Below are 72,089 nucleotides of genomic sequence, written 5' to 3'. Positions count from 1 at the left end.
ACCTTATTGGAGCTCACAAAAAGAAGGCGGCATCTTAGAGACTCACACACACTCTATGCAACCCTATGACTATGGAGCAACTGCTCTATTGAGACCGACCTATGACTCTCACGTATATGAGGATGGAGAAAGAGAGAATCCTTCAAGCTGTGACATATGTAGACCACCTCAGATGCCTCACGTGTATCTTGCATGGCCTCTTCCACATGTCACCCATGTATTGGACAACTTGCATGGTCCAATCAAACAACACCGTGCCCAATAGACACAAACTCTCACGTGCATACACAATTGGCAATTTCCTCACGACCAAATAAACCACTCTATGAACTTTAGACCTCAAAATTCTCCCATGTATTGGATAGCTTGCATGGTCCAATCAAACAACACCGTGCCCAGTAGACACAAACTCTCACATGCACACACAATTGGCAATTTCCTCATGACCAAATAAACCACTCTATGAACTTTAGACCTCAAAATTCTCCCCATGAGGATGACCTCATTGGTAATGCTAACACCCCACAAATGTAGTGTAAAGTTAATCATCTCCTGTGCACTCCTTCTCTCTCACCCCGATCCTTCAACATGGTATTACAGCCTTTGGTGCTCTATCCTTTGTAGAGAGAGTGATAAGCCCTTGCTTCTCTACTTTTGTCATGGCACAAGCCCTCCCCTTGAGGCATCTTCTACAACCTTCAAGCTATTCACGTAGCTTTTTGGGTTGTTTTTAGCTTTGTGTGGGTTCTAAGGTATGTAAAGCCCATTCTTGAGCTCAATTTAGTGTACAGTTAATCATCTATTGTGCACTCCTGTCTCTCTCGATCCAGTCCTTCAACATGGTATGAGAGCCTTTGGTGCTCTATCCTTTGTAGAGAGAATGCCCTTGCTTCTCTACTTTTGTGCACAAGCCCTCCCCTTGACACATCATCCACAATCTTCAAGCTGCTCATGTAGCTTGGGTTGTCATCTTCATTTTGAGTGAGAAAGCTTTCGATTTTGATATTTGGAGCTTCAGTTATGTTCCTTTTGAGTTGTGGGTTGTTTTCAGCTTTCTCCATTGGGAGTTTTAAGCTTTTTGAGTGCTTTGTGAGGGTTTTGAGGTATGTGAAGTTCATAGCATTGTGAGGGTTTGATCATCCCAATGCACCCACCCATTTCTTAACGGCTCTACATTGTTAGCTCAAAAACAAGGAGCCCTTGTCAATTGCCACCATCACATGCTCGTCTCCACCTCAGAGGTTTTATTGCCGATGGCCAAGTTTTATAGACTCGGTGTTTCATCTCCTTTGGCAAGCAAAAATAGAGACTCTAGTACCTACCCAATTTCTGGGCATATATCAATGATTGATTACTTCTCAAAGGGTATACTAACAAATATGGAGAATAGAACATACATTGATAAGAAGGGGTTTATTAATTAGACATTTTGTACTTATTTTTATGGAGCTATACTTACACAATGGATTTTGAAATTCAACTTTAGAAAAATGTCAAAATTTTGTAAAGGATTAGGATAAATCCTATGTATAGTAAGGGTATTCTAATTGAACCTTTGAATGCACATGCTATCTTGGGTTTTGAATAGTGAACCCCCTAGGTGTTACTTGCACAAACACACTTTCAAAGCAAAGTAGTATCCTCCCCAATCAATAAGGCCACGAGCTCTTCAACAACATCCACCTTGGATAGCAAGCTCCATTTTCTTCTACTCCTTATCAACTCTTCTATGTTTAGCAATAGCTCTTGCCCATCATTGGCCCTCTCTTTAGTGATGTCGCTTTTCTATGTCCATGTACCATTAATAAATTTTGCCTTTTATGGTGAAGAGAAAGGAGGAAAGTACCCTAGGATTTTTTTTTGTCTCCTAACTACCTAGCATGACTTTTCATTGCACCATTTATTTTGAAGAAATTATTTCAAGGGTCCACTTTTATGCAAGCAGAACTAAGAAAGGTCATTGCATTTTTTTACAACTCTTAGAAGAGGCCATTCTTCTTTGTCTCCATGGAGTTCTAGAAGATTCTAATGGCTTTGCATTATCACAATCGATTGAGGTTAACACAACTACTTTTCACATTCCACTCTAGAGTATCTCCAATTTATATTCATTTGGTAGCACAAGGATATCTCCATCCTCCAATCATGGAGCTCCATCGACAACCTATCTAGTGTGGACTCACAAATTGACACATGTAGATTATTCTTGTTTTCTAAGAATCAGTAAAGTTTTGTCTTGAGCAACATGGTCTTGCTCTGTAACAATTAATTTATGCTTTGGAGATGTGAGGAAGAGAGAGAGCACACAAGCACGTGAGCAAGCTAAAAAAGAATGAACCCTCTCACATCACCAGGCTCACTGAAAACTATGCATGGAAGATTAATTTGCACCCACACAATGGCACATACCATTACATATTTCAAGGTAACAAGATTGGGACATGTGGCACCACCTTAGCAATCTTATCTTGCCATATCAACAATACACATGGTAGCCAAGCCACACCATTAAGAGCACAAAGGGTAGTACCACATCATTGATGCAATGTAGGTAGGCCAACCATCATTGCCACCTCAATCCAGCTTAGTTTCCATTGCCACATGCATAAACATGGTCACATCACCTGTGCATGCCACATCAACATATTGTGCAATCTTTTTTATCAAAGTTTGGTAATCATTAAATTGCCATAGCTTTAGCTCCAAAAAGAATTTGACGGTGCTATAAAAAGGAAAAGCGCACGGCATCTCATGCTGTATGCATGAGTCACTTTACAAGAAAGTTCCAACCTTATCAATTTGTGGCTTTATTCATCCATTGAAACTACCTCTTGATTGATTGAAGCCTCTTCACAAACTACAAATTGGCATTATCACACCTTCAAACAACCATATAAAAGAACAAGAAATATTTTTTTGCTACATTTCTAAGTTCTCAATGTGTAGTCTCTACAACACATCTTTAGAGGAGATCAAACTCCACAAAGCCATGTTAACCCCTGCCAAATCTTGATTAGTTCCTAACAATGTTAGCAACCCCATCGGATCTATCATTGATATTTGACACCACCTCAATACTTTTGATAATGGGTGGTATCAAAGCACCACATCATTGAATCACTTAGCACAATGATCTATTTTAGCTATTAGACAGTTTCATTTTTTTGCACCTTACATGCCATCCTTTTAAAGGCACCTCTTTGGCTAGTTCTTGCACATATCAACCTTGTAAAGCCTCTTGGCTAATTTTTAGCACATTATTACCAATAGGTTTTGGTCTTCTACATCTGCTTATCCCAACATAACTTGTTTTAGACATTGTTGAGACCCCTTCATACATGTAGGTTGGAATTTGTTTTGCAAAATAGATTGTTTTGGGAGGGAGTATCACACACTGAGCATGACATATTAAAGATAGCTTGAATTTCTTAGATTTTAAACCATGCTTAAGTGTATGAGTGTTCATAGGTCAACATTCTTCTTTCTACATTCACTAGCCTTCCAACCATCTTAGTGCTTTCATGAGTTGATACTCTTGATGGGACATTGGTAAGCCTCTTCCACACATCCCCATACAATCTCTAGAAGGGATCTATTTGGATGAAATTCATGAGTGGAAAGAGCAATCACTTCATCCTTTTTATGCCAAAGTGTATACAATTTTGATTTAAATCTCATAGGTCTTGATAAACAACTCCTACTATCTTAAATGAAACAAGCTTGAAAGTAACAGATTCAGCACATCTTGCATGAATCAAACTGCTTTTTGGATCATGCAAATTTATAGATAAGCCCTCAGCATGAGGCCTTTCAATCTACATCCAACATGATCTAATATTTGTGGTGGTATACAACCCATCACATGATTGCATGGATCCAACTCTAGTTTTAAATCATGTAGATTTGCATATAAGCCTCTGTATAAAGCCCTTCCATCTCTATAGATTCTAGAGATTTATGCCACAATTTATGTGGAGTTGAAGCATCTTTCCAAGACATTTGATATTGTTGTTGATTGTGTAGGTTGGTTGATTCATGATAAAGTAGAAAGGGCCTTGATTGAGGACACTCCACGGGGAAATGTACAATACATTATTAATAAGGAGTATGCAAATAACACCAATGTATCTATGAGAAACGATGTCCAATCATGTGACATGGATCACTATGGATTGCTTAGAAGTCTTTTGTAATGCCTCAGGGTCAAGGATTCACAAGATGAGTGTGCATGGCAAAAAAAATCATCAACCTTTTTGAGTGGTAGACAAGGGGTACACAATCCTTCCTAAAAGTGTTATTTTGAAGTTATTGGGCATCCCATGGGATTTTAAGTGTCACTAAAAGATACAAAGATTGGGTACTTGGCAAGATCAAGGCAAAGGTTGATAGAAATGGCAAGGACTTCAAGCCTCACTTTATGTAACCATATGTCATCTATTTCATGTTGTATTAAAATCCTTCCAAGACTATTTTAAGGTACTCCCTTTGGAAGGATATGAATATCATGAAAAGATCTCAAAGGTTAGATGGGACTTTTATTACTAAACCAAAGGGTTGGAAATAATTGATGTTTAGGGAGCGACTTGAAAATTTATGAAGTGATAGATCTTGGATCCGTCGACCCTTGGAGATTATAACTTTTCTTATTCTCAAAAACCTTAAATACACCTGGCCTAAGATGGAAAAGACATGAAATGATATTGAAAAATTATAGTCTCATCGGTTGTTATTGTTGTTTAGAATTTTGTATTGCCATGGTTTTCAATCTTTGCAGATTTTTGGGTACTAGAGCTCCATGTAAAATGGAATAAATTTGCTAAGAAAGCTTGGTCTTTATTGTCAAGTTATTGTCATATAGTTCTCTATTATCTTGCCCATTAGCAAAGTCCAAGGCCATTTGATCAAGTATTCCTTTGCTTATACAAGAAGGGGATTGGCATCTAAGGGGATTTGTGGGACATAATAGATAGAACTTGAAAAACCTTGGAGCTCCAAGCTACAAAATACAACCTTAACAAATGTGACAAAATAACTCATATAGTTCAGAATGGACATATGGCATATAGATACACTCAATTGGATGGGGAATTCAAATTTAATACAAACAAATTAAAAGAAATTTGGCCTATCCTTCAACCTCGAGCCAATATGTAGGATTCGATTGACACTCCTAAACATTCAATCTCAAGTGAACATATGGGATAGATACACACTCATTTGGATAGGTGATTACCAATTTAGATAGACAAATCAAAAGAAATTTCAGCCCACCCTCAACCTAGATACACCATGAAGGATTAATTGATGCTCTCATCTTTTACCTCATTTGCACTTTTAGCTATAAGTAATTGTCCAATTTTTTAAAATGTCACCTTTTAATAACTTTGGAAGGAAATCATTTAAAGAACACAAATAATGTTCTCATTTTAAAGCAAATCAATTGGCAAAAAAACATGATTGCTACACCAATTTATGGGATGATTGTCATTTGAGATCTTTCAACTATTGATTCTCCAACATATATATTATTGTAAATCATGCTGGCTTGTTGCATTGCAGATAATTAGACATCACAAACTCTACAAGAAGAGTAGCTTAGTGTAGCTTGTTTCCTTACAAATCACATACGACTAGCTGAGTGCATGTATGTTAGATATTCTATGCTGAACATTCTTTAAGCACCATTAATGTAGCATTTTCTCTTCATGAAGACCACCTTTCTTGTTCCTTATTAATGTCTAGAGAGTTCACTAAGCAATATGTAAGATAGCATGTGGATTCAATAGATTGGGTTTTATTTTCTTATCTCAAAATATATAGAACAGGTGTATATAAGTTATAAAAATCTATAGTAGGATGGTTTTAAATACCCCTTAAATGCATCTGATATATGCGGTTTTAACATAGTGAACACCTCAAGCATTGATGCAAGTACTTGCTTTGATAGAATTGGACTTCTTTGTAGTTTTCTCTACAAAATGTGATGAATTCTTGCTCCTATTAGTGCTTTAGTAGTGAGCTATGTTTTTTTGTTGCATAAGGAGACATTTCCAATTAGGATCATGAAATTGAACACAAATTTGGTTTTTTTGCATACATGGTTTGTTTGTTTTTTTATCCTTCTCAATAAATAATTAAAATAGCTAACAAAGTCAAGATATAGTAGGGTTATTAATTAGTGGTTATTGTACTCAAACTTGCTGAAATTTCACAAAAATGTTTTGCATTAAATTTGGCTTAAATTTTTTATTTTTTATTAAAAATGTCTAGCAATCCAAAGTACACAATAATACATACCTTTCCTAGTTTCCCTCAAAAAAAAGTTTTGATTTTGGTTCGAATATTTTGCGTTGGAATCTTTATTGCTCGATTATCTCCATCTTTGTTGTTTGGTTACTTCTCCATCTTTTTGCCTTCTCATACCCATCGCCGCTTGCAAGGATAGATCCTCACCTTTCCAAGCTATGGTATTCCATTAGTGCACTGCCACATCTTGGTTTTCGTGCCTTGTCTTTGAAGTGGCAAACTCTTCCACTTGTAGCCCCTTGAAAGCATTAATCTTTTCTACTTAGAACTATGGCTATTCTTTTTATGCATTGCTACTTGCCATTCATTTATGTCTAGTGATATTGATGTAGATAATATTAGAGGAAGAATTCAATAATTTAAGATATTTATATTGGTAGCTTGTTGAAGAGACAAATTGATCATGGCCATAACGTGCACATGCATTTTCACTTATCCTCAGACTCATGGATTTCCTTTTCATATATCATTTATTGCTATAAAACTTTACTATATAATAAGAAGTTGTTGACAATAAAACAAGTGTGTGAAGCATTAAATAGGAAAGTATCTAATGGGGTCTCTTACTATAAGGGAGGATATAATTCATAACATTCTAGTAAGGTTGGTAGAGAGGCATAAAAGGTGGGATAACCACTTGATGGCATGAAAGAAAGGGGAAAAGGACAACAAGGAAGGATTCCCTAGGGTGTTGTGCAAAGGAATGATGATTATGGTAGTGCCAACAAGCAGAGTTCATGCATGGGTGTAGGTAGAGCAAGCAGGGAAAACATGTGCTTTATAAGTAAAGACAAGTTGTGCCCAAGTATGTATGATCTACAAGACAGTTACATGCCTAGATTTCAAGGGCTACTTTTTCAAAGAGTTGGTAAGGCAAAGGGATAGTATTCATAGGAAGTGAAGGATAATGCAAGGTTGGAACGTTCACCAACATGGGTGTGTGTGATTTTTCTATTTGTTTGTGAAGTGGGGTTTGCTCTCTCTCTCTCTCTCTCTCTCTCTCTCTCTCTCTCTCTCTCTCTCTCTCTCTCTCAAAATTTCTATTTTGGCTTGATCAATAAAAAAAATAGAGTTCATAAAGACCTCTAGACTTTGACTCATCCTACTTATATTTTGTAGAGGAAAGCGCATATGTATTTAAAAAAATATGTGAGCTTGAAGGGTATATGAAGTTCTAGTATTTTAGTGGGCCTTTTTACATAACCACCCATAGGGCTTGCTAGTATCCTAGGAACCCACACTGAATAGGTCCTTGGAGAGGTCAAGGACATCCTCTATGAGAGAGTGAGAGTTTTTTATAGTTCGGCTCACTCCTAGTACAAGACCCAAAAGGGCAGACTATAGGCTAGTGCTAAGATTTGAATGGGTGAAAGAGAAATTGGAAACAAATGCCCAAAAGAGGGTGATGGAGGAAGAGCAATGGGAATTTAATGCACAAAAAAGAAGAGCAATGGAAACCCAAAGCCAAACTAGGTGTGGATGAAAAAAAGATATAAGAGGACGAGTTGACTTGTGGATTGAGTCTTTCTATGTATTGATAGTGTCTCCTCATCTTGTTGTTTTTTAATGAGGTTGTATACACATCAATGACCCAAGCATGGGCGAAAGAGATGTGCCTTGATGTGTCCGTTGTGTGTGATATTTTGATTTGATTTGCAAAAAGGGGTGCTCCCATGAGCATGGGTAGCCTTGACCCCCATCACTACTTAGTCCATCCATGATATGTGCTAACAAGGGGGTTTGAACCCTACACTCAACAATCGAAAACTTACCTTTGGTACACGATGTGGGCCATCCATGATATTGAAGCTTCTTTTATTCAAGTTGTTTACACACTGATGCCTGCCCACATGAGAGAAGGGGTGTAAGTTGATGTGGTTGTCACATGCGTGAATATATTGGAACGTTGAAAAGAGGGGCGCCCATGAGTGTGGCAAACCTCCACCCAATTCCTATCCATCCCTAACAATGAGTTTGCATGATTGTGCCTGCTAATAGGATAATGTCTTCCCCTAATGAACTTGTTAGTTCATAGTTTTTTTAATTGGGTGTTTGTTGAGCACCCACCCCTTTTCTTGCACAGGTGGCATCAAGTGGTGTGTATTTGCCCTAAGGATGACTTGTTTTCTTAGTGTGTAACCCCTCTACTCCTCTCCCATGGGTGGATAGCAGGTGGCCGTGAGCTGAGGGTGGGGCACCCAAGTTCATGGGCCGCCTACCCTCCCTCGCCCACTGTCCAAAGGCCTGATAGTAGGACTGGGAACTTGCGACGTCCAATGAGGAGTTGCTCAGCATGCACCTTTTTCTTCTGTGAAATTGCTCAGTCGAAGGGCTGTCTTCTTTATAATATCCATGAGGTGTGTAAGCAACCCCATCCATTGCCTTGTCTAGCATGGGAGTCAGTGTTCAGAGAAAACCTGCAAACTATATACAATGAACCTGCAACATGTTCATTTTCACCTGTAAAAAATATTTTCTCAATTTTGTAAAATCTGCAAAATTTTAGGCAAATCAGTTATGTCGTAGTTTAAAAATCGACAAATGTTCAGGAAAACGTTCTAAAGTGGAAGCCCCAAGATTTGTGATGGGTTAAGAAAAATGTTATGTGTGAATAGTGATGGGAGTCTCATGGGAAGTGTGTATATGTGGAGAGAGAGAGAGAGAGAGAGAGAGAGAGAGAGAGAGAGAGTGTGTGTGTTCTTTCACTAAAAAAAAGTGTGGGGAGTTGGGGTTTCACCAAAAAGTGAGTGTAGCCACCTAGAAGCACAGTGTGGCCTTCCGATGTGAAAAGAGGGGTGGGAGAGAAGAGTGAGAGGACGAGTGATTTCTAAGTGTATAAAGCTGTGTCTTCAACAGCTTGAATTTGTTGGTTTTCTAGTGAGCGTAGACAAGACAGTGTATTATGTGAGTAGACAGACAGACAGTGAGTGTGAGTGTGAGTTTGTGTAGAGAAGGGAGAATGGGGAAGCGCGATGGCGTCCTTCGAGCTTCAGCAGCCTCGCCATCTTCTTCTTCTTCGCTTCGCCACTCCAGAATCGGCCTGGCTGTGGCCATCGGTATCTTGCTCGGCATCACCTCCTCTTACCTCTTCCCCCATGGCTTCTTCTCCCCCATCAGCTATGGCGCCTCCTCCTCCTCCTCCTCCTCCTCCTCCTTCTTCGTATGTATTTTGCATCTCTCCCCTTCTTGCTTTGTTTTTGGCTTCTTCGGCTTCTCTTTGCACATCTTTCCTTGCAAGAATCGATCTCTCGGAGTCGCGTGCTGAGTAGCAGCAGCCGCAATTCTTTCCCGGGATCCGTCGATCTTGCATCGTAGTGTGCTTTTGATCGATTGGATCGGTGAGGCGGTTCTGATTTGCCGCAGTGGCCTTGTTTATCGCAGGGCCGCGGATTGGGCTGCGCGTCCGCCGACAAAGTGATGGCGCTCAGAGCAGATCTGTTCGCTCTGCGAGGCGAGAATGATCTGCTGAAGGTGAAGCTCATGCATTCCGAGCAGGAGAGGGACGCGGCTCAGAAACAGCTGCTCGCATTGGCGCCGCCGACCAAGGCGGGACCGCTGGGAACCGTCAAGAGTTTGCGGACGAGCCCCCATATTTTACCCGACGAAACGGCCAATCCTGATCTTGCCAAGCTACTTGCCAGAGTCGCTGTGGATCGAGAGCTCATAGTGGGGATCGCCAACAACAACGTCAGAGAAATGGTGAAGGTGTGGTTCACTAGCATCAAGAGGGTGGGTGTCACGAACTTCCTTCTGGTCGCTCTGGATGATCAGATTGCAGAATTTTGCCGTTCCAACGACGTGCCTTACTACCGCAGGGACGCTAGCATTCCCCAAGCGCAGGCTGGCACAGGAGACAACCACGCCATATCTGGCCTCAAATTCCACATTTTGAGAGAGTTTCTGGTGCTGGGCTACAGTGTTCTGCTCTCAGATGTCGACATTCTCTACTTCCAGAACCCTTTCTTGTATCTTTACAGAGATTGCGATGTAGAAGGGATGAGCGATGGCTACGACAATCAAACAGCCTACGGATTTGACGATGTGAAGGATGACCCCAAAATGGGCTGGTCTCGATATGCACATACAATGCGAGTTTTTGTGTTCAACTCCGGCTTCTTCTACATCCAGCCCACTGTTCCTGGGATGGAGTTGCTTGACCGCGTGACATCTCGCCTTGCCAAGGAAAAAGCTTGGGATCAAGCTGTTTTCAACGAGGAACTCTTCTATCCTTCTCACCCTGGCTATGAAGGCTTACATGCCTCGAGGCGAGTTATGGATTTCTACCTATTCATGAACAGCAAGGTGATGTTCACCCGAGTGAGGAAAGACTCTAACTTCGACAAGTTCCTTCCAGTTGCACTTCATGTGAATTACCATCCTGACAAGTATGACAGGATGCTAGCTCTTGTTGAGTACTACATTAACGGCAAGAAGCATGCTTTGAAGCGATTCCCTGATGGATCAGAGTTCTAGTGATGACAAATTCACTTACAATCCACATTTCTGAACGGTGGTTTTTTCCCATTCTCTACAGACAGATAGAACAGAGTAATAGCCTTTCTGCAGAGGAATTAGATCAATTACGTGCACCGATGAATCAGTTTGGAAGATTGAAAAGCAAAGCTTCTCGATTATGGTCGTTGGTGTGGAAAGAGACAGGTAGTTCAGGTTTAAGATTCTGTTTGCATCTTTTTTCAATTTTCCATTTTAATTATCCATTGCATCTGGAGAAAGGAGGATGCTCCAGATAAATGGCAGCAGGATGATTCGTTTGCTCAAGTAGAGAAGGGAAGTCACTTCTGACTGTCTGTATACAATGCAATGCAACAAGTTAACCTGGGTCTCTATATACTTGCAACGTAATTAATGTAGGAAGTTCACACCCTGTGACCTTGCTTCCGAGTTCAGTTCATAGTGGCAGGTCTCTTGTATTGCAATAGTGTGGTTGGTGATCGCATTTGTGTTTTCAATGATCATACAAGAGCGTCTATTCTGGAACTGTGTATTCCGTTGGCAGAATTAAAAGATTGAGCTCACTTATATTGCTACCGGCTTTGCCACGAGGCATTTTATTTTTTGTTGTCTGGTGGAATGGCATCTTGGCTTGGCCGCTGTTCTGAAACCTTTTGTGTGCTATGCTCTGTTACTCTTTTTATGGATCTATCTCTAGTAGGAGGTTTTTTGTATGCAAAGTGTTTTTGGGTGGTTCACTCCAATGGCTGAATCAAAATTGTGAGCTTAGCATTACATGTTACTAGCTCTGCCATTAAGGAGTTCCTTGTAGTTTTGAATGTAAGGTAATGCATCTGCGCTTGTCCTCTGTACTGAAGGTCCCACTGTTCCCAGTTTGCTGCGCTACTTAGCAGATTAATTTCTTTGGGTATGATGATACTCGGATTAGTTAGTGGGCTATTCTTTGTGCTGTAGAGACTGAAGAGTGTATTCTTCATCTTTAATCTTTTCAGACCTCAATGTTCATGTTTTGGTATATGCTTGTAGAGAAATATTTTGCCTAAACAAGCTCACGAATGGGACTGTCTATTTGGTCAAAGTCATGTGCACGTCCTTTTCCCTTATTTAGTTCCTCTAAAAGTCAGTTCCAGGGATTACACATACGCCCACAATTTGAGCCTGCAATCGGATCACGCGTCTAGATTCAACGTTGTTATTATTCTACTCAAACTATGCTGTCCTCCTGATATTGTGATTGTCAAGGGATAATTATATTATGGGCCGAACATGCCACTTTCCTTTAGTGCAGCTGCATTTCATTCGGTTATGTTACGTTGTTTAATTACTTCTTGAAATGGGCATGAGACGTCATTGCAATTTCATTGTAAGCGATCAGGTTATGAGTTAAACCATTTTGGTACCGAGTAATTCATCTGTTTTGTTTCAGGATCAGAATGGACTCTATTTTCAGATAGAGTCCAGATTTGACTTATTATTTTAGGGGCCAATTTATTTATTGGCTTGTCCTCTAGGGAAGGCCTTTAGTAAAGGCACCCCCCCCTTTCCAAAGGGAAAATTCATTTTCCCCTGAAGTTTCATTGCTTTTTTTTGTGATTGGTTGGACCATGTGATCACCACTTTCTCCCTGTTTTTCTCTTCTTTCTATTTCGGGCAGGCCTAGTGAATGCAATTCACCTTGTTGGCCTGCCCTCTAGGGAAGGCCTTAGTAAAGGCACCCTCCCTTGTGAAAGAGAAAATTCATTTTTTTGTATATTTTCATTGCTTTTTTTGTGATTCCCTGTGATCTCCACCATTTCCTCCATGTTTTTCTCCTCTTTTTGGCTTGCCCGAGGGGAAAGGCCCCTGTAGCTTCAATCCACTCAAATTTGGGGTGAATGCTATATCTGGCAGAGATTATCTCAATTGTTCTAGTGCTCAAGTTTTTCAGTTATATGTCAATTTCTTTGGTCTTTTGCTTTGTTGAGCATTTGAAGAAGTTTTGAGCAACATTTTATGCCATCTTTGAGGTCCTATCTGCAGTTTTGACACTATTTCCATGCATATAGTCAAAGGACTTAGTCAAAGTCAATATTCTCTTCAAGGGTTGATTGTCATAGCTGTACTCTCTGTATATTGATTGTGGAAGACTTGTTTGAATGATACGGATGTCATTTATATTCATGTATATGAGGATATGCATACAAGAAGGAAAATTTGAGGATAATTATGTATGGCTTCATGTTTCATACACTATGCTATGCAACATTGAGTATAAATTAATGAAGACATTTCACATTAGGTTTAGGGTTTGTGTGTGGTCAATAAGGTTCTCTGCCATGGGTAGTCCCCCTTAAATGATTATGAGTCTTATGTTTTACCTTATTGGATCTAAGGGTATTCCCATTTACAGTTATTGTCCATTCTCCCAATTGTAAACCAATAGCCAAATTTGGAGTGAGATCATGTTGGAGCAAGGGCGTCCAAATGAGTCTATTGCTGATGCAGCCGAAGTGAGTCCAGGTTGTGGATCATGTATGTTGCCACTAGAGGTGGGCAAGCCATGAGGTTCCCATGGACTACTACCAAGGGTGAGGTCATCAATTTGTGGAGGCGTATGTTGGGACAAATCGATGTAATGGGATCATACCAAGTGTCATAAGGTTTATGGTTGTCAGTGTGATCACATGCGTGAGTGTGTGAACACGTGTGTGTGTGTGTGTGTGTGTGTGTGTAGGTGTGCCTGATGATGTGTCAAGTCAATAGGTGTGATTGAGTGAATATAGGAGTGTGGTGTGTGATTGAGAGATTCTAGGAGACATTGGCGGTCTTCTTGATTGAGATGATTGTGGATCTAGATTCCACTACTCATGGGCAACTAGTTGCCTATATGTACTCCATTCTATGAATGAATCATTTGCCATTGCCTTCATACTTGTGCCATTGTTTCTACCTCTTCTAACTTGTCATCATGCTTCCATGCTTGCACCAATAGTACTTATGTGAGAAAGTGTTTTCTCATTATGCAGGTCAAGAATGTTTGGTTGAAGTGAAGGAGGAAGTAGAGACTTGTGAGGTTGGTATAATGGATTGGCCAGGTGAAGAAAGCTCGGTGGCAGTGAAGGAGAAAGTAGACACTTCCGAGTTCAGGATCGCAGATTGTGAAGAATCTAATGGAAACATTGTAAGCAACATGGTGGAAGATAACCATCAAAGCGGTGGGTGATTTTTATTTATGGAGGTGTCTGTTTTGGTGTGTTGTTTTGTTTGCTTTCAATTGGAGAGCTGACTTCACTTGATTTGATCCAATTTTTGTGATCCTGTTCGAAGCGGACAACGAATTGATGTTTGGCTTGGAAAACTCCTAATCAAGGAGGAGGGACCTTCCTTTTGTAGGAAGCACTCTACAAATTAGATGATCTCATGTTGATGATGTCTTATGCTTGGAGGTTCCATTCATAGCTCTCTATGACAACAACATTCTACGTGTCCATTCGATGCTTCTGGAGCTGAAGCCCAACGGTTATTTTACCATAAATAGTTCTGGTCACATCATAGCCTTTGATGCAAAGTGATTGTATTTGACACAACTTTCTAGTATTGGTTTGCTAGTTTTCATTGTGTGAGAGAGGTGTTGATCGCCTCGTTTTGGCTTGCCTTGCTTACAAGGCTTTTATTGTATTGGTCTTTGACTTGGTGTTACGAGGTTGTGAGTGCCGCATTTTGGCTTGCAGAAAAAAAGCTTCTACAAAACATTGTGGTTTTCCCAAATTTTTGCCATGGTGTTTTAATACATTTGAAATGTGCAAAGATAAGATTCTATTTAACATGATTATGGAATATGCCAAGCAACTACAAAAATTTGATCTTGATAAAACAAAAGCATTCAATGATTGTAATCAATTTAACACAGACATCATCAAGTATGTGCAACAATTTGTTCCAAACAATACATATGAAAAATTACTCATCTTGTGCACATCAATTGCAACATATACATCATTGGAAAAATCATCATGGTTCCTATTCACTAGAGTTCTTCATGAAGTATAACACATTCGCTAGAGTTCTTCATGAAGTACAACACATATCCATTACACAACATGATATTGCACTGTTTGTTCATACAACATCATCTTCTAGATTGATACTTTATGATTCTCTTCTTCATTTGTCACAGCACCTTTAACTTCACTTCAAACTGCTTCTAGCCAATGATGACAAAGTAGTCACACTTTTTGAGGTTGGTATGTCACCACCAAAACAATCCCATGTGATTTTAGTTGATGAGAGAATACATCCTACAACCATTTGTCCTCTCTTTACAAGAACCAACAAGAGGAATTATGTGTTATGGACAATCAAAGATGTGGAATGACCGTGGGGCGCCAACTCCCTTTAGTAAGAAAACCTATCAAAATCTTGAGTATGAGATGAATTGAACAATATGGCATGAGTATAAATTATTCAAATTAACATGGTTGTGTTTGACAATAAAAGAGCTTCAAATATGTCTTTACACCTTGAAATTTAGATCACATGAAAAAGTTACATTAATTTGAAAGGAGATGGGTTTTCATATTTTAGTGTATTTTTTGATTTACCCCCCCTCATCCAAAAGACCCCCCCCCTTGGGCCTCACATATTATGAAAAATATGTACAAATCTTAAAATATTGCCTATTTTTCAATATATAAAGGAGGGGGACAAAATTTTCATATTTTTCCCTTGCATATTTTTTAAAGGAAATCCATGCATATTATATATGGACCTTGTCCCCCCATACCCTAGATTTTGGACGAGGGTAGTAATAAATCACAAATTGATTTGGCGCCCCAGGGGAACAACTAAAGCAGCTAGTACACAATTTCGTACATGGTTCAGCAAGGGATATAGCGAGCAAGTTCTTGTCAATGTCTTCATGCTTGAGCCACACAGTCGCAGCAATAATGAATAACGTGTACACGCTCAGAGATAGTGATGTAACTTCATACTTTAATGGTCTAGAAGTGGAACACATGCCAACTAAAAGACAAAAACATCATTTGGCAATCCCTCACAAAAACAATAATCTACGACAATCGCTTAAACAAGTAGGAAAACTGCAAGGAAAGGGAGACAAAGAATCTCTGCAAGTGAACTATATAAAATTAAACTTGTAGATACCCCTCAATATGAATGTATTTGTTGCAAAACATTGACTTTTAAAAGAAAATTGACAGCGTTAACGAAAACAATCACACCATGTCATCTATGCTAAATTTGAATATAGTGTAAAGGTAAAAGGTTCCCACATTTTGTAATACAAACATGACTATGTCAAAGCAACATTGAAGCCCGCCTCATTTCAATCAAGATTCCGTTCTCCCAAATACGAGACTTATCCTATGAGGGGCAATATGGAATGCCGAGGAAAAATAGTCAATGTCTTTGCAGATGTTGACAGGGCCTAGAGAGTACTGCCTCATTTTATTGATGATAGTGCAACAGTAATGGTGTCCATAAAGCGAAAGTTAGAGTACAGTCATAGCTATCTATGTGGCCTTGTTCGTCCATCCTTAACAATGCGCACATTACAATCACCGTTGTATAAGGAAAACCACATGAAGCTAAATTCAACTTGGTTGTACCACACCGTTGAGCTACAAAGGTATTTCGATAGGAGCAACAGTCATGACACCCGCAGCATTTGCAATGAAACAGAGAATGATGTAGACACATAATCTACACTAGCCAACAAGTAATCGATTTTGAAGACCAAGTGATTAATGTTCCACCTTCTGAGGGCTTCTCACCACTGGGCTTCTTCAAAGACAAGTATTGCGAGGAGCTTGCTTTTCCTAATTTGTTTTATGGACACCCTAGAACATACAAAATGCCAACAACTACATCATATCAGAGTGTAGCACAATGGGAATTTACAAATAAGGACCGAATGTTCACACTATCAATCGAGAACTTATTCTTTAAAGCAATGAAAATAATGATGAAACAAGTATTGTCCTCCACATGGGTATGAATGCATAAAGGACAGCTAAAACGAAGAACTCTGTGGTTAAAGATGCAATTGCTAACAAAAAATATGCTACAATCTAACATTGGATACAAAGACTTTGTGTGCTTGGGAACTTCAATGGACTACAAAAATGATACAAATACGCGAACTTCAATGGACTACAAAAACAAATTAAAGAAAAACCTCTTTGCAATGATACGTCAATTGGGCACCCACATCACACTATCAGCAGCAGCAGCTGAAAGGTTGTGGGATCCACTAATCCAATGCCTGAAACAAGTATGAAGCCCAAGCACACTGATTCAATCTCCGGAAAGCCTCACAGAGTTAAGAGACTAAATACGCTCAAATCCCGTCACCACAACATGATACTATGTCCATCGCTTTGAGGCACTAAAACAACTCCTTCAAAAGAACAGTAACATCATTGGAGAAGTAGTGGACTACTTCTTTGTAACAGAGTTTCAAAAGAGAGGAAGTCAACATGGCTATGGATTGTTATGGATAAAAGGTGCACCATCTTTAAACAATTGCACAATAGACGAACTAATAAAATTCATAGACCAATACGTAACAACAAACATTGCATTACTACATCTTCTTGGAAAAGAAATCCAAACTCACAAGCATAGAAAAGGTTGTCAAAGACGAAGCAAGCGATGTCGGTTCGGCTTCCCTAGACCACTAATGAGAGAAACAACAATCCTGCTACCACCACTGAATGATGATGTTGTTTGACATCTAGCAAACATAAAGCAAATAGCGAAGGTACTAGAAGAACCTAATACAATGAGTTTGGACTTTCAATCACTTCTATAGCAACAGACACACATAGAGAGAGAGAGAGAGGGGGGGGAGAAAAAGATGGGGATATAAATAGCAAGTGAAAGTTAGTCCAATCATTAAAATCCTTATGAGAATTTTAAAAAATCAACATTTTTTGCTTCTCACATTGGAACCTCCAATTATACCTTCCCATGGAGCAGGCCAAAAAGGAGGAGATCACATGCCCACAACCAATCACAAAAAACCTCAACGGAAAAAAATATTTTAATTTTTAGCTTTCTGAGGACAAACCGTAACCCCCCTTGGGGTAAGGCAACCAAACTAAGCATAAATTTGAAACATTACCCGAAAAAGAAATTCAAAGCCATACCTTTTAGTTGTAGATAAAGGATACCCAAACACTCTTTGAATATGGGAATCGAGAGCACATCCCAGGGGATTTTGTGCACTTTTCTCCCTTCTCTCTTCTTTATCCAAGGAAACCTCCTTATGACACTTTCAAAATTTGCTATTGAGATTTTTGCATCATAGGGTTTGTTGCATGGACATGCTAGATAATTAAGCATCTTTCTCTTTGCCCCTTACGCTCTTCCAAGAGACCACCAAAGTGGTAGTAACAATATTGAATAATTCACCAACTCAAGTAATCCCAACACTCTTATGCTTGACATCAAACAAAGTGGACTCTAGTTAGAAACAAATCAATTGAATGAATCACCAACTCAATTAATCCCAACACTTATGCAGGACATCAAACCCACTACTACAAAATATCTTGCATCTTCAATATTATTCAAAATCACCCAAATTAAGCAGTTTGGTCATACATCCAATTGTGGAATAAAGCTAGTCACGTTAGCGACATTGATATTACATGTTATGCCCATAATACCAACAATCTTACCTAACCAGACATTGGTTTAATCAAGGATCCCCAATTAAACCTCATGTGATGTATCCTATAAAAGATATGCCACATTTGGTGTGCTTCTATGGATCACTTGGCCATACTCTCCCATTATAAGTCTCATACGAGCAAGACTATACAAACATCAATAGCCTAAGAAGGAAAGTAATAATGGAAATGGAATATCGTAGATCTCATATGCACAAGACTAAACCTCACTGAATGTGTCCAATAGAAGCTCTTCCACGTCGTGTGTGATTCGTGGACAATCTCGCACTTTAAGTTCAAACCAGAAAGACTATATAATATCAATATCCTAAGCAAGAAAATAACGATAGGAAATTTTTTTCATAACATCCCTCTTGTTTAGATTAAAAACGACCTCACTTATGTGGTGCTTGGCTTTATGAGTCAACAAGTACAAGATAATGTGACCACTCAGATATCATCACCAGAATGATAAAAAGTATCTTTGAGAGATATTTGCCTTCTAGATTGGACCTAATGCTACATTATATTTCTCCTTTTTATGTTCCTTTTTCTATACATGATTTTATTGCCAATTGATTCTACATTTCCGTTCCAATGAGCAAGAGACAACAAGAGGGAGTGAGATGGACAAGGAGTAAGAGGGGGTCAAAGTTGAAATAGTGAGAGAGAGCAAGGTAAATAAGAAAGGTAATATCTGTGAGAAGTTGAGCGAGAGAGGAGAGCAAAAGCATGGCACAATCCTAAATTGAAGTTGCAATGGTGAGATTACAAAGGACTATCAACATGACAAACCGAAAACCAAGGTTAACCGCTACAGCTCACACAACCCTAAACTAAACCACTTACTATGGTTTTTTAAAAAAACCTTAGAAGGAAAAAGTACCCTAACAATCATAACTACATAATACATTGGCCACTACCTTAAATATTACATTGTTTCAAACACCCCCTACAGTCAAAATGTCCTGGTGTACAAGAAGTGAGCTTAATCATCAAAATGGAAGTAATTCCAAAGCTTTGTGAAAAGCTTGAAACTTTTCTTCGATTAGAACCTCAGTGAAAAAAACTACAAAATTCTAATGTGTAGGATAGTGAATCAAGCTGATCTCTATTGCATGCAATCTCTCTATGACATAATGAGATTGGATCTCAATGCCTTTCATGCATGCATATAACACAAGATTCCTTGCTAATGCAATAACATTCTGACTATCATTTAGCATGGGAGTAGATGGCTACAAACCGCCATGAAGATCCATCAATCTCCTAAGCATACACTTTTGACGATAGTTACAAACCCTACCTTATACTCAGCTTCACACAATGCGGATTGTTTCTTAACCAAGAAATGCATGGACATCCAACAAATCTCCACTGGTTTGAATGTCTAGCAACATAATCACCAGCTCAATTTCAATCATTGGAAGCATGCAAAGTCAAAGTCACCTCCCTTGGCATAGAACATACCAATAGACTGAGTACCCTATAAGAAAACACGCTTGACATTTTTTAACCTTTGATTTCAGTTGTGTATTGCCCTTTGAAGGGATAAGACTGATGGGTTTAGTGCCATCTCTTGTACTAGGCAAGTGGTTTGCATTTGTTTCATGCAAGAGGTAGTTTGTTGAAAGGCTCAAAAGTCACTTCTTTTCTTCCTTTCTTTTACACACTTTCATAAGGATTTTTCCCTTATATACTGACAATGCAGGGCTCAAGCTAATAATACATCATGTAGAGCCTGAAAAACTCATTTACCAATACACCATGCAAAACATGAAAAAGCCATGACTATGGCTGAAAATGCCATGCTAAGCTAAAGGGGGACCTTGAAATTTGAGGCCTGGTGCAGAAAACCCCAAGGTGGATACCTTGGGGTGTGCATAGCCTACGACATGCCTAGTCCGTTGAGACGGAGGATGAATAATAAGGCATTGACTAAATTTTTGTTGGCTATAGCAGTGAAAGCATGGCTTATCACCTCTACAAATAATATTTACATCAAAAAAGAATTATCTGCAAGAGCAGCAATGCTTTCATATGTAAGATCAAATTTTACAGGAATAGTCAAACTAGTGCATTGATGCTTTGCCTTGAAGTGCATCACAGCCCCTCTCAAGAAAAATTATGAATGCATCCATCAACTAACATAACGAAAAATCAGTGACAGCCACACATGGGATTTACTTCATAAAATGTCTTCTCTGCTACATGCTTGCAAGCAGCTACTCCCTAGTCAAAGGATAAGCTAGGAAAGTTTACATTTCACAAACAAAAATCCATTGCCTAGCTCCTAGTACTAAAAAGCCACCCCAATTCTTAAGAAAAGTTACATCAAGAACTAGACTTGAAATAGGACCTCTGCACAACCTTGCATTGAATTAAAGGTAACTTTGACATTGGATCTTAGAACCCAATCATGAGAGATTATTTTACAGGGACTACAAAATGGCCAAGGGCCTCACAAATGACAGGCCCTTTCAGGAAGCTCCCATTACTTAAGCTCATATCCAAGCTCTCAAAAATGGCTTGGTTGCAAAACCATTTCAGGAAAGCTATTCAACTTTCATGTTTGGTACTTGGCCTGCTCAGTGCTACACTTCCGCATGGACGCAAAATCCATCAATTGCATCAGGATATTCACACTCATTAGATGAATAACCAAGTTATGTAGTCCCTTAAATGGATTTTGGAATTAGAGGCCTCACTTGACACAACCCCAAAAGAAAAAAGGGGAAGTTCAAAAACCACCTGTTGGTTCAGAGGAGCATTGGAGATATGTTAACTGTGTCTAGAAGGCCACATTCTTCTGCAACGGCCAACTATATGTGCCAAATATGCTCATTTTTGTTGATATCAACATTCCTCTCGCAACAACAAAATTAAGGACGTTTGAAAGATCAATGTTCAAGGTTTGGAGAAAAATGGGGACCTGCAAGAATATGTTCTGAATTATTAGACCTTTCAAAACCCCCAAGTACTTTGTGTAGTCCACAAAAAATCAGGAAATGCCATAGTCCAGATAAAATCACAAGAAATCATTAGACTCTACATGATAAACAAACTTCTCTTCTCATTTCTCTACAATATTCAAGCCTCTAGATGTTATGTCCAGGAGTCACATAATCTGAAAAGCCGCAAAGAGAATTATTGAATTGTGCCAATTGCATCTTGACAAACCGAGTCCAACAAGATTCTATGAACTAGATATATACCATTATTGCATGTCATAAACTCACTAAGAAACATGTAAGGTTCGTTAAGTAGATAGCGGTACAAATTGGAAACAACAAAGCCAGCCCGACTGAAAAATCAAAATTGCATCCAACAACACTACCCCAAAATAAGAATTGCCAAAATAGACGAAAGGTAATGAACCATCCCAACAGTCACCCAAGACTTATTATCATTATTACAAAGCATGCCCATCCCATACATTTTATAATTACAGGTATACATTAAAGGAAGGTGACACAGCTCAACCTCACCCCTTTTGTTAAATATAATTTTTAAAATTAAAATGCACATTTACAGCCCCCCCCCCCAAAAAAACATTATGCATGGACCGTGCTGTGTACTATCCCGTACAGAAACTTCCATATGGTATGCGTACAGACCTACCTTGATCCAGAGGTGTTGTCAGAGAGCTAAATTTAGTCTATGTCAGCTTAAAAGCTGTGTCATTATGACGTGGAAAGTCATTGTGGACTCACTTTTGGGTTCAGGTAACTGTCGGGCAGCCACAAGCCCCCCAAGTAATGGCAGCTACATCTATGTCAGCTGAAATGCTGTGTCATTATGATGTGGCAATTCATTGTGGACTCACTTTTGGGTTCAGGTAACTGTCGACACAGCCCCGTAGATTGTAGAGTGTAGACTCTTAAGTTGTGACTCGTTGTTCTACTATGTTCTACAATCTCAATCTAGTGATTGGTTTCAACTTTGAGCTTCAGTCTCAAGTTGAATGTGTTAGAAAATCAAATCCCTACAGAGGGTATCCCGCAGCAGAAGATGGCCCAGGAATTTACACTCTTCATAAACATGTGTGTACTTCACAACCATTCATGTGTGCAAGCCAGCAAATAGGCTCTGCATCAAAGACAAATATAGAAGCAACACTTACATATATCTTCATGATGGGTGAACAGCCTAAAGTCCTCCAGGCACCAAGCTCTCAGGGTCTGTTTCAACCCCCAAACAACATACCTGAGACATTATATCCCAGGCATAAATCCAGATTACCTGAACCGTGAAGCTCCAACTGTGGTTCTGTATTGTTGTTCCCCTCTAAGTCACAGCATCCATCTGACCTGAGTCCTCAGGTCCTGTCAAAGAATCCCTCTCTGCTCCAACAACACCACCCAAGCGTCCAAATGACTCCAAGCACTCATCATTGTCCATCATCTTCACAAAGGATCCTGACTGCTCTTCTTACCAATCCTAAATGTCTGGCATTTTGACAGTAACACCGAAGTTCATGTACCTACTCAGTAGCACCCGGAGAAAAGTTCTATTGCCACCAGCTGAGCTGATTCCTCAAGCTCTGAGCCGGCACCCTTCTTTTGATCAACCTTCTTCCTTTTTGCTGTCTTTCACAAAATGTCATGGCTCATCGCAGGAGAAGCACTTCTTCTCTTTCTTTCTCTTTTTCTTGTTGTCTTCATCAGAAGAGTCTACTCCGTCGTCGATCTAGGCTTGCCCTTGCCCTTGCCTTTGCTCCTATCCTGAGTTATTGGGGCCTTTCCATCCTTATCCGTACCGTCATACTTCTTGCTGCAACAGCAATGGAACCAGCTCCTCAAGTCACCGACGCCGCCCTATGTCTTGAAGTCATCATAGTCACAAGACTACTATAGCTCGGGGGAAGCAATCCCAGCAACAACCTTGCCATCTTGGTCGAGCTCGTCCTTTGACGAGCTGCCGTTAGTTGATCCCGCACCACCTTCATCTTAGCGATGTGTTCCTATACTCATTCCCCTTCATTCATCCTCATGCCGTACAGCTCTGTCTTGAGGTCCAAATTATCACCTCCTTGCCCTTGCCTTTACTCCTAGCTTGAGCTACTAGGGGCCTTTTCATCCTTCTCCGTACTGTTGTACTTCTGGAGCAACAATGGAACCGACTTCTCGAAAGTCACCGACGCCGCCCTATGCCCTGCAATCATAGTAGTCACAAGACTACTATAGCTACGGGGAAGCATTCTTGCCATCCTCGTCAAGCTCGTTCTTCGACCAACTGTGGTCAGTCGATCCTGCACCACCTTCATCTTAGTGATGTGTTTATGTACTGATTCCCATTCATCCATCCTCATGCCGTACAACTCCGTCTCAAAGTCCAAGATTCCTGCCTCCTTGTCGAGCTTATACGTATCCCTCAATGTTGTCCAGGCCACGAAAGAAGAGTTCGCAGGCGATATGTGCGGAAGCATTGCATCTGCTGTCATACCCACAACAATAGCCAAGGCCTCTACATCTCGTATCTGCCATGCTCTCACTAATACAGGGTTTGCTAGCCTCAGCACTGCCATCGAGGTTGATGTGGCTGAAGTAGGTACGATGGCTTGAGGCAACAACTTTGTCCCCATCGCAATCCCCCATGACTCCTTCAACTGTAAGTGGCTCCGAGCCTTTATTTTCCACAACATGTGATTCGTCCCACCGGGCTTGCTTGTCTCACTAAAATGTGAGATTTGATATCTATTGGCCATGATAATGAACTAAAAGAGGTTTAAGGTGTCATACACATGTTTGAACCTAAGCCTCCTACCTGGGTACAATCCTTCAGACACCTGCCTGAACTTAAGGCAAGCGCCTAGGTACAATCATTCAAACATCGAGCAAAGAATCAAGGTTATCCTTCAATGCCTTCAACCTCCACTTCCTGAGAACTTCTGACAGGTCTCTGATACCATGTTACAAAAAGAAATCCCTACATAGGGTATCCCATAGCAGAAGACTGATAGATGGGTCCAAGAATTATACGCGGAATTTTTTCACTATGGAATCAAAGAGTGTCTGAAATAGTGAGCATGATAGCTGCCCTCGCGGACAAATCAAGCTCTTCCCAGTCATCAGCTGCCATGTCAGATGGCTTGACACCCTTCACCCTTATGGGCTTAGCAATCTTCTTTAACAGAAGTACATTCAAGCACTGTTCTGCCCATAATGCATAGTTGTGTGCTCCTTCCAGTTTCTTTATGTTCAGAATTGAAGAATCACTTCCCCCTGATGCCATATCAAATGAGGAAAGTACCTGACTCCCTGGAAGTAAAAAGACTGAATAAAAAATTCTGATTTCTCAGAAAAAAACTGCTCTATTCAAGAGCCAGAAGCACTCTCAATGGTGCTGTTTTTACTGTCAGTAAAATCTGCAGCAAAACAGTAAATGACCCTGCAAATACTGTACCTTCTGACACACTGTTCTGAGCTCAAAGAGGCATAAAAACAGTAATTTCAGACTGCTGCAGCTGCTCAACAAGTGCTTAACAGTGCATAATCATCTGACAAAACCACCAACACTGCTGTAAACACTGCTGTACTGACTGTACTGATCACTTCTCCCACCTCAGATGAGGTATTGCACTGAGTTAAATTGCAGAAACCACTTGACAAACACCCAAAAAACAGTAAATGACCCTTCAGCCTGTCACAAAACCTGCAACAGTAAATGGGATAAATCCCAAGCAATCACCCTTATACCAAGGGGAGAAAATGCATCTGAAGATCTCTGTCGGTAACCCAAGTGCTATCAAACAAAGTCTGGGCAAAAGCCCCTTGATCTGACACCTGAATCAAGTGGAGAACACCTCAACACTGAGGTAGCATGCAATATGAAAATCTCTCTGACACTTGTACCTGACAATGTGCAATGCATAGACTGCCCCTGTGTACTCAGTAACAACACAAATCACAAAGTACAAACACCAAGAAGAAAATCTTTTGAGCACTGTCAACGATGGGCAGTTAGGGACCGAGTAAACTCGATGAGCCCTGACCACAACTGAGATTTTCAAAGTGCGTACAAAGAATGTGACCTGCAACAAATGTCACCAAATGCACTGCGGAAACAAAGCAAATGTGTGCTCCCTGGCTACACACTGCCTCAAGGCATATACTGCAAACACATCCAGGCAAAAGCCCTTTGAAATGGTCACCCAAAACTGAGAATTGCACTCAGTAAATGCATAGAAGCTTCTGCAAAACAAGCATCTGACCTTCCTGAAAGACAAGTAACTGCGCAAACACCACCACTGTGGTACAAGTCACCTCAAGCGTGAGTGACACGAGAGTATCTGCTGTACCTCAACAAATGCACAGTATACAGCTGAAATGCTTCAGGAATGCTTCATGTACTGCGCGTACATGCACAAAACAGAGTGCTTCAGCACTATTCCTCTTCCAACAAAAGTGTGTCTGCTGTACTTTTCTGTACCTGCAGAGTAGGCACGCTTCCCCAAAAGAAATCTGTCGAGTCCTTGCAGAAAAAAAAACGAATGCCCTGATGGGTGAAGGAGTCGCCCGTACAGTTGTACGGCAGTCCGTACGGCTGCCGTGGAGTAGCTGCGCAGCTTAGCAGCTATGCAGCTGCCTGATGCAGCTTCGCACTGCTGCGTACAGCAGCTGCTGTACAGCCACAACCCGACGACGCCCGCGCCCGCGCCCGCGCTGTCGCCCTGCAGCCCGCGCCTTCACCCTGCAGCCCGCGCCTTCACCCTGCAGCCCTGATCTGCTGCGCCGTGCGCACTGATCTGCCGCGCCGCCACAGTCCGTCGTCCTGCGCAGGTCTGGCCGCGCCAGGTCCGTCCGTACGGTTGTACGGACAGAGCTGTACGGCCGTACGGCTCTGTCCGTACGTCCGTACGGAAAGGGTAGGCTAGGGAGAGGAGGCTAGGTAGGCAAGGGGAAGCTAGGTAGGCTCTGATACCAGTTGAAGGGGGGAGAGAATGAAGAGGAGCAAGAGAGTGAGAGTAAGAGAGAGTGACACTCTAGTGCGGGTGTGAAGGATGATGAGCCACACCACAAACTCACTTATGTTTTATTAGGATTAGGTTTACCCTATGACTGTCTTAAGACAGTCATAGGTGTCCTATCTTTAATGAAGTGTTGGCAATGTGCCTTTACCCCAACACTTCTTTCCTCATTTTCCTCTTCCATTCATTCCATCCATATGGGGTCTATATCCTCCATTGTGATGATGCCTTCAAGCATTGAAATCCCCTTCCAAAATAATTGCACGGCCTTTACAAAAGCTGGCTATGTCTTTCCCAAATGCATGAGGGGATCTTCTCTTTGTTGTGTTTGTAGATGGGTGATTTCGGGGGTACAAAGTAACATGCTGCCAGTCACATGTCTCCTCCTTTTGCCACTATCTTTATCCATATGTACTCTTTATGTGGGTCTTCCTTTACGAACTTAGTTGTTTTTTTCCATGTCTTGCTAATGTAGCATGTCGTCCCCCCAAAGCCCCGTCCGCTGTGTCTTTTTGTGTTCAACGAAGCCCTATAATTCTGGAGTTTCATTTTCTTCATGCTCCCATGTCTCCCAAACTATAAGTATATCTGTTACCGATATTTCCTCTTCCAGTGCGATGGCCTTTTCCAAGGTCCATCCTTCCACATTCCATATTTTGATCCTGGCAGGGGAGAGAGAGAGAGAGAGAGAGAGAGAGAGAGAGAGAGAGAGAGAGAGCACATACGTTTTGTGGCAATAGAGCGTTTAGAGAGGGTCATATTCTTGTTGAGTTGGTACTACATGGATTTGGGAAAGTGGCATAAGACAATGAGTTGCTTCATAGCAATAGAGAGCTTTCTCAATTGGGGAGGGGCCCTATGTTATAGCTGCCCACATCGGAAAAATAAGTATGACAATTTGTGACGGAACGAAGGAGACCCGTTTAAGGTAAGGTGAAAGGACAAAAATTAATACAAAGGCGGTGGGAGATATTTGAGAAGCTATGGGCAGTGGTAGATATCCCAGAAGCTTTGTATCCAAAAGGTTCTTGGCTGCCGCGCGAATATATAGAGGGGAGAGAGGGGTTGAGGGGAGGCTGAGCGAGGGGTGAGTGAAGGGAGAGAGGAGTGGAGAAGGAGAGCAGAGGGGGAAGGGATGCAGATGGCAAGGCAGAGGGGATTTGTGAGGGAGGAGGAAGTGGCGCTGAGAGGCGAGCATGGCGACGTGAGGAGGGTTTGTAGCTTAGCTTAATGTGGCATTAGCAGAGGCGGCCAGCTCTTATTAATTGAATTTGTAACAGAGGGTTACTTTTTTACTTAGGCTAAAAGTTAGTAGAAAGGCCTTTATTGGCTTGTAAGTGTTTTCTTCTTTTTTTAGGGGATACCATAAGTTCCCACGTGGCATCCTAGGGGGTAATCCCATAAGAAATACTGCTTTGTACTACCCTGCGCCATACCTATATAAGGGCTCTAGTTGTACTTGGCAAGACATTCATGACTTGTACTTCATTACTGAAATAGAAATTACAGCAAGAGTTCAATACTCAGCTGAATTCTAAAAAGGATTGACTTCCTCCTGTCCTTGTGCAGCCCCTCACAAGTCTCTGTTGTAGGTCCAGCCCATGACCTTCCACTCCTGCCTTTTTCCTAAAACATAAGGTACTTCCCTACTCTAACTTTCCTGCATATTCTACCAATTTTAGGAAAGTTTACTGTCAGTTAGGAGCAGTCCTGTTGCATTGGTATCAGAGCACTTTTCGTGGGAACTTGTGGGAAATTCTATGTCCAATCACTGTGAAATTTGGAGCATCTACTCTTGAGCCTAGGGCCTACCTCTCTGCAAAAATTCAGCACCAGAAGTACTTTCTGTTGTGAGCTGCCACATGACAGGCTCTAAGAAACCCTGATTTTCAAAGTGCTCAGAATTTGGGGCTTCTTGCATCAGTGGAAAGCCCTTGCTTCCCTGATCATTTCTATGTGTGGGAATCCTAAAATGGTGGAGGATTGAGTCAACATTGAAGTGGTTTTCTCTCTTGCGCAAGAAGCTGAAGAAAGTGACGATCTGCTGTTTTCCTGCACCAAACTAAGTCATTCTTGGCTTGATCTGTTTGCATCAATCTCTTGAGGCTACTCCCTAAGTCTGGTGGTGATCCGAGACGGTTTGGGGAAGTTATGAGCAATTCTGGACTGGCTGGCATGGAGTAACTGCTGCGAATTTCTGATGTACAGCTCCATTTCGGGTCAGCTGTAGTGCATATGGTCGCCTAGCTCCATGGATGCAACTGATTAAGTGTGATATTGATTTGGACTTTTGTTAATGAGCAATTCGAAATTCAGTTGCAACAATTAGCGCAGGGTTGATATTTGCCAAAAGATCTAGCAATTTCTTGCAATCCAGGTGTAATGTTATAGATTTCTACTCCTGATTGGCTCTTTGGTTCAGTCTTGGCATAAGGATCGCCTAATCAAGTGGGAAATTTCAAGTTTTCTCTCTGAAAGTTGACCTGCGAAATTAGGGCAACACTAGCATTTGGGGCTTTTGGTACTGGTTTTTGATCAGGGCTTAAGACAGTCCATTTACTCTAGATTCAAGTCATTAAAGATGCCTGTCAAGAGGTCTACTCATCAAGCTAGTGAGCAGCCAATGGGTATCTTTGATTCCATCCCAGAAAAGGAACCAATTGATGATCAGGCTGTAGTTTATGAGCCCAATGATCCTCATGTTGGCAATGTTCAAGGGGATTTACCAGCAACTCCTCAAGTACAAGCATCCCTTAACCAAGAGCAGATCATAAAGAGTTGTATGGACCTAATGCTACAGATATTCAAGGAGTTAACTAATGAGATTAAGACCAATAATCAGAGGATTGACCAAAGGATGCAGAACATGTCTGCCACTTTTAATAAAAGGTTGGACCAGTTCAAGAGAAGCCAAATTTATGATGGAAAGAGACCTATGGATCCCCAAATTGATGGAGACTCAGGTTCAGATGATGATGATGATCATCCTATACATGTAACTGAACCGGTTGGTTTTATGGCTTCTACCCGAAGGACCTATCACTCTAGTGGAGTTACAGCTCATATGAATAAGGATTCAGCACATGGTAAGACTCCTAATAATAACAGTTCAGCAGCTGACGAGTTGTGTCAAAAATTCCATGAATATAAGTTGGCTACCAGCAGACCTTAGGGCAGCAATGACATTCCAGCAATATATACAAACAATTAAATCTATTGAACCAAAAGGACCTATTCATCAAGACAAAGATATGAAAGACAAGATTATACTTCCTAAGTTCAAAGGTGATTCTACCTCTCCAGAGGAATTGGAGGAATGGCTCAGCAAGATGGATGACTACTTCCTTCTATATCCAAAGGGTGATCAAGGTAAAATCAGATTTGATGTTCTTCATCTGGAAGATTATGCCCACTCTTGGTGGCGGCATCTACAGCAAGAAGGGTTAACTTTTAATGCTTGGGATGAATTCAAGGCTGAAATGCTTAAAACTTTTATATCTCCTTTTACTAGGGATCAATATATTTGTAAGTGGTATGATCTTACTCAGCAAGGATCAGTGAAAAATTATACCAAACAATTCTCGAAATTGGCTCTGTTTGTTTATGGTATTGATGAAAGAGTTAGAATGCTCAAGTTCATCCATGGTTTGCACCCTAGTATTGCTTCATATGTTGCAGCTCAAAAGCCCAATTCTCTTAAAGAGACCATGCAGTTGGCAGAGCTTTATGAACCCAAATACAATGGGAAGGAGAAGACTTTGGGTATTGGTCACTTTGGAACTAAGCCTATGGTCAAAGGGGTTTCCAATGATGAAAACAAACTTCCTGCACCTGCTACAACTTCTTCTATTTCTAGGTTCCCCACAGTGTATGGCAGTGGCATGGGACAACCTAAGGCTTACAAGGCTACAAATGTAAAGTCATTCTTTAAACCCACTCCAAAGGATGATCTGAGTGATAAAAGAAACAAGTTGGTTAAGCAGTTATCTCAAGCAATTGTTGATGACAAAAAGAAGAAGAATTTGTGCTACCTTTGTGGTGAGAAGTGGACCCTTGAACATAGGAATGTGTGCAAAGCAAAAACAGGAGCAAAGTTGAGCTTGATTCTAGAGATTCATGAGGATTTATCTCCTAATACTTCTGCAACAGAGTCGAATATCAGGACTGTGTGAATGAAGGCCTTAATGATGATGAGGATCATAGTTCCAAAGGGGGACCACCTTTCCCTTTGATCCAAGTGGGTTATCCATGTTTGATACCATACTTATGGATGATAGTTTGCCAAGGCGTTCAAATAGATCTAGACAATGGAACATTGAAGTTGTTGAAGGATATGAGGATGAGATCAGAAATTCTGATGGAAATGATGCTGTGAATGATGATGAAGTGTATTGGGATACACAATTAGTTGTGTACAGCATATCTCCTGATGTTTTTATGGGCTGCAAGGGGCTCTCAAACCTTTAGGTTAGAAGGAACAATCAATAACAGACCAGTCCACATTTTGGTTGACAGTGGGAGCACTCATAACTTCATTAATGCAAAGACACTTCAAAGAGTGAAGTTATGCCCATCCACTTTGGATCATGGGATCAAAGTTGAGGTGGCTAATGGTCAGCATTCCCACAGTAAGCAATATTGTCAGGCTGCTCAAGTGCAACTTTCTCAAGACTATACTTTTCAGGGAGATCTATTTGTCTTGGAAATGGGACCTATTGACATTGTCCTTGGTTGTGAATGGTTGAGAACCTTGGGAGAATTCTCTATGGACCTTGATAGGCTATATATGAAGTTTATGCATGACCTCTAAGCTCATCCAGTAGATCATCAATTCTAGGGATAGGAAACCTATTCTTAACTGTCATTTTGTTCAAATCCTTGTAATCAATACACATTCTAAATGAGCCATCCTTTTTCTTAACCAATAACATAAGAGAGGCAAAGGGTAACTGACTGTGTGTAATAAATTCCTTGTCAAGGAGTTCCTTTATTTGCCTTGCCACCTCTTCCCGTTCAACTCTAGAAAGTCTGTATGGAGCTTTGTTGATTGGCTTAGATCCTGGCTCCAACACAATTGCATGATCCACATCTCTCATGGGAGGGAGATGGTTGGGAAGATCAGCAAATACGTCAGAGTATTGCTGTAATAGGGACTGCATGTCTTTATCCTGCACCAACAACCCATTACCCTCTTGAGACTTGGTCAACTGAATAGCATAGACTCCACAAACACTTTTGAGATCTCTAGCCATTCTTCTTGCAGAAATTAAGGACAATTTAGGAGATTGGTGACCCATCAAAGTGATGTGCTTACCTGGCAAAGTACTTCACAAAGATTGACTTAAGGTCAGGCTATCATCAAATAAGGATGAAGGAGGGAGATGAACATAAAACTGCCTTCAGGACAAAACGTGGGCTTTATCAATTCAAAGTGATGGCATTTGGCCTAACCAATGCACCTGCAACTTTCCAGGCCCTAACGAACAAGGTATTGCAGCCTTTCCTCTATAAATTTGTGTTGGTATTCTTTGATGATATACTGATCTACAGCAAAACGAAAGAAGAGCATTTATTGCATGTCCAGCAGGTATTGGAAGTATTGAGCACACACCACTTGTATGCCAAATCAAGTAAATGCACTTTCATGGCTAAAGAAGTGGAATATTGGGCCATATTGTCAGCAGTAGTGGCATTAGGGTGGATCCCAGCAAGGTAAAGTGTGTAAAGGATTGGCCTATACCTCAAAATATCACCTAGCTGAGAGTGTTCCTTGGTCTAGCATCATTTTATAGAAGGTTTATAAGGCATTTTGCCAAATTGGCAGCTCCTCTCACTGATCTTCTCAAAAAGAATGCTTTCCAATGGTCTGACAGTGCCAATAGGAGCTTTGAAGCATTAAAGGAGGCATTAACTTCAGCGCCTATCTTGGTATGTCCTGATTTCTCTCAACCTTTTATAATTGAGGCTGATGCTAGTGGAAGGGGCATTGGAGCTGTCCTAAAGCAGAGTCATGGAGTCAGTGCCTTTGAAAGTCGGAAATTGGATGACAAAGAGTCAAGTTTCCACATTTATGACCAAGAGATGTTGGCAATCCTTCATGCAATCAAAAAGTGGCACCACTACATTATGGCAGCCATGTAACCACACTTATGTAGTGAAATTCCCTAAGTTTTAAGGTTTGGGATCATAGCAAACCTGTGGTTTCTACACAAATTCGAAAATATGAAGAAACGCTTTCTTTTAATATTTCAAATATAGAATGCATAGATGTATTTCTTGGCAGAAGTGGTTCTTTAGATAGAACCGGATGTGGATTATGTGGGTCACACAAATACTTTTTATATGCAGGATTAACATATTACTTTGGAGGCTGACCTTAATGGCCCTGTGGCCAAACTTCTAATCCGTAGCTTGATAATAAAGACAAGCAACTATTATGTCATGATGCTTCTACATCTTTAGTCCTTTGTAACTTGCTGAAGTTGATTTGATGTTAAATGAGCTTAATTCTATTGCTCATGTTTGCTTCATTAAATCGTACTTTAAAACTCTCTTGTGAATTAGATAATAGTCGTAAGCCAAAAAATAGTGTTTTTCGTGCATTCTTGAAGCAATTCTTTCTGAAAATATAGTTTTTAATACCAACAACAATATGAAACTCTTGGACAGCTCTCAATCTTCAGTATATAAAGCTTATTCCATAGATGTGGAATGTCGTCTAGTGCATTTTGGATGTACTAGCAGGATTGCTAGAGCTTCTTGTACGCCACTTTGTCATACAGCAGTTTCAGATTCTCAAACTAGATGGAATGCATTTGTTGGACCTTCTATGGACTCTGAAGAGTCGTAGCTGCTTCAGAGTCTGCTAGCTGAAGTTTTGCTCATTTCTGCAAGGCATGGTTTGCACATATCTTTTAACATAGATCAAGAAACCTATCGGTGAATGTAGCCTACCAGTTGTTGGTGCGAGCACCACGGTAACCTTAGGACATGAACTAGAACCCTAAGCATATTGCAAAACAGACGCTCTCTCTTTCTTGTCAATGCCTTAGAGTTGGGAAATCTAGCTTGTAAATGATGGCGGAGCATTAGAAAGATCTTAGAACCTTTAGGGATAAATATACCACACCCACCCGACAAGAGGCTCACAGTTGACATAAACGTTTCTACCTTAAACCATGTCACATTTACCTAACCAACTTCATAACCTAGGGTAAATAAACTACAATCATGCAACAAGAGCCTCACAGTTGGCATGAATGCTTCTACCAGCAGGAAAAAAAAAGAGGTTAAAAGGGGGATGAAAAACGCATGCAAGCGGTTCACTTACCTTGTGTTACCTCCTAAAAAGGTGGATATTAAATTTCTTTGCAATATTGGGCTAGGGTCGTTACTCCTAGCTGCAACATCACCGACTGTTTGGGCTGTGATCTCAGTTCTTGCTTCTGGGGATTGAAGAGCATAGGATATTGATTGCAATTCCTGGTACATCAACCATCTTAATTGTTAGAAAAGGAAAATACAAGGATGAAAGGTCCTAGAGTAGTAAGGGTTACAAAACAAGCTGGGTCACCATCCAAAAAAAATTTACCTTCAGTCCCGAACTTCCAAATGAAGAAGCTGCCCGCTCAAGTCGAGGTCTATGAAAACCCTGAAGAAAATTTTTGTGTAATGATATGTTAATACATTCTCTTCAACCACACCCATGCCAAACATACAACATCTGCCACCTCCCTACACAATATTATAGAGCTCAAGGAAGACATCTAAGAAGGGAGACAACATTGTACGCACAACCACTTATCAATCAATTAATACAACAACACACAGGCAAGGCACGATTCCAATCAATTAATACAACAACACACAAGCAAGGCACGATTCCGTATCATTAAGATACAAGCAGGAATAGTCGTCCACTATTGCTAACCAATAACAAGCATGCATGCACAAGAGAACACCTTACTTTTTCACCTATAATATGGTGACAATGAGCCTTAGTGTGTTAAGCCAAGGAGAGGCACCCAAGAGTAGCGGCCAAAGGCAGAAACATGTAGGAGCTAGTCTAGTCCATAGTCTAACCGTGGTGCAAATCCCGAGGAAAAACTAGGCCTGGTTATATAAAAGAGGAAGGGGTACCTTTAAAGTGACAACCCCTCAAGTGGGTTGAACCATTCCCATCGCATAAGTACTTGATCGAATAACACACCTAGCAGCGTGTTTTTTTTACAGATGTGCATGACACTAAGGCAAAAATGGTATTTAATGCTCGATCGACCATGCAAAGCATATCCGATGGGCACAATACTTTTCCTATACCTTAACCTAGGTGGTATTGAAATGTTCTCAAAGAGGCACACCCATCCGATAAGTACTTGGTCAGATAACATACCTAAGGGCATGTTTTTTTATGGATGTGCATATCACTACAGGAAAAACATTGTATAATGCGTAATCGACCATGCAGAGCATATCCGATGGTGACAATACTTTGCACGCATCTCAATGTAGTTGAAACGGACTTGCGTGCAAAGTGGCGTCCCCATCCGATAAGTACTTGTTTGATTAACACACTTAGGATCGTGTTTTTTCATGGTTGTGCATGACACTAAGGCAAAAACGGTGTTTTATGCCTGATCGACAATGCAAAGCATATCTGATGGGCACAATACTTTACACACACCTTCAACTAAGTGGAATTGACTTACATGCAAAGTGGCACTCCCATCCCATAAGTGCTTGATCGGATAACATACCTAGCACTATGTTTTTTAACGGATGTGCATGACACTAGAGCAAAAATAGTATTTATTGCTCGATCGTCAATGGGGGTTAATAGTCAATCAAAGAAAAAACATGAGAAGCATTTGAAAGTTTTTTTTTTTTTAACAAATTGCTTCACCAACATGAATTATACGCCAAAAGATAAGTGTGAGTTTTTCACTAAGACTTGAGGCATGAGATTCCGTGAGGTTTAGCAAAGGCTAAGGCTATTCTTGAATGGTCTTATACAAGAAATTTTGAAGAGTTACAAATATTCCCTACATTATCAGATTTTTATAGAAGGTTTATAAAAGACTATGCCAGAAATGTTGTTCTGCTGGTGGAACAACTTATAGGAAATGAAAGACCTTTACAAGGCAAGAGATTAAATAGAGATTTAAGACTACCAAATGTATTACAACCATTACACCTTTATAAGGCAAGAGACTAAATAGAGCTTTAAGGCTACCAAATGTATTACAACGTTAAAGGTGGCAGAGATCTACCTTTTTTATTGAAGTGAATGTTAGCAATTATGTTGTGGGAAGAATTTTGATCCGAGAAGGATGAGCAACTTTGATCTGAGAAAGATGAGCTATAGCTTTTTAAGTAAATCTGTCTAGAGAAGGAACTACTTTTATTATCCATGCTTTGGTAGCATGGAGGCATTTGATTATATCGCGTTAGTTAGAGATCTTTGTGCATATGAAGTGGTTATGTAGCCAAAAGGTGGCAGATCTAGGTCTACCTTTTTGATTGAGGCGAATGTTAGCAATTGTGTTGTGGGAGCAATTTTGATCCGAGAAGGATGAGCTATTTCTTTTAAAGTAAAGCTGTTCAACCCATGAAAAGGAGCTGTGTTTATTATCCATGCTTTGGAAACATGAAGGCTTTGCTAATATCATGCTCTGTTTATGTAAATATAAATATAAATGTATAAAAGAAAATAAAAATAAATAAATAGATGAATATAAAAAAATATAAATTTGGTATGCTTTATGTGGGTATGAGTCTTGTGTTGGAGGTGTATGCTCCACCCTCTGTTACCCTTCACAGTAGCTTAATTGCTCACTTGTAAGGTACAGGGTCGGCTGGGATATTTGTGCCCTGCCCATCTCCTGGTGGTTATAAAAGTGGGAGTTCCACTCTCACTCTCTATCATCTATTGGCTCCTTGCAAAACCTTAGGGAACAGAGGCAGGTACTACAGCAATAGCTCTCTAGTCCAGCATTGTTGTAGGCATGGGAGGAGCAGAGATTAAGGTGGTTCAGGACCACAGTTAGCCTTGGTGTGGGAGAACTTGGGCTCCAAGAGCTTGGCAAGGCTTGTGTCAAGCAGGCTAACCACAGAGTTATCAAGGGTTTATTACGGGACTGACTACAGGTTATAGGAAGAGCCCAATCATATTTGAGGACTTTGGAGACATGACTCTTGAGGAAGAATTCTGAATGAAGATGTATGAAGGATTCCGAATGAAGAAATACAGGAAGAAACAGTCAACAAGGTAGCGACAAGAAGCGTGAATTCCTGGGAGGAAGCCATGAAGATTGAAATGGTATCTGTACTTTGGACATAATGATCAAGCTTGGAATGATTACCTTCAGGACAGTTCTTGCTAGTGTTGCACATCATAGTTGGCTAGTACTTTAGAAATTGAGCCTTGGGACCTCAGTGAGGCTCTAGGGTTTCAACTTTTAGATGGAGTATACACCAACACAAGACTCAGACCCACATAAAGCATACCAAATAATATTTCTTTATTTACTTTTTATTGTTTATTTTTTTCAAACCTATTGGACCAATTGGGATATTAGGTGTTTGCCATCTATGGGTTCTAATCCCTTTCCAAGAATGGGGAGAAGAGACCAGCAGAGCACCCAAACAGTTAGCCAGGAGCAAAACAGCTTGAAGATGGTCTCTGGATCCCAAATTGGTAGATCTGTAACACATCCCCACCATACTTTTCTTCTCATCCCAAAATTGTTGTTAAGATAAAACAATCATATGCCTTAAAGATTCAAAACACACAGCTCTAAAATGGGCTTTGCTGCTGGAAAAGTGAAGAAGTGGATCCACAATGTACATATGTTTAAGCACAATCGTAAATACAACGCTTATGTTTACCCTGATCAGTGCAGTCTTCTCCATTCCGAAACCAAAGGAAATTATTCAGGAAACTATTCTTTTGGATGATATTAAGAAATGCCAAACTCTGTATATTGTTCAAAAACCGGTAAGAAATGGCATGATACAGAAATTCCATCTCAAACAGTCATGACAGAAGGTTGGTTTGGACACCTGTAAAGGTTCAGGTTGTTGAGTGGCATGCATATTCCCCACAAAATTGCATAGATAGACAACTCCACAATTGGCTACATCCTGCAAGGACATGCAAATATTAAAGGAGATTCACTAATCATCATGTGACATGGATACACAGAAAACCACATAGAAAAGGACACTGTCATGTCTCTGCCTGAGTCATGTTTAACAGCAAGAGTGTCTAGAGCTTGCCTGTTTATTTTCAATGGAGTCAATCTTCACTCCCTGTTTCAATATACAACACATCATAAAGGTCGGAGCAAGCACTCAGAAATACAAGCAACTAATACAATCAGAACCTATTTGATAGACTGAAACAGAAATACAAGATGAACACAGTTGCTACTTACCAGGGTTTTTACAAGCTTTTGCACAGTCTCAATCTCAAGGCCATACCGAGCTACATCATTCCGTACTTCTGTGACCTGCAGGAATAGGTCACATTAGACTACCCCAAAACAATAGAGAAGCAGAAGCTGGAGCCTGTTAGGAAAAGGGCAGAGCTTCAAAAACACAATCTGAATCCTTTCCATATGTAAATAGCAGACAGGCCTTCAACAAAAGCTTAGCATGCTTAAAAGCTCAGTTCAGTAACATCTAGCAGAAGGGTGGAGACAATCATCATCTTTAGGGCTATGCAAGATTACCAAGTCCAACAAAAATGTAGTGAATCGCTTGTGCTCCAGCAAAGCAAAAGCAGTAAACTAACCTCATTTTTCAACTCGCCCTGTTGCTCTATACTCTCATCCAAATTGCTGGAAAGATGCTCCAGTTTCGAAGTTAAATGCCGTTTTGTTGCCTGTGGTATTAAGTCCAAATCAGATTAACAATGAACTGATGATGCTCCAAAAACCAAGTCAGTATGGCATCCAACTTAAAGCAAGGATAGCAGAGAATCCCAATGAGGCACCCTTAACCCTTTACACATACTGAAAGTGCCGATGAAACTTGTTCAACTTGCTTTGAAACGCTCACAACTGCGTTTGACATGGTACGCCTTGTCACATACATAAGTTCTGAAAGGGCAAATCCCTGGATTGAACTTATCTGTTAGTAGAGAATAGTTTGGAGGCGTAAAGCTGCCTGCACTTCCATGCTATATATTTGGGAAACTTGTGAACCTCATCATCTTTCCCAAATTTCAGAATAAGATACATCATACAACAAAGAACTCACCCTCCATCGTAGATAACCATAGCCAGTGGCACCAATAATCAATGCAGGGACAGCAATAGAAATGTAAGAGCCTAAAAAGCACAAAATAGAGCGACTTTTAGAGGGGCATTACATCAGAAACAGATTTTCAGAAACTGTCAGAAATACGAAAGTACAGGAGAAATTTCTCCAAACCATCTAAGAATTCCAAACTTTAAGAGTTCAAAGGAATTTTAAAACGTATAAAAAGGCCATCACAGCTAAGTAAAGTTAGTGCATACCATCTCAAAGTAAAAGTCTGTAGAGAAAAGATGTGCACTTGTTAAAACAGAATAGAACCAAAACCTGAGTAATCTCTATTGTTCAAGGGATTCTAACATGTCTTAACATTAGACACGTGAACCTTAACAACCATGCTTTTAAGCAAGAAATTGGGCATCACTCTTTATAAAGCACATATTTTCATGGCATAGTTTCTCAAGATTTGACGCCGGATGCTACCTGTAGTTGGAATATTCCATTCTAAATGGCCATCATGCTACAAATTTATAGTGCTAAGCATGCATGCTTTGGCATTAGCTCTTTTGAACCTTGTAAATCAGCATGTAGGGAACAATTTGGCAGGCATGGAATTTCCTGCAGCTTGCTTTGGTGAACATGTTAAGAGATTAGGTTAGCGTGAAAGAGTAAGAGATGAAAGAAATGATTCCACAAGATGTTACCTTGGCCAAGATAGAATGGCTACCATGTAAAAGCATTCTTACAAGAGCCAAGAGGCGCTACTTCACCCAAGATGGCTGCAGCACCTAAACTATGAAACGCCACTTTGTCTTATGCAAAAAGCATGCTTTTTGCTTATTTGGGTATAACATATACATGTCGGATACCCGAGTTACACCTTTCAAGTGTTTGTGTGCAGTCATACACTAATGAGTAGTTTGAACTTATTCAACCAGGTGTGCTTTTAAGTTAGGCTGGTCCTTGCCATCTAAAAAGGATATCGATTTGTAACTGAGAATGTAAGGGTGCAGAACACAAGGAAGACTACGAGATGGATGAAGTATAATGTAATCCTCTGTAACAAGGGCAATACTCCCCATTCAGTGATCTGGGATGAGAATCTAGCTCTGGATTGCGGTATGCTTACAGGTCACAGACCACAGCAGTTCTAATCATTCAGTTGTGCGATTGGATGCTTCCAAGCAGTCATTAGATACATACATGTCAAAGACATCTGCTCAGTCCGTTATCGTATAAATTGCACCCAGAAAATAAGGATAAAAAGTTCAGTAAGTTAAGGATAAAAAGTCAAACAGATGGCTACCAACGTATATCACGAAAAACCTCTTAACCCAGAAATTACAACCTTGCTATTACCTTTGGAGCTCCCTGTTACAACTGTGATTGATGATCTTTCAGAAGCCAAGTGACTCAATTCTTGTCTTAATCTGTTAAGCTGCATTCAATTGATATGCCACTCCGTGAGAAAAACAAGAACACGCTGCTTCCAAAAAGGAACACTTTACCATCCTAAAATTTTCTTCAGTGCAAAATCATAGTGAATGCCCAAATTTAATCTTTTCGGTTACATGCAAAAATATGTTAAAGTGCAAACAAAGTCCTATTGTTACATACCTGTCCCAAAAGATTAGAGTCAACAGAACTCTGTCTAGTGGACTCATTTTCATTCTTTAAGTGTTTCACAAGAACCTGCGAGCATATCAGCAACATGAGCAAGCAGCTGATGACAGTGCTAACAATTCTTCAGACATTATTCAATTAGATAAGAGGGAAAAAATATATACATACCTTGCATGCATCATCTAAAAAATCTGATAAACTACCATTTTTCACCAGTATGGAACCTGCTATACCTGTAAACATAACATAACTACAATTTAAATGGTCACGATAATATTTGCCGAAGCCGTACAATAAGAACAGCGACAATCAGTGCAGAGTTCCTAATGCATTGTCATGGAGAGAGAGAGAGAACAAATTCCAGAGGGTCACAGCAGAAAAATATGGAACCCCTGCTAATAACTAGACAAAATCGGAAAGCTGTCCTAAATTTAAAAGCTTTAACATATTTTCTTTTTTGTTGACTTTGATGAAACATACCGGTTGATAATATCACTGCATGCAATGAGAGTCAACTAAACTAAAAATCTGATGGGTTCTCCCACAATGTTGAGAGAAAAATGAAATAATTCAGGATTTAGAATTCTAGGACACAGTTTTACTGTTAATGGTCCAAAGTCAAAACTGGCAAACTCGAATAGAAAATATTTAAAATTTAAATACCTACTACAAATTCCGTAAAGTCAACAGTTTAAAATCTAAAGTAGATAACACTAACCACAATATTCAAGGTGGAGGGAAGGTGCCGTACAGGCATCATGTTAACACCAAAGTGAAGTCCTCCCAAATTCCATCAACAGCACACAGGCCAGTTTTATTGAGGAATGCAACATCGCAGACAATGTAATTACTTTCTGGGAGGCCATTGATCAGGCACAGCACCTCTCACAGCCTCTTGCGCGCCTCCTTCAGAGTTAAGAAGGCCTATAACAAAGTAGATAGTACTTTCTTGGAGGGCACCATGATCATTAGGGACTGTTTTAGGGATACAGCATGAAGTGAAAAGCAGAAGTTTGATAATGAAGAGCTCACCTACCATGTGTATGTCAAATAAATATTGACAATCCTAGGTATCTTCAAAAGGTTGCATCACTAATATCGGAGCAAGATAAAAGTCAAGACAGCCCACAAGATGCTGAGGTGATTTCTTAAGCAGCCCAACTTTTCAATCAAATAGCAAAAACAGTTGACTTCAGAGCAGTCATATGATTTCAACATTGATATAAGAAGAACAACAAAATGTGGTTGCAGATGCCATGTCGAGAATGCGGTCTTGCTTTTGTCTACTATCTCCACCCATCTACCAAAATTTGCTGCATGGAATTCAGGAGGAGTACATGAGAATTTGAGGGCAGCAGCAATATTTTCAGAATTGCGGGGCTAAGGATGCAAGGATCATCTTGAATTTAGGCTGCATTATGGTACATTGTGGTCTGTAAGTCAGGATTATTTGGTTCCAAACTCACTTGATTTTGTACGCATGCCTGAGTTGAGCACACTATGATTATAGAATGTTGGTTGAGAGAGGGAGATGCACTCGTCTCCTGCAAGGACATACAGGCATCACAAAGACATGTGAGCGGATTAAACAAACATACTAGCAGGAAGGACTTTGGGGAGATGTGGTGAAGTATGTCACAAATTGCTTGCCATGAGGACACGCCTTTGCGATTGACCCTGTCTCTCCAGCGTACACGATACATGGACAGCAGGTCTTCCAGATTGAGATCCATGATGAAGTTCAGCCCTCCCGCTCACACCCACCACCTCTATCGAAGGATGGTGTGTGGGAGAGAGTTTCCAGCATCACTGCCTGGAACGTCGGGGTCGCTTGATGCAGTCGGGATGGGAGGCCAGCCTGACACGACCCCAGCACTCCTGAAACCTCTGACCTGCAAGCAAACACAAGAACACATCAAACATGAGCAGGCTGCTCACCACCCAACCATGACACGTATGGGAGCTACGCTAAGATGCACGCATGCGTACACAACTCAATCCAGGATCATACCAAGCATTAGGGAACGAGACTTGCTCCCATTCAGCTCTCTGAAAACTAAACCCCTCGGCCCCTTTTATAGGCTTGGCCCCAATGCGCCAAAAATAGCAAAAACCCAAATCTGGTTCGTACCCTTGCCACTCAACCCGAGAATCAAGCCTGCCTAGCCCTAAGCCTCCCCAAGCTACCTGAGCTAGTCTTGTGTACCTCGGTACATCTCAGATACCAATCATAGGGAAGACCCGAATCTGGTTCGTACCCTTGCCACTCAACCCGAGAATCAAGCCTGCCTAGCCCTAAGCCTCCCCAACCTACCTGAGCTAGTCTTGTGTACCTCGGTACACGTCAAATACCAATCCGTGCACATGACATACTTCCCCTCCTCTAAGAACTCACTCTTGAGTTCATAAGAAAACCCGTGAATGTCCTCTGGAAGTTAGGTAATGTCTCCTATGTTGCGTCCTCCTCAAGACGATCCTTCCACTTGATCTTGTATTCCGTGATAGTTCGATTCCTGAGCTATCGTTTACGAAATTCAAAAATACTCTCAGGTTCGTGTGGAATAAAAGTCAAATCAATAACTTCTATTATTTCTTGAGGAGAAACAAGCTGATCATCAACACCCAGTAACTCTTTCAGTCGACTGAAATCAAAAACTCGATGTACTTTAACATCAGGAGGCAATTCTAGTTTATATGCAACTGGTCCAATTCTTTTAAAAATCTTGAACGGACCGCAGTATCTAGGGGATAATTTTGGAACCAAACCAGTACTTAGGTTCTTGGATACCTTGGGAATACGTAAATATACCATCGTCCCTTCAGAGTACTCTCTGGGTGAACGATGTCTATTAGCATAAAATCTATCTCGATCTTGGGCACTCTCTAATAGACTCTTTGGTAAACTGCAACATTTCTTGCATGTCTTGCAAAAATGTCCTTGCAGCATGATTATTTATTCCCTTGAATCCAACCATAACTGGTGACTTAGGTTGAAACCCGTACATAAGCATTAAAGGACTGTAACCTATACTTGAATGCTTTGCACTGTTGTAAGCAAATTCAATCATGGGGAGATAATCTTCTCATGAAGATTGTCTCTTAGAAACATATGCCCGCAGCATATCTTCAACCAATTGGTTAACCTTCTCTGTGCTGCCATCGGATCGTGCATGATCTGAGAAACTCATACTTAGAGTAGTTTCCAACTTCTCAAAAACAAGTGTCCAAAAGTTACTTGTAAACTTAGAGTCCAGGTCACTGACTATGTCGGAAGGCAAACCATATGGTTTAAACAATTGGTCCACAAACTCGTGAGCTAACTGAATAGCTGATATGGTCGATGTAGTAGGTAAGAATCTAGCCATCTTTGTCAGACGGTCAACTATGACCCAAATGGAGTCATGACCCTTGCGAGTTCTAGGCAAACCAGTAATAAAGTCTGCGGAAGTACTTTCCCATTTATTATCCGAGATTTGCAATGGTTGTAATAAACCCATGCTTCTAAGGCGTTACATCTTAGTAACCTAACAAACCCGACAACCTACCACGTAGCTTTCAATAAATGCACGCATCTTGGGCCAATAAAAGATATGTTTCACAAGAGATAGAGCCCGATGTATACCTTGATGTCCAACACAAGGGGCATCATGACACTCCCAGAGAATCTTGGATCGAAGATCCGAAACATCTGGCACACATACCTTCCCATTTCGGAACAACAAGCCGTTCCTAATCATCCACTGACCTCCCGTCGCCTGCACCGCAGGTGGCACAATCCCTGAGTCCTGCTAAACCATAGAGCTCCCATCATGGACCTTCTGCCAATAAGAACTTAAATGACTATCAGTTGCGCAAAGCCCTCTTAAGGATTGAAATTGGTCTGAGTATATTTCCGTACATGACATAACATTTACAAACTTGACTCGACTTAAGACACCCGTCACACTATTCATAGAACCCTTTCGATTACGTATTTCACATTAACTCTGCCCATCGAGCCTTTCTTCCCCTTAATTCCAACCCATCACACACGTACTTGATTGACTGATGATCTATCAATAGAAGAAACTTGGAACCATACAAGTAGTGTCTCCAAACCTTTAGAGCATACACAACTGCATACAGTTCTTTTACTAGTGTGGGCCAACAATATTGGGTGTCGTCTAGCTTTTTACTTTCAAAAGCTACAAGTCTACCCTCTTGGAATAAAGCTGCCCCAATCGCAAAATCACTCGCATCGGCCTCTAAAACATAAGGCCGGATAGGATCGGGTAATGCAAGAGCAGGAGCTTCGTTGATAGTTTGCTTCAAGGTCTTAATAGCCTTGTTCAATGCATCATTCCAAGAAATCAGCTGGGTAGACCTGAGTCCACGACCTTGGTCAAGGGTGTCGTGATCTTAGAATAATCACGCACGGACTTCTGTAGAAAGACCGTAAATCCTAGGAAAGAACGAAGTTGTTTCACTGTCTAAGGGATGGGCCATTCCAAAACCTTCTAGATACAATCTAGATCAATGCTGATACCTTCGGAAGAAATCTTGTGTCCTAAGTAAATGATCTCCTTCATAAAGGAGTCACATTTACTCATCTTGGCATAGAGCTTATGCTGTCTTAAAATAACTAGGACAATCCGGGCTTGGAAAATTGCCAACGATCCCACCAACTCCTGTACCTGTCTATATGCACAAATCTATTAAGGATGCTTGGAGTTGGTCTAGGGCTTGACGAGCTCGTTGCTCCTTCGCTAGTACAACGCACAAATATCTTGTTCATTGAAGGGAGAAACTTTCCCCATTCTTGTTGATGACGACTCTTTTGGTCTATGTCATTTGCGTTGAAAATTTCTTTTGATGCTGCCTTCTCCAATCTTGCTCTTTTCACTACATCTCTGCAATCTTGAGGAGCTTGGATTGTAGTCACCAAAGAAATTGACTAAGTTGTGCTCTGATACCACTGAAACCTTTCTCAAACCAAAACATAGCTTCAACTTTCAATTTGCAGCAAATTTGAGCCCTTGGCACTTCAAAAACAATTTTGAATTATGGTTGGAAACTTAGTTCAACAAGGAAAACTTAACGATGAAACTAGAAGTTGAGTTGCAATAGAGGGAGAGAGAGAACAAGAGAACAAGGCATCACACTAGGGGCCAGAAATATGGGCTGGTCACCCCAAAGGTCTTTATTGTAATAGAAAGCTTGCTCGCAAGGGAGCTTGATTCTAATACAACTTGGATTCCATCCATAAAAAGAGCAAGGTTGCTCTCTGATTTATAAGCTTGGCTGTCCCCAAAACACTGGATCCTACTTTTAGGAAGTTTTAGCCAAAATAGGCTGTCTTTTCCTAGAAAGCAATAGCTTTCTTATCAAAATTGGTGATTTCCTCGCTCTTAGCCCTGTGGGCTCTCTTTTAGGCTGCTTCTCCGCTTGCCATGTGCTTTCTCCACAAAATTGGACGCTACATATTTGCTTTTTCTCTTGTGGGACCTTCTTTTTATGCTTTTTGTGTCACCACAATGTAAATATCCCAAGTCAAAGTAGAGTTGACCATTTATCTGATCATAATTAAAGAGTTTTCATATGTGTTAATTATGGTCAAAGAGTTCTTTTAATGGTCAAAGAATTGACTACGGTCAAAGATACTTGACTCTGGTCAAGAAAGCCTAACTTCGATCAGGGAGACTTGGTTTATTACCAAGAGAGTTAACTGCAGTTAACCAGAGAACCACAGAGCTAACTACGGTCAGAGAGTCTTGACTTCGGTCAACGAGACTTGGCATGCACCAAGAGGGTTTACTACGGTTAACTAAGATGTGCCAACTTTGGTTGGAGAGTTGTGCCAACTTCAGTTGGAGAGACTTGACTATAATTAAGGCGCCTCAACCCTTGGTCAAAGCCCCTTAATTATAATCAAGAGTGTTGACTCGGTCACATTGTGTTATTTGCATGCAAAGCGCTAACAATTAATGGGTGCCATGGTGGTGCGCATTAATTAATTGTTGCACGTAATAGGAAGGGTTATTTTCCTAAGCGCTACAGAGCCTAACAAGCATCTAGGAGGCGGTTCACGTGACCAACTGCTTCGAAGACTCCAGAGTTGCCCTTAGTGGCATGTAATAGGACTTAGTCTAGATTTTAGACAAGTGGCATGTTGCCATCTTGGAATGAGCTTGAAGCTCTTGTAAAAATGGATTCACATTTGAATTGGTAACACTAAGCTTCCACGCTGAAATCTTGTAATCATTTTTTTTTTCTCTCAAGCAATAAAATCCTTCGGGGGGGTCCAGCCCGATTGTTGTCCTGGGCCCTATTGTGTTTGTAGAGAGAGGGAGAGTGTAATAGAGAGAGAGCTTGAATCAAGAGAGTGTTTGCAGAAGATTCCACGGGAAGAAAAAGAACCGCATGTCACCATCTAGTTGCATTTTGTCTTATAACGAGGGCCTTTTTGCACACTCCAAGGTCCTAGGAGAAAAACATTTTGTGACATCTCACAAACAAAGTAATGATGTATCTCTATGGTCCGGGCATGGAATTCCGGATTTCGAGCAATAGGTATACAGCTTTGGTTGTCGCGTTGGATGACCATAGGTTTCCTTTGCTGGAACGCGGTCTTGCCAGGTAACCTCTGCACCTTGCACACAGCACCACAAGCAGCCTGAAAATCAGCTTCAATTGAAGATAAGGCCACAGTTTGCTGCAGCTTCCTTCTCCGAGAGATTGCTCCCAAGCCAAGGGTAAAACGGTATCCTTAAGTAGATCTCCTAGTATCTGGATCTCCTCCCCAATCAAACTCCATACTTGAAACCTAGTTTTATTCTTGCATAACAAAGTCCATAATCCTTCATACCTTGCAAATACCACAAAACCTACAAACTTGCGTCCCAATGAGTCTTCAAAGGTGTCTCTCAACAACACCACTAGAAAACCCAAGTCCAATCTGGTATTCAGCAACTAGATAAAGAACTAATGGGATTCTAATACAAAGCATCAACCCACTCACAAGGATCATGTTTTGTAAGCTTGGTATTCAGGTCCATCGAAGATGAGATAGACTTGTAGTTTGCCATTCCAAAGGTTTCCATCAACTCATGAACATATAGCTGCTGAGAAACAAAGAACCCCCTCAGAGTCTGCCAAAATTCCAAACCCAAGAAGAAATAGAGTAAGCCTAAGTCTGTCATCTCAAACTCCTTTGACAAGGCAACCTTCATCATGGCGATGTGCTCCACATGACTACCAATCAATATGAGATTGTCCACATAAAAGATAATCAAGGTGACCATACCACATTCCCAAAAAGACACAAGTTTGGGATATGCAACTAATCTCTGGAAACCCTTCCTTAGAAAGAAGGCATTGACCTTCCGATTTCATAAGACTATACAGTGATTCTTCAACCTGTAAACCATACCTTTGGATTTTGGAACCTCGGCCTTGAGGTTACTCCTCGTATACCTCCTCCTGCAAGTCAATATTCAAAAGTGCTAATTTAACATCCATCTAGTACATCGGCCACTGGGATGAGGGGCAAGGTCAAAAGCTCTTCGGATCTAGCCATCATTGCAGTCGGTGCAAAATTGTCTTCATAGTCAATGCTTGGCCGCTATGCATAGCCCTTAGCCACAAGTGTGGCCTTGTGCTTGACAACATATCCATTAGCCATGTACTTGGTTTTGAAAACCCAATTGACACCAATCACCAACCATCACAATGAACTTGAAACATTCTCCCAAGTCCCATTCTTCTCAATGGCTTCGATCTCCACTTGCATGGCTTTCCTCCAAGTCTCTTGTAAGAGAGTTCCCTTTACTTAGTCTGAAGTAGGCTGCTCATTCCATAGGATCTGAGACATACAATTTACTTGTAAACACTCCTCCACTAGGGCTTTGTCACGAACTATGTGCCATCTTCGAGGTCCATCCTCCATGGTCCAATCGAAAGGATACTCTTGTTAGAAACGAGAGAGTGAGAGAGCAAGAAGCAAGAGAGCTGAACGTTGTACTTGCAATAGAAGTAGTGACTGTTACAAGAAGTGGGATGGGTTTTGTCTAAGTGACAAAACCTTATCCTTCACTAACCGTAGTTAGTGAACTAACTGTGGTTAGGGGAAAAAACCTCTAAATCAGGGAAAAGTGCCCCTAACCTACTTATTACATTACATTGGTCATGGCTGAATTATAATAATAATTCTAACACCCCCTTGCACTGCCAATGTCATGTACAAGGAAATGATCAATCACCAAAAGGATATAAGTTCAGGGCACTATGAAATGCCTCAAACTTTTCACGTGGAAGTGGTTTGGTGAAGATCTCTGCAACATTGTCATGTGTTGACACATAGATCATACTGATCTCTCCTACATGCAACTTCTCTCTGACATAGTGATAGTGAACCTCAATGTGCGTCGTGTGAGCATGAAACACAGGATTCTTTGCCACTGCTATAGCACTCTGACTATCAATGAGAATCGGAGAAGGACCCTCCAATGAAAGATGAAGATCAGCAAATAAACGAGGCAGCCAAACACATTCAACTGTCGCTGTGAAAGCTGCCCTGTACTCAGCTTCACATGAGGAGGTAGCCACTGTAGACTGTTTCTTGCTCAACTAAGAAATGCAAGCATGTCCTAGAAAGAAACAATTCCCACTGGTGGACTGCCTAGTATCATAGTCTCCAGCCCAATCCAAGTCACTGTAAGCATGCATCTACAAGTCACACAAATAAATGAGGCATCCAACAACCTGACTATAGAGTGTGACATCAATTGATTCACCCGCATCATGCATTGTAAGCTTCAGCCCCGGCTCCATGGGAGTGGACATAGGCTTGCAATCATGCATGTTGAATCTGTCCAAGAGCTTTTGAACATACTTGGACTGAGACATAACAATGCCACGTTTCTCTTGAATAAACTGGATCCCCAAAAAGAAATGTAACAAGCCCAAGTCTGACATATCAAATGTAGCTTTCAATTGGGCCTTGAAATCTGCAATTACTTCCTCATTTGATCCGGTGAGCAGCATGTCATCTACATAAAGAATGATGACCAAAATATCCCCCCCATCCTTCTTGATGTAGAGGGTGCTCTCAGTTGGACTATTGTGCAGCCCCTTGCTAGTCAGAAAGGCATCAATTTTGGCATACCATGCACGTGGGGCTTGTTTCAGCCCATACAAAGCTTTATTCAGCTTGCATACCTGAAGTGCATTTCTTTAAATTTCAAAGCCCGGAGGTTGTTTGACATAAATCTCTTCCAACAAGTCTCCATTAAGGAAAGCTGTTTTAATGTCCAACTGACGAACATTCCATTCAAAATTTGCAGCCATGGCTATAACTGACCTGATGGTTGTCATCCTGGATGTAGGAGCAAAAGTCTCCTCATAATCTATGCCCTTCTTCTGAGCATATCCTTTTGCAACCAACCTTGCCTTGTACCGATCAATGGACCCATCTGGCTTTCTTTTGACTTTGAAAACCCACCGTGTACCTATGGGTGTACCTATGGCATTCTTACCTGGTGGCAAATCCACAACATCCCAAGTCTAATTTTTATGAAAGGACTGCAACTCATCATGCATGGCATTCATCCAATGCACATTATCTTTTGCTTCTTCAAATGTCTCAGGCTCCTCCTCATCAAGAAGATTACCTGCATAAGCTGATTCAACTGAATGAGCTCCCTCCATGTGCCTTACCACACTACGAGTTCTGCCAGGCAATGGAGCTTCAAGCCTACTCTCCCTGAGAGTCTGAAGCAGCCAATGCGGGACTGTTTTGGCTGCGTGTATCTCTTGAATTTCTTGCCTGACAACTTCATCCACACCCTGAGGTTGTACCAATTTAGCTGGGGGCTGAATCTGTACTTGTGGAGCTGGCGGAGGTTGCTGTAAATTCTCATTTTCAGCAGGGGAACCAAATGCTATAGGAAGCATCCCCTCAAACACATCACCTGAAGAGGCCGGAATCTGAAATTCGGCATTTGTATATGCAGAATTTTCAGAGAATATGACATCTCTACTGACAAAAATCTTGCGTGTGGCAGGATAGTAGAGATGATAGCCTTTGCTTTGTGAACTATATCCCACAAAAATGCATTTTAGTGCCTTATCTGACAACTTGTGTTTGAACTCCACAGGCACATGGGCATATGCAACACAACCAAAAACTCTGAAGTGGTCACTGAAGGCTTTCTCCCACGCCATGCCTCATAGGGAGTGATTGTCTTCAAAGCCTTTGTAGGAGCCTGATTTAAAATATAGTTGGCACACATGAGGCCTTCCAGCCAAAATCTGTGAGGCAACTTCTTACTTGTGAGCGTGCATCTATCCATTTCCATGGTGGTGCGATTCTTCTACTCAGCTTTGCCATTCTGTTGAGGTGTAAGCCTCATTGTAAGCTGATGCATGATGCCTTTTTCTTTGTCTCAAATTCATGAGACATGTACTCCCCCCCTCGATCTGTGCGAAGTGTCTGCACCTTGAGTCCTGTCTCATTTTCAACCATAGCCACAAAGTGTTTGAAATGCATAAACACTTCTGATTTTGCCTTAAGACCATAAACCCAAGAGTAGTTGGTAAAGTCATCTATGAATGTAACAAAATAGAGATAACCCCCAAAAGCAGGTGTCCTCATGGGACCGCAGACATCACTCTGAATAAGCTGCAATTTTCTTGTAGCTTTCACTGCACCATCCTTCTTGAAGGGAAGCCTATGCATTTTGCCATAAATGCAACCTTAGGAGGAGGCGACTCCAAAGGAGGTAATGCATCAACCATATCATGCCTCTGAAGTGTCATTAAGTTGCCATAGCTCATGTGCCCATACCTGGCATGCCACAACTCCGCATTGTGCATCGCAGCAGTGGGAGTGCTAACTGATAATGGAAGATGGGATCTTTTTTCATATAAATCAAGCTGAAAAAGACCCCGATACAAAGTGCCAGACAACCTCAAAGCATATTCATTTTCTTTGTCTCTGACTGCACACTTGTCATCATCAAAAACAACCTGAAATCCTCCTCTATTGAGTGAGGACACTGAAAGCAAATTCTTCTTTATACCTGGCACATAGAGTACATCTGATATTCTGAAATCTATGCCATTAGTGGATGTGAGAATAATGTCTCCCACTCCACAAACTAAATGAGAAGAATTATTTGCACAAGTTACCTTCTTCTTGGTGGGTGAAGAATGCAAAGTTACAAACAGATTTTTCTTGGAAGTGATGTGCTTTGAAGCACCACTATCAAAATACCAAGTATGTAGTGTCTCATCAACACTGAAAGAGCATTCATCCTTTGAAGGATCGTAACTACAAGTCATAAAAGCATATGGGTCATCATCATTAGTGGCTGTAGTATCTGAACTACCCACTAAAACATCTGAAGTGCAAGTCAAAAAGGCATAGTGCTCTTCAACCAAGTTGGCTGCAACATCTCCTCCATCATGGCAATGTGGACCTGATGCATTTGATACAGCCATACCGAAATCCCTTTTCTTTTCTTTGGCTATGCGCTTCTTGCACTCTCCAATATAATGACCTGGCTTCTTGCAATAATGACAGATGCCCTTCTTTTTCTGCTTGTTTGTATCACCTTGTGCCTTATAAGAAGGCTGTCCAGAATCAGCTTTATGCTGATGTGTGGGCTAATGGGCACGTGGCTTATGCTGCCCTTTACCCTTGGGCTTGAACTTAGAGAGCTAGCATGCTCGCCAGCCCGGGTTGCCATATTTTTGCGTGTTTGTTCCTCTTGCAACAGAAGTCCTACCAACTCGTGAAAGGAGAGAGGATTGCTGCCCCCCCTCAATGACAAATTCAACGAGGTGTGGAAACCGAGATAGGACTCAGGAAGAGAGTTCAGAGTGGTGGAGATCATCTCTGAATCCGGAATGACTTCATCAATGTTCAGCAATTGTTCCCTGAGATCCTGAAGCTTTGTGCTCCCGCATGGTTAAAGACTTTGCAGGATTCATCAACATCTACACTTCCAAAGAGACTCTCTTCATGGGCGATATTCGATTGAGGCCAATTGCTCCCAAATTCCTTTGACCAGCGTCATGTTAATCACTTGAGGCGTGCAATTGAGGAAGATGAAGGAGCATACATGGGCATTCAAGGGATCCCACAACTATGCCAAGGCTTCCCGCTTCTTCTGGACTATTATGCCAAGGTCCTCCTCATCCAAATCTGGCCTTGCAACTCCAACAAATCAGCCAAGTCATAGGACTGCTTCCCTATACCACAGTTGTTTCCGTCCAATTGACGGTCCATAAAGGACATAAGAAGAATAAGGATCTTCATGGGTTATTGGCCATCTCAAGCAAATATGTATCTCGGGGGGTGATCTTGCTCTTTTGAAGGGTGGTCGGTGAAAAGAAGAGCTATTGTTGCTTTGCGAGGTGGCTGTCTTTCTGCGACGCTAAATGAGATATGAGAACCTAAAGCAATCCTTGAAGATGTCCAGGTGAAGTAAGGTCCAAAAATCCTCCGGATAGAGCCCAATCTCAGCAAAACACCAAAGCTGCGATCCATAAAATCATCGTGCGGGCACCGACCTGTTTCTCAAACTCTTGTGGTTTGTCCAAAGCTTGGAAAGTTGTGAATTGTCAGGCAACGAAGAAGCAACAGCAAAACATAGATCAGATTTTGCATGCAGGAGTGGCCCACAATGCCAGCGTGTAGGAGAGAACCCAATCGCAATTCATCTGGAAGGCGTTCTGCTGCTGCGAAGTGTTACCCGATCTCTTCTCTTGCTATGAAAGTACTGTTGCAGCCCAATAGACCCATACTTGAAGCACAACCATGGATAAATGGTCGCATAGCTTCAAAACCAAAATCTGCTGCTCCATGCATTGAGAGGGCATGGAGGACAAAGTCATTCAATGGACTAAGTAGGAACAGCTTCACTTTACTTGCATACTAACAATATAGATGAGAGCAATGCAAATGTGTAGTTCTTAACATAAAAATGACATCCAAACCGACTTCTGCACTCCATGCTGTAGATCACAATATAAACCAGCCTACCACAGATATCGACAAATTTAGATAAAGCAAACGAGATTCCAACTTTGTTTGAACGATTGGGAGCACTTCCTGAGTTAGACAGACCATGCGATAGGATACTAGAATAAACGTCGCATCTAGCATGCCCTACATCATTTCAGTAATTGACACTTCGTGCACAGACATAAGGCTTTTGGAAAGAATGACACCCACTTGCTCCTACGATAAGCAGAATCTTTGAGGTTGCAAGGCCAACTTGAAGTGACATTCTGAAAGCTGCAGAGCGCCTTCAGAGGCACACGGCAGTTAACGACACGTTAGGCCGGTGCCGAAACACCTGCTAATGCCAAAATCTCTCCCCGCGCAGTCCGCATAAGATTAGAATACCTGCAAAATGGCAGATCACAGGAGGGGGCGCAAACGGATCAAAAAAGATGATCCAACATCAACAATGATGTAAGATAGCAGCTGGACACGGTTCCTAGAGTGCTACAGATTCGGTATAGAACCGGCGAGATGGTTAAGATTGCGTTCTAGACGAGAACCGCTGCAAATTCGTTAGCAAAACTGGCTAAAGCACTCGATTTCCGACGTGGTTTGGAGATGAAAGAAATGCTGAGGTTCCGAAATGCAAAGAAAAGGGCAATGAAGAGGGAGTACCTGAAGCCGGGGGTGTGAAACTTAGCGATGGAGGGAAGGAAGGGCGCGGCAGGAACGATGATTGTGGGATTGGAAGGTGGCCAAAAACGAAAGATTGACTCTACCCTGAAATAGTAATGGCACACAAATAACAGATACAGGAAGTCGCCAAGCTCTATACTCTCTTCTTCACACTCGGCCCTCTCTTAGGTCGGATTCACACCGTGCCCTCGCTCCCCATGGCGGATCATAGAGACGCAGCCCGATGTCATTCACACCACCCGGCGGTTATTTCTTATATATAGCCGGCTGCCGCTATGATGGTTTGATTCATTCTGGTCCGTTGGTGGCGTGCATTCAATACCCACTCAATGCACTTTGCGGGGTGTAGTTTTCTCACTGAGCAGCTTTCATCTGTCGGACATAATTTTTTCATGTCACTGTCTAGGCCTCCTCTTGAATCAATGAGGAGGGCATCCCTTCACTCAAATTTTTAGAGGATGGCCACTAGTTGGTGTGAATCCGGCCTTAGAGGCCACCCCCACTAGCCCCTCATGCTATTGACTTCAAAACAAGTTCACAATAGGAGTGTAGCAAACAAGTCGGCAAGCACATGTGTAGTTCCAAGTGCAATTATTGAAATCAAGGATGCATGGCAACCGAAATTTTGTCAAACCCTATGGGAGTTACAGGCACATGTTGAGATTGAAATCTGAGAAACAACATTCTTCATTTCTATTGGGTACCCCCCTCTTGTTGATCCTTGTCTGCCTGTGTAGATGGCTTGCATCCGTCAGCCATCTGATTGCCTTCCATCCGACATCCGACTGCCTGAACTTTGCCAATTGTGCTGCATGTGCCCAGGGTGAGACTTCGATGGTAAGTGGAGACGACTAGCTATGGCAGTACCATTGCCACGTGCTAGTCGAGATACTGACACATCATCCAAATTTTTAGTATAGGAGGTCAAGTGGTATCCCTGAGCACCCCCGCCCCCCAGAACGTCTTCACAAGAGGGTATGTCTACCATCAGCACTGCATAGAGTTTGTTACGGGGACAGCCCCATGTGGGGACGGCCCTCTTAGATTCACTGAGTATCCACATTGGTATAGAGCCAAACTACCCCTTGAATTGCAAAGTGATGTTCTAGGGGGTGGGCAAGGGCACCACATTGCAATTTCTTCACGTAGTGCTTTTATGTGTGTGAGATAATTCTTGTATAACTATTAAGAGATAAAAGGAAAATCATATTGTGGAATGTGTGATCACATGTGAACTAGAGGAAGGGCTCAATCAACTTCCTTGTGAGAATTTGGTTTGGGTTCTCTACTTCAATAATATAGGAGAGTCTTGGAGAATCCTTTAGTATGCAAGGTGTAGCTTTCAAAAAGCAAAGAAAAAGGGGGAGAAAGAAGACTGAATCCAAACGTGATGTGCGTCCAATGCTCAAAAGAGTCAATGGTTTTGAAAGTTACTTTGGGAGGAGTCAAAAGCTGCCTGGGGGGAGGCTCCTACAATAAATTCTTTGCGGTAGCTTGGGCTTTGTGGTTTCACAATCCATGATAGAGGGGACGTAGCCAGCTTTTAGAAAGATTGTTCTACAACAAAGATACTGCAAGAGCCTATACTAGTTAGAACTCTGCAACAATAGACCTTCAAGAGCCATCCATCTACTTCAATCCTAGCAATTGGCATCATTAGAACTCTACACCGGACCATACAACTAAAAGTCGACATCAAATAGAGGAGTAGACCTCAATAGTCATTCCAAACTATCACAAAAAGTCAATTTCTTTGCAATAAAGAGAGAAGTATCTCTGTCTTATATAGGAAAGGAGATCTTCAAAGGGGATCCTCCACTCTAACTTTTGGTCAAGCGAAGGTGAGAAAGCACTCCAAAATCTCTTCTCAACAAAGGAGATAAGTGCATCTCTATTTGAAATCCAATTCAAAGTGAGCATAAAGAGGATTTGTTAAGGAAAATTCAGAGTATGAAAAGAAAGACATTGAGGATTAAGAGTTATCCAATACTGACTTCAAAGAACAACGTATCTGTAGGACTATGAGGGCTAGACTTAAAGAACAAAATTCTTGCAAAGGAACAAAATTAGTAGAAAATATTTTCATTCTATGAATTTGATGGAAAGAAAGAGGCACATACTATCCTATCATGGCTTAGTCAGCCATACAATTATTTTTTAGATGGAGCAATTTTCTAAAAAAGACAAGATCAAATCTACTACTAATCATTTGGTAGATTGTGTCGCGCTTGCTAGAAAATCACAAAGCAAAGTCGAAGGCAAGCTGGCACCTGAATTGAGGTTGGAAGTATTTTCTAAACTTAATAAAGAACGATTTCTTGGGTGCACAACTCAATGCTAAGGTTAGGCAATATTGGTTTATCTTTGGGCATTCAAAAAAGGAGACAATCCCAATTGATATTGGTAGACTTTATTCCAATTACAATCTCTAGAAAAAGTCAATGAAAAAGATCAAAAGAGAAAGTACACGGTAGGATCAAAGCCAAAGATTAGGGTAGAGATTAATATGTTCCACCAACCCTCACTTAGATTTGCCATGTCACTTGCCATTAATTGTTAAATTAGGGTAGAGACTAATATGATCCACTAACGCTCACTTAGTTTTGCCATGTCAATTGCCATGACTTATGAGAAGAAGAATGGTATTCCAAAGGAGGGAGCTCAAAAAAGAAAGTGATCATGTGCTAAAAATGCAATAAGGAAAGGCATATAGTGACAAGTGTCCAAAAAGGAAGAAGGCTCCAATTGCAAAAAGGTACTTATCATCAAGGACAAGGCAGCCAAGCAAGAGAGGATAATACAAGATGTAGCCGTTTCAAAGGTGAAGGTAAGTATAATTGTCCAGCACTTGGAAAAATGAAAGGTTTTATTAATGGAAAAGAAGAAGTTGTTTTGCATGATGATGGAAGTGTGAATGATAAAGGATGCATTCACAAAAACAAAGTACAGTTGTAATAGAGAGGGCAAGATTTGGAGATCTCAATTAAGCCTTATAAGCCTAGGCGAGACTTCCTAATAGGACCCCTACAAGGAGTTGAATTATCTTGGCTATGCCTTGGTGGCATCATCACAATCCTAAGATAGATTATGATTCACATCAAATGTGGACTGTAAAGGATTACAAAGAGTTAAGTTTGAAGGTTCAATGAAGGTAAAGATTAAGGCTCTACTAAATCATAATCAGACCAAGAGAGCAATCATGAAACACATAAATTCTTTCTGACACAGTTACTATTACCAATCCTATTACTAAACCCACTCACTAAAAAATTATATCTAAGTTCTTTTATTGCTTTCTTGAGGACCTACAACCACCAGGTTTACCTTGTTAGATCATTGGATAGACATCCTACTAGAGTTGAACATCATAGGATAGAAATCCTACCGGGTAATACAAAAGGAAGAGGAGGAGGAGGGGAAGAGGAGTTGGGAGTGAAGGTGGAGGGAAAGAGATTATAGCATGTAATACACAAGGAAGAGGAGTTGGGAGTGAAGATCATAGGTTTGCCTTGTTCTAGAGTATAAGATCATAGGGTAGAAATCCTACTAGGTAATACACAAGGAAGAGGAGGAGGAGGGGAAGAGGAGTTGGAACTAAAGATGGAAGTAAATGTGGAAGTAAAGGTGGTGGGAGAGGCAGGGAAGAGGAGTTGGAAGTAAAGGTGGAGGGAAAGGAGGGTGAGGAGGAGGAGGAGGGAAGGAGGAAGAGGAGGTGATGGAGGAGGAAAGGCAGATGGGGAGGGAGTGTAAGAGTATGGGTTGCAAGGGTAAGGCCATCCTAGTACACGTTGATGGTGTAAGGGAGCACGGACTCCACCTTGTAAAGCACCATATAAATTGAACACAAAATCAATCCAAAGATAGGTGGAAGAGTTGATACAAAAGGGCATTGATAAGACACGGGAGTTCTCCTTACAAAACACCTATTTTGTTGGTGAAAAAGACTACCATGCACTAAACAAATTACAATAAAATTATAGTGCATTGACTATCATGCACTAAACATAATTATAATGAAGAGCAAGTATATCCCCCCTTTGAATAAAAATTCAAAATTTGAATTAGTATTTGTTGGCATTCCCCTCAATTAAATGCTTATTCTAAGCTAATCGGTTGGGAATGCTTTCTTGGTGGTTTAATATTTGGTGGTGTGTTAAATGAGGTTCATTGAGTGGCGAGACTGATTCCTCTTGAGGTGGATGAGGTGGATGCGGTCGCATTAGCACAAACTCATGTATACAACAACAACCACAATGTGTGCCATGCTAGGAATGTGTGCTTCTGTAAATTCCTGCTACAAGGATCCTAGTGATGGTGAAGGTTATGGCAAGAAGAGGGTCTGTGAAAGGGAGAAAAGCTTTCATAGATGAAGGCTAGACTTGTTAGGTGTGGAGTTTTGCGAGCCATTGGAGATGTTGGCACTAATGTGAATCCAAAGTGCACAGAGACCTTGCAAATGGAGAGCAATGAATGGAGATATTCCTAGAGCAGAACATGGAGAATTACATGTTGCACAAAGAGGCAATGAATACATTACGCGAGAAAGGCAATGTAGAGGAGAATAAGAGGTGAGTTCCCCTTCAAGTAGTGTGTCATGTGAGTATGGCTGATAAGTGTTGCCTTGAGGTAGGCATAGGAACTATCTCATTCGAGCAGCAAATGGAATGTAGTGTTTTCTAGTGCACAAGTGTTTTATAGTGGTGCCTTGAAAATGCTAAGGGGAGGCATTGAGCAATGCGATTATACTGTGGTGTTGAGTTGATGGGAGTGTTGCTCATGGGAGAGTATGTCCCACTGATGGAGAGTACGAGTTACATATTCAACAACAAGTCTTTCGCCATCTTCCATTTGCTCGACGGATTATCTTCTCATCTCTTGCCTCTACTGTCTTTCTTGGCCCGATCAAGCTATTGCTCAATGCATTTGTCACCATTGGCACCGTCTCCTCAGCAATAATTGCCTTAGGTGATTGTGGCATTGAGTCGATAGGAAGCATGCTGATTGCCAGATCTGGGGTGATGTTGATTGTGAGGACTAAAGGCATGAACCGTGTGTGGCGATGCTAATTGCACGTGAATCGTGGGCAAGTCGCAGAGTTAGTTTTGGCAGTGAGCATATGTGTGTGTGTGGCATTAGCTATTGCAGTTGAGTATGTTGGCTAGTATTATGTTTGCAATTGTCTCTCCTTTGTCAATGCATGAAGACTTATTGAGTGAAAGAAGACTTATGGGCTGTTCAAATGTAGTATAGATTGTGAAGCTAAAATTTTCGGGTCTAAAATGCGCTGGCCGTTGTGTGAAAAAGGGCTATCCAAAGGGGGACTGCTACGTCAACTATGATACCGTGACATCGATATAACGGGGAAACCACGAGGGTTTGACAATACTTACCTATGTGGCTAATAGGGTCTAGGGGAAATCCTAGGCCTAGGTAGTTAATGGAAGGGTGCATTAGTTGAACCTAAAGAGGGGTTTAATGGTAAGGTCCACTTGGACACATGGCACCATGAGGGATGGCCACTTGCGAGGTATTGGGCTAGGAGGGAGGATTCTAGAGGGAGCCAAAAAAAGAAAGAAGGTTGAGGAGGCTCCAAGAGAAAGGAATCCATGGTCGGGTGGAAGATAATGCGCAGAAGCCCTCGAGGATTCAGGTTTCTTATCATTGGTATCAGAGCCAAAATTGAATGGATTGACGAGCCTTGTGAGAGGTTGCCATGCATAGCAACAATAGGAGGAGGAAGGTGTTTGGAATCAGAGTCTAAGCCCCAAGGCAAGGCAACCCAGATAAAACGAGCTACTGTTTTATTGATCTGCGCAGCCCAGCATACTTGTATACATACTTGTATACGGCGGAGAGTCCAGAGGTTTGCTTATACAAGTTCTGCCAACTTCTACGAACTAGAATTGGCGTTGTAGCAAACCTGCGAATTGACTAAGTAAAGACAGCCGATGGAGTTTATACTTCAAATCCCACCTTCGAAGTTTGCATGACAGCCGATGGCGTTTATATGCACTGGAAAGGAGCCATGATCTATCATCTGTACTGTTGTGAAAAAATTGTCACGGGTGTCACTGTGTCAATCTTGGCTGCCTTGCTGTTGCACCAGCGTCCCAATACATTAGAGTCTCAGACTCTCAGAGCCTCAAAGGAATGAGACGATAGTCGACTAGTCAGAATCAAGGGAAGAAAGTTGCGCGCGACGTCCTTCGCCGATTTCAAGCAAAGCAGCGATTCAATCCAACGCACTGCGTTCGGCTGAGAGACAAAGCAAAAATACGATGCTTCTCATATGTGAACCAGCCCGCAAATCGTTGCGCAGCAAATCGTCGCTCAGCGCAAATACACAAAGTTTAAGCATTTGCAAAAGCCACGTAATCTAAGGTTTTCAAAACCTTAGAAAAAACCACCTCATCAAAGCCTTTATATCCCTCTCTAAAGTCTCAAATCCCTCTCTTTTCAAAGTCTTTTCACCCTCTTCTTCGTTCTAATCTCCTTAGCCACGCCAAACTTAAAGAAGAAGATCGAAGAACGAGTCGAAAAGTTCGAAGCAAAGAGTATAATGGAGAACTGGATCGGGACAAAAGATCAAATATTAAAAGCGTGAGAGGACGCGTCAGCTTCAAAGACAAATTCAAGACCATCGAACAAAAATCAGGGAAGTGGGCATCATATTTTTCTATCTGATATAAAGAGCTTTGCTTTACATTTTCTGGAAAATATACATTATTTAAAATGACAACTCCAGAAAGGGATGGTAGGATTAGAGAGGCCGAGGAAAGGGCTAGAAAGGGAAAAGTAGTAGTTAGAGAGGAAATACATGATGAGGTACAAACTGAAACTCAAGAGGATAATATAGTAATGGAGGATATTGATTACGGTGATTAAGGAATTCCGTATGCAAAAACCTTTGAGGAAAGCTTGTGGAGAGAAAATCTCTCAAATGCCAGCAAGTTTGTGAAGCCATTGTTGGCTTTGTTATCTTGGAATTGGTCAAAATCAAGTGCCTCAACTCGAGAGGCAAGAGGGAGTCTTGTAGCATAAAGATTGAAGGCTTTGAAAGTCTTTGTGAGCTCAATGGTGAGTCATCAAAGCCAATTAGGCAAATATCATAGCTAAGGTTTGATGGTTGAGCTAGGTTGCATGAATTTGCAAAAGGCTGCTTCAAAGAGAAGCATAACAAAAAGAGAAGCATAGTTGACAAAAAGAGCAGCAAGTGATTGTGTAGAAAGAAGGGTCATTCATGGTGCATGCCTACAAAGCACAGGAGGGTTGGTTAAAAGCTTTAGAACCGATTCATGGAGAAGAATGAGATAGTTTTGTAGGAATCCCATTGACAACTACTAAGATGACATCCATGAGGATGTGAAGTGATGGTAGCAATGGTTGAGAAAATTGCCAAAACTATGACAAAGCTATCTGCATCATGAAGAAGGTGCTTGTTTGTAACTTACGAAAAAGTGCAATGCCAATATCTTGTGATTGAGCACTAGATTGGAATTTAATATTCCATGTGCATATTCATGCATCCAAGTTTGCAATAGGGTGTGTGTTAGTGTAGCCAAGAGAGTATAACTTGGACCATCCTATATACTTTACAAGTTGCCAACTAAATGATGCAAAAATAAATTATACAATTATGGAAAGGGAGGCCTTGCGATGGTCTACCCTTTTAAGAAATTCAGTCACTACTTGTTGACAAACAAGTTTGTGTTCTTCATTGACCATGCTTTGCATGATTGGATTCATCATGCGAATGGTGTGAATGAACAACAACATTAACTAGCGGTGGTCGCACATTTGTGTTGAGGGTGATGGTATCGAGGCTCTCCCATGCATACAAGTCTAGCAAAGCACCCGCCCAAGTTTGCAAGAAGACCAAAAACACACCAACAAAGGTTAAGACTTTGTCATTCACGCCTACCATAGCCATTACTCCAAGTGGGAAAGCCTATACCACAATGGTGCTTCCATCAGAGGTAAGACAATGCCACCACTGGCCACTGTATTTACAACATTGACGATACAAACATCTACCTCTTTAGTTCTCCAGCACATCTGATAGGAGGAAGGACATCGAGGTAAACTTCATGATCATCTTTTTACAATGGATCCCATGTCATTTGAGTTGTGTAGCAAGGCTGCTATACTCTTAGATGATGACAACATGAAAGAAAAGTACCAAGGAGGGAAGACCACATCCACCTCCTCACAACTATCCCAGATCGTGCAGCCCACTACTTCAAGTGAAGTCAAGGAGACAACCCCTCCCACCAAGGGTGTGAATATGGAGGAACTAGCTTCTAATTTATAAAAAATCAAGTAAGCCAACAAGTGGAAGGACGGATGGTCAAGGAATCCCCTAGTAATCCCTGCCTATTTCCAAGTCACGATAATGTGTGGTGTGGGATCTGTATCTGAAACCATCCCACCAAGGATTGCACTCGCCTTCGAGTGAAGAGCGTGGCCCATGCTCAACTGCATGCATTGTGCATGATGGTGGAGCTATGATACATCCCAATGTCATTACCCCAAGGTCATTACCCATCCAATGTACCAAAAAATGACCACCTCTTACTTCACCTACACCACCAAATCATCAAACCAGGGACAATTACAAATAAAAGGAGCCACTCCTACCATCCAAGGGAAATTTAGGGATAAAAGTCCCCCATTACTGCCACCCATATTGGGACCTTAACCCCCACCACCACAAATCACTCCCATGAATCAAGTAATGGTGGAGGAACAACCTAGTCACTAGGAAGAACCATTGTGCACTGGGTGTGGAGTTGACAACCTCTATAAGGATTGCTCAAGGTAGAGCCAGTGGTAGCTACTACACCTAAGAATTCAAGTCTTAATCTTCTTAGCATTGAGAGAGGCCAAGTGTCCTCGGTACCCTTAAATGTAATTACAAGGGCTCAAGCTAATAAGCCTTTAGCAAGGAACTTTGTAAGCAGGCCAAAAGAGATAAGGCTAACATATCGCAACTTGGAGAGGCAACATCTACACGTGGAAATGATAAAGGAGACACTAAGATTGGAAAGGGCTATGATAGGGTCATTATGCAGGATGGGTCTAATGAAGACGCTACCACATCATCTTCTTCTAGTGGTACTTTCTCAAATGGAGGCTTGATTAAATCCTCCTCTCAAAGTAGTCAAGGAATCACTAAGGACCCCTATCCAAGGTAGTGCCATAGTGCTCAAAAGTCAGGATTAATATCCAAACCCCTTGATAGAGAAAAAACATGTATCAAGGTGCAAAACTTGGTACACGAGTGCCAAGAAAAGTTTGAGCAAAGACTCAAGGAAAGCAAGGGAGCTCATACAATCTATCCAAGGTAGCACGAGGCAATCAATAGAACCTCTAAATCCTTGCAAGTGCCCAAAAGAGTGGAAGAGGAAATTACCTCATTCTCTTCAATGGAAGGGTCCACACTAATGCAATGGATGTTTGAAGAAGACCCGACCTTGCAACAACTAAAGGAGGATGACAACATGTCCTTATATGGCTTAGAAGAGTTAGAATCAATAAGTAGGGAGCCTATCACTGGGCCTCAAGAAATCATATGATTATCCTCATTCTTGTCCATTGAGATCAAGATACCCATCGCGATACTACTATTATGGGGTAATCCAACTCTATGGAGAGACCTCTAGATTGGATGAATGGACATCTAGTAGTTCTTGAGTCCATGGATCCTGAGATAGTCAAACCACCAAATGACCCCCAACCCTTTCCCAAGGTACCCTTCAACAAATTAGGCCAATACTTTGAAAGTGACAACACCAATGGAGTACTTCCCATCTCCTACCAAGGTAAGAGCATGATTGCAATCTTGGATGGAGGACCTGGTGTAACATCCCAACCAGTAGGAGTTCTAACAAACATCAAGATTAAGACCTACGATTTGGCCTACCAAATGTGGTTTGTTGTAATGGACTTCCCCAACCAACCAGATGTGGTTCCATAATTGGAGCTTAAATAGAATATATGTACGTAAGGATGAGCAAGTCATGAGGGTGGATCTCCAAACTTGGAAGGCTCACCCTATGTCAAGGAATTTATTTGCAGTTGAATTTGACACCACCAGTAGGTCGACTTTGGCAAATGTCTTCAATGCTTATAATAAGAAAGAGGACAATGAAAAGAGTCCTAAAGACTCTTGGTGTGCTCCTTTACTAGAGTTAGAAGAGTCAACAAATTGGATATATACATTCGCCACAATAGATCTGCCAAGTATGAAAGGAACTCAATTTATGCACCTTGACAATGATAAATCTACCGCCATTACACCTTTTTACACCATAAGACTAGTACTACCTAATTGAGTTGAACCTACAATTGATAATTCCATTGATACTAAGGAGATAGGTATTACTCCATCTCATCTTTGGGCAGAGTTGACATCAATAGGTGCAGCATGTCAAATACAGGCCTTGGTAGATGGTCGAGCAAGCAACAACCTCATCTCCTGGGAGACATTAAAACATCTTGGCTAGGTACTCTTTCAAGTCTATGATTTTAAAATTCAATCTATAGGAGGTACCTCAATTAAGGTTGTCGGTTATTTAATGCAGAATGTGTTCCATGGACAATCACATTGTGCCTTGCAAGTTTTTTTTCACTCTTGCAGGTACCTTAACACAAGCCACAATTCTTGGTAAAAGCTGGATCCAAGACATTCACAAAGGGTTGTTTGGTGATGAATCAATCCATGAAGATGTACTAATCACACTACCAATTGGCCCAACATTCAAGCATCAAAATCAGCATCCAGTTCCACTTCTCAACCTAGGCAAGCACCTCACCAATAAAGAAAAACAAAGAAGAAAAACTAGGCAACTGTGGGTCCAAAAACATCTACTAGAGGCCCAAGGGTTCTTTGAAGGTGAATCATATATTTGGGTTCCAACAAAACCTCAACATCAAAAGCCACCCTAGTATGTAATCCTAATATCGAAGAACCAAATGACACCATCCAAAAATGAAGGTACGATACCGTTGGATTCCCACAAGACTACTAGAGGCCCAGGGATATTACCTTGGAAATGCTTATATTTGGGTACTCAAGGTACTTAGTGCAACAAGAGTACCTCTATCATCTTCAAGCAGCAATGACAATTTGATAAATAAAGACTAGAAGGATGAATGGTGGCCAAAGCCTAAAAAATTGTCATTGTTATTAATAGATTGGTTAACAATATGCCACCGCGGGTTAAGTGATGTGATTGAATGGACAGTGACAAGTCTGTAGAGCCAGGATTGTGCCTTGGAGCTAGATGGGCCCAAGAGGATGGTAAAAGAATGAGAAGGGAGAGTGGCATAAAGAGATTAGGGTTGGCCCTCCCTTCAAAAGGTGACTTGTATAAAAGGCCAAATGGTTGACTTTGGTCTTCATTGTTGTTTGCACAAGTTTGAATACAAGCTCCCGCTTCTCTTCCAAGAGAGTGTTTTGGGTGTTCTCTTATTTCCATAGTAGTGCCCTTGTGTCTGCCACTCCATCCCCCTTTACTCTCCTCTTTCCTTATCCTTCTCCCTCCCTTCTCCCCTCTCTTCTTCCCTCTTCTCCTTCCCCCTTTCTTGTGTGGAGACACATTGCAACAATCCGGAGGCCGCTTGAGTGACACTTGCGGACAGCTCATGCCTTGCATTGCTCTCACAAGGAGTAGCTTGGAGTGGAGGCTCCATCAGCATCTCTTCAACATCCCCATGACACGTGAGTCACCATCGAGACCCACACATTTTTGGCACCATTGCCGGGAATGGAGGTATGCTTTTGCATTGCACTTGTCTTCCTCCGTTATCTACCCATTGCACAAGGCTTCAAGCTTAACTTGAGCTTTGTTAGTGGAGTTGTAGGATAAGAAAGAGTGAAGAAGTGAGAGGTTTGGATGGAAAAGTTAGGAAAGCTGTCATTTTCTGTTGAAAAGTCATTTTGGATCATTGGAAGCTTCTTTTTCATGCTTTTTAGTGTTTTGAGTTGATAGGAGCCTAGTTTGTAAGATTGCTAAGGAGTGTATGAGTCTAAACACACAAAAAACAACAAAAAATGATGATTCTTGCTGAATTTCGAAGTGGTTTTGTGTGGTAAAACTCACCCCTCAAGAAATCTTGCATTTTGGCTTTCAAAAGTTGTTACTCTTTTGGCTTTCAAAAGTTGTTACTCTTTTAGTTTTCTTCATTGAGTAGGTAGATTAGGTAGTTTAGCATCCCCCCATCACAAAAAAAAAAGAAAAGAAACTTCCAAATCTTCACAAATCATCAAAAACCAATCAGCAAAACTGTGTGTTCCTATTCCCACGGGTCGACGTGATAGCACTATCCCATCGATCGTTGCCATAGCCGTATCCCGCCAGTCAAACTTGCATTAACCTATCGCCATAGCTCTATCTTGTCAGTCAAACTTGCATTGACCCATCGCCTTAGTGCTATCCCACCAACTTGCTATTCTGCTGGCCATTGCCTTAACTCTATAGTGTCGACCTGACACATGTCAGTACCTAACCCATCGCCCTAATTAATTACTGTCAGTTAGCTATCTTGTTGGTCAAACTTGCATTGACTTGGTGCCATAAGGATATCCTGCCAGTCGTTGCTTTAGCCCTATCCCCATGGGTCATCACCATAGCTCTATCCCACCAGTCAAATGGGCATTGACTCGTTGTGTAACTCTATCTCGTCGGCCATTGCCAAAACTCTATCCCGCCGATGTGCTATCCCCATGGTTGTCACCATTGCCATATCCCCATGGGTTGTTGCTTTAACTCTATCCCATCGACTTTCTATCCCACCGATCGTCACCATAGCTCTATCCCATCGGTTGTTGCTTTAACTCTATCCTGCCAAAGCATCAATTGCATAGACTAACACATGCACTTGAGATCAAGAAGAGTCCTACTAGCTTACCTTGTGCCTAAAGACAATGCCTCAAATACCATCTTGTCGACCTCCATACCTACCTTAGCATCCTTAGGGTCAGTAAACTCAAAAGTTAGTTCTCACTCATTGCAAGAATGTTAGAGCCTCAGTAGCTCTGAACTCCATCCCCCCACTGATCTCCACTCTCCTACCCCATCTACAACAGTAGCCACATTAAGGGAAACCTTTTCCAGTATCATGGGAAGGTTTGGATTGACTGACTCAATAGAGTGGCTAAACCCATTTGCTTGGTAGACTAGGGCAATGTCAGAGGCTTAAATGTCAGCCCAACCACCACCACTGATGTCAAAAGCCATATTCAGGGAGCCAAGTCCCACGATACCTAATGGTAATCAACCCCCATCATACCAATTCTTTGATGATAGGCAATCCTATGGGGAGGGATTTGGACCCACATTCTCACCATGGTCCCAAAATCTAGAGCAAAGGGGGCAGAGGAGTAACCTTGAAGGCTCACAATTAAGACCCTCCACCTCAAAATCCCCTATGATACCTCCTTGGCAGCAAAACATGGGAGATATTCCCTACCCAACAAGTTCCCCTTATAAGCCTATGCCTACAAGGAACATACCACTCCCTAGAGGACCTCCAGTCCAACCTGTTAGGCCCAACCTAACCCAAGTCACAATGCCAATGCCCAGTGGGCCTAGATCCTCCCATCCCAACCTCATGTCCATGGAGCCCTTCATCAGGACCACCAATGTACAAGATAGGGCCTACCATTCCACAACCTCCTCCTAAATCACAAACGGTCCTTACAGACAAAGCTATGAGAATCCTAGTGCAACCACTAGGAAGGGGGGCCACCGCTCCACCACCAATGTTTCCAAGAGGGGATACCAACCCCTCAAGGAGCAAGCCTATCACAATCTCTAAGCTGATCACCAAGTTTATAGGAGAAGGAGACCCAGTCTCCCATGTTGAGAGGTTTGAACAAATTTGTGACACCTTTGTTGATATTGGGGATCTAGACAAGGTCAATGCTTTTAGCTTGATTCTTGACGGTAAAGTTGGACAATGGTTTAGAGCCTTAAACCCTAAGGAGAAAATAAATTGGGACACATTGCATAGATCTTTCATTGTGGGGTTTGCCCCAAGTGGTCCCAAGTGGAGCCCACTTAACTAGCTTTATCAAGTGAAGTAGGACACTGAGTCCTTAAGAGACTATATCACTAGGATTAAACATTTGAACTCTCGATGTGAACCCCATGAGACGATGAGTGATGTGCAACTTCTGCCATGCTTCCTCATAGGGCTACGAGATGCTAAGCTGCATGATCATTTGTTTGCTATGAATCCCACATTGTTTGAGCTATGCAGTAAGATGGCAATACGTCTAGGGAAAACATGAGGGAGATGCCCCAAAAGGATTGATCCTTAGCTTCCTCTGATATGTCCCAAATAGCACAAGCTTCAACCTCAGAAGCAACTAGGGATGCAAACATGATGCCCAAAGTGCTTAACATGGAAGAGTTGGCCATAGATTTATTAAACAAGTTGAGCCAACAATGGAATATAGAAGCACCAAAAGATGCTCCTAGCAACCCCCATCTTTTTCCACAAAGAGATAACATATGGTGTGGGGTATGCACTGGAAATAATTCCACTAAGGAATGCCCTCATCTTAGAGCCAAGCCAACACTCTATTGTGCCCATTGTGTTCATTGGGGAAATCATGACATATCCCAATGTGATTTGATTCCTCAACCCATGTATCAAAAAAGGCCACATCTACCATTGCATGCACTACCCAATCCATCCAATAAGGCACAATTGGCAATACAAGGAGCCACATCAGCCAATCAAGGGCAATTTAGGGCTCAAAATACTCCATTACCCCTGGTAGTACTAGGACCTCAACCACCACCTCCATGAATTACTCCCCTGAATCAAGTATTGGTGTAAGAGCTACCTAGTGATTGGGGAGACCCTAGACCTATCTTCAATGGACACAACTATCCCCAAAATGGTGACAATGCAAATCGGTCTAGCATTATAAGTCACTACATTATACAAGGTGACCAACACATTCCGATCTATGAGACTACACTGATTCCAAAAAGAAGGGATATATGAACTTGACCAAGACACAATCCATTCAATGCCATATGTGTCAAGGGCCACACCTAGCCAATGAGTGTCCATATAAGGGGCAATCTAAGCAACCAATCACACCAGCATCTAATACACCACTGCCATTATGCACTGGGTGTGGTGTGGTGGGTGTGGTGTGGACCATCTTTTTAAGGATTGCTCGATGAGAAGGCCATCTACATCCACAAGCCTTAACTTGTTAAGTATTGAGAGAGGCCAAGTGTCATTAGTATCATTGAATGTTATCACGACGTTGCAAGCTAAAGCTCTTCATAAAGAGCTTTGCAAACAAGTAAAAAGGGATCAAGCTAGTACGTCACAGTCTAGAGAGGCAATTGAATCAGCACGAGTAAGCACCAAGGGTGCAACGAAGATTGGGAAGGGAAAAAATATGGCCATCATCCAAGATGGGTTGGATGAAGATACAGCCTCCCTAGCAACATCATCTTCCTCTAATGATACTTTCTCAAATGGTACTAGCAATAAGCACCCGCATGAGGGAAATGAGGCACCAATAATGGCTTCAACCCATGGCCAAGCTACAACACCTAAGGGTCATAGTGGATATCCCAACCCATGGGTGGGGAAACAAGGTCTCCCCGAGGCACATAAATTGGTAAACAAGTGCCAAGAGGAATGCCAGCAGAGTCTCAAGGCAAGCAAGAGTACTAATACAATTCATCCTAGATATGAGAGAAATGCTCGAGCCTCAAAAGCCTTGCAAATACCTAAAAGGGTAGAGGAAGAATGTGTTTCATGCCCTTCAACAGAGGGATCCACCCTAATGCAATGGATCTTGAAGAAGACCCTGCCTTGCAACAACTAAAGGAGGATGACAACATGTCCTTATATGGCTTAGAAGAGTCTAAATTGATAGGCATGGAATCTATGATTGGTCCTCGAGACATTTCAGGATTAGCCTCATTCCTGTCCACCATTGAGATCAAGATGCCCATTGCGACACTATTATAGGGTAATCCTACTCTATGGAGAGACCTCTCGGATTGGATGAATGGGCAAATAGTGACACCCCAACCCACAAATCTTGATAATGTTGAATCTTCCAATCATGGTTAAGACCTTCCAAGGGTGCTAGTCAACAAATTGGGCCAATATTTTGAGAGTGATGACACGAATGCAGTGATACCCATCTCCTTCCGTGATAAGAAAGCTCTGGAAATCTTAGACGAAGGAGTAGGTCTTAGCATCATCATAAAACAATGCTGGGAAAAGTGGGGAAGTCCCAACCGAGAGAGTACTTTCTTAGTAGTTAAATTAGCTAATGGAGGCATGGCTCATCCCATAGGAGTACTCAAGGACATTAAAATCAAAACATGTGGTCTCACATATCGAGTGTGCCTTGTTGTAATGGATTTCCAAAACAACCCTAGGTATGAGGCTATTCTAGGGAGACCTTTCTTGTGTATGGCAGGATTGATCCATGATTGGTGCTCCAACAACATTTATCTAAGGAAGGTTCAGCAAGTCGTGAGGGTTGATCTTTGAACATGGAAGGCTCACACTATGTCCACAAATCTATTTGTAGCAGCTGAATCGGATACCATCGATAGGTCTATGCCGATAAAGCTGGTTAAAGAATATGAGAAAGAGGATAGTGAGAAGAGTCTTGATGAACCTTGGTGTGCTCCTTTACCAAAACTAGAAGACTCAATTGATTGGATCCGTACACTAGACAATTTAATTCCATTACACCTTTTTACACCATAAGAGCGGCACTACCTAATCAAATTGAATTAGGAATTGACAATTCCCTTGATCCTAATGAGATAGATATGACTCCATCGCAACTTTAGGTAGAGCTGACATCATCAGGTGCAACATGACGAATACAAGCCATGGTAGATGGGTGAGCAGGCCATAACCTCATCCCTTGGGAGACATTAAAACATCTTCGCTAGGTACGCCTTCAAGTATGTGATTATGAAATTCAATACATAGAGGGTACCTCTATTAAGGTTATTGGTTCTTTAATGTTGAATGTTTCCTTAGACAATTACATTGTGGCTTGCAAATTTTTTGTAGCTCCTACAGGTACCTTAACAAAAGCCACCATTCTTGGTAAAAGCTAGATCCAAGACACTTACAAATGGTTATTTGGTGATGAATCATCCCATCAAGATGCACCAATTGCTAACCAAGGATCAATATCACCAACTACTTCCACCTCCCCACCTCGACAAGGGTGCCACCAAGGAAGAAGACGAAGACAAAAGGCAACCAAGCAAATATGGCTCCGAAAGGATCTATTGATGGCTCAAGGATCATTTGAGGGTGAATCATATTTTTGAATTCCAAAGAAACCTCAACATATAAAGCCACCCCCTCCTCTAAACATCAAGCCTCACCATCACCAGCCACCCCCTCAGGTAAACAACAAACCTCAACATCAAAGAAGAAGATGACCCCATCCAACAAGGAAGGTACATTACCAATGGGTTCCCACAAGACTACTTGAGGCCCAAGGATATTACCTTAGCAACTCTTATATATGGGTGCCCAAGCCTTGCCAGAGCAATCAACAGCCCATTCACGCTTGTTGCCCTAAGCCTAAATGTACACTAGCACCATCACAAAAGTAGGAGCAGAGCCCCAAATCTATCAATACAGAAGCATCAACGAGTGCACATGCACCACTAGTAGTCACACAAGAACCTACTTTGCAAACATGCCAAGAACAGTGAGAACCTGCTTGCAAGGACAAGGGAAAAGCACCAATGCAGGAGGATCATATGCAAAGGAATTCATCTACCTCCTCTCAAGTAGTTAAACAAGAACCTGTCTCAAAAAGGGAGACAGTAACACAAGAACCTACTCAATCGCCAGTTTATCAAAAGGCATGTCAATTTATTACATCATCTTCAAGGCAACTGGCAGCAACACAAGAACCTGTCTTGAAAAAAGAGACAGTAACACAAGAACCTACCAAGACAAAAGTTGAATCCACATTAGGAGCCATACAAGAACCTTCCTTGCTGAGAAATTCGGTATCTATCATCAGGGAACCTATGCAACAATCGGCCACACAAGTAATGCCCATCATAGT

General features: G+C 41.4%; 2 protein-coding genes across 4 annotated transcripts; one reads left to right on the top strand and one right to left on the bottom strand.

Annotated features, from left to right (window-relative positions):
• Positions 1-9,130: 9,130 nt before the first annotated feature.
• Positions 9,131-11,349, top strand: LOC147895453 (arabinosyltransferase RRA3-like). Its single transcript, XM_087384124.1, has 2 exons — positions 9,131-9,466; positions 9,688-11,349. The coding sequence occupies exons 1-2, from the start codon at positions 9,266-9,268 to the stop codon at positions 10,777-10,779; spliced, it is 1,293 nt and encodes a 430-aa protein (XP_087240250.1). The 5' UTR covers positions 9,131-9,265; the 3' UTR covers positions 10,780-11,349.
• A 9,218-nt stretch (positions 11,350-20,567) lies between these two features.
• LOC147895452 (uncharacterized) lies at positions 20,568-54,207 on the bottom strand. Of its 3 annotated transcripts, none has more exons than XM_087383704.1 (14): positions 53,966-54,207; positions 53,519-53,692; positions 40,471-40,535; positions 40,297-40,371; positions 40,039-40,117; positions 38,683-38,753; positions 38,437-38,553; positions 38,216-38,305; positions 37,857-37,931; positions 37,699-37,731; positions 37,483-37,563; positions 34,013-34,072; positions 33,752-33,903; positions 20,569-21,384 (listed from the first exon to the last, which is right to left on the bottom strand). In XM_087383704.1, the coding sequence occupies exons 2-14, from the start codon at positions 53,571-53,573 to the stop codon at positions 21,360-21,362; spliced, it is 978 nt and encodes a 325-aa protein (XP_087239830.1). In that variant the 5' UTR covers positions 53,574-53,692; positions 53,966-54,207; the 3' UTR covers positions 20,569-21,359. The 3 variants fall into 3 exon arrangements, with proteins under 3 accessions (XP_087239832.1, XP_087239830.1, XP_087239831.1); XM_087383705.1 differs by having other exon boundaries at positions 20,571-21,384; positions 38,437-38,538; XM_087383706.1 differs by lacking the exon at positions 53,966-54,207 and having other exon boundaries at positions 20,568-21,384; positions 40,471-40,552; positions 53,519-53,683.
• Between the last annotated feature and the right edge of the window lie 17,882 nt (positions 54,208-72,089).

Source organism: Dipteris shenzhenensis, chromosome 13, assembly GCF_047967505.1.
Source record: "Dipteris shenzhenensis isolate YYH24624 ecotype China chromosome 13, Dip_SZ_1.0, whole genome shotgun sequence".
NCBI lineage: Eukaryota > Viridiplantae > Streptophyta > Polypodiopsida > Gleicheniales > Dipteridaceae > Dipteris > Dipteris shenzhenensis.
Note: the sequence above shows the minus strand (reverse complement) of the source record. Positions and strands in the feature narration are given on the sequence as shown.

Bases quoted from the DNA above. Each gene is read 5' to 3' on its own strand.
- LOC147895452 (XM_087383704.1), bottom strand. From the start codon at position 53,573: ATGTCACTTCAAGTTGGCCTTGCAACCTCAAAGATTCTGCTTATCGTA. The intron at 40,536-53,518 runs GTGGGTGTCATT...TTATGTTTACAG, and splicing joins TCTGCTTATCGTAGGAGCAA to GTATAGCAGGTTCCATACTG. The intron at 37,564-37,698 runs GCAAGCTCTAGA...ATGTCCTTGCAG, and splicing joins ACTCCATTGAAAATAAACAG to GATGTAGCCAATTGTGGAGT.
- LOC147895453 (XM_087384124.1), top strand. From the start codon at position 9,266: ATGGGGAAGCGCGATGGCGTCCTTCGAGCTTCAGCAGCCTCGCCATCT. The intron at 9,467-9,687 runs GTATGTATTTTG...TGTTTATCGCAG, and splicing joins CCTCCTCCTCCTCCTTCTTC to GGCCGCGGATTGGGCTGCGC.